Below are 63732 nucleotides of genomic sequence, written 5' to 3' on the forward strand. Positions count from 1 at the left end.
TTGAAGGGGACACTAAACCAAAAAGCGGATTTTCTCAGCAGGAGGCAAATAGACCCAGGAGAGTGGTCTCTCTCCCAGGAAGCATTCAGAATCCTGACCAATCTGTGGGGGACCCCACAATTAGACCTATTCGCAACCAGGGAAGAAGCCAAAGTAAGCAACTTCTTCTCCCTCTGGCCAGGAGATCGTCCTACAGCAATAGACGCCCTAGGCCAGGACTGGGAAGAGGGGCTGGCGTACGCCTTTCCTCCGATACCACTGATTCCCAGGGTCTTACAACATTTCAGAACCCAGGTATGCACACTAATCCTGGTGACCCCCTTCTGGCCCAAGAGAAGTTGGTTCGGTCTTCTGACAACATTGAGCGTCCAGGACCCAGTCATCTTTCCTACCTGGACAGATCTGCTATCACAGGGGCCACTGAACCATCCGGGCATAGACAGGCTCCGCTTAACAGCATGGCTCTTGAGGAATCCTCACTAGGAGGGAAGGGGTTCTCAGAGAGAGGAGTAGAAACGTTAATGTCCAGCAGAAAAAAGACGACCCACCTTATTTACCAGAAGGTTTGGAGAAGGTTTTCCTCATGGAGACAGGGAAGGGATTCCCGGGATTCCATCCCGGATATCCCTCTGGTCTTAGAGTTCTTGCAGGAGGGTCTAGAGATGGGCTTCTCTCCAAGTACCCTGAGAGTCCAGGTCGCAGCCCTTAGCGCTATATGCGACACAAGGTTCGCGGAGAACAGATGGGTCAGTAGGTTCCTGACAGCAGCAGCTAGACTGCGACCCAGGCCCATAAATGTTTGCCCAGACTGGAACCTTAATTGGGCCCTAAGGGCCATGACAACGGAACCATTCGAGCCGATCGAAGCATTACTGATAAAAATGCTTACGATCAAGACCATTTTCCTAGTAGCCATCACCTCCGCAAGGCAGGTTAGCGAGCTGCAGGCCTTGTCCATCCGCCACCCGTTCCTGAAAATCTCGGACACCAAATTAGTACTTAAAACGGACCCGGCGTTTCTGCCAAAAGTAGCATCACATTTTCATAGGTCCCAAGACATAATAATTCCCTCCTTCTTCAGTAAGCCTAAAAACGAAGAAGAAAAACCCTAAGCTGCCTGGACGTCAGGAGGGCAGTCCTAGGCTACATAGAGGCGACAAGCCACTGGAGACGGGACGACAACTTGTTCATCCAGTTCAGTGGCCCAAATAAAGGGAGCAAAGCAGCAAAAAACTCCATAGCCAGGTGGATCCGCCTGGCCATCATAGAGTCCTATAAGGCCCTCGGGAAGGAAATCCCCTTAGCTCTTAAAGCCCATTCTACAAGGGCAGTAACATCCTCATGGGCCGAACATAGCTCAGCCTCGGTCGAGCAGATATGCAAAGCCGCAGTCTGGAAGAAGCCCCACACGTTTGTTAAACACTATAGGGTAAAAGTGCAGCAGGACGAGGACAGGGCCTTCGGCCGCAAAGTCCTCTCGGCAGCAATCCCACCCTAATAAACTTTAGTTGGTACATCTCAATTGGTGCTGTCGTGGAGACGACTGGGGAAAAAATGGATTATACCTACCTGATAATCGGGTTTCCAGGAGTCTCCACGACAGCACCCGTACCTCCCCCCCCCCCCCCCCCCCAAGAACATAGTAAAGAAATTATAGAATACCCCAGTTAGGAAAAAAATTTAATTTAAAGGGGTTGTCACGCGAAACAAAGTTGGGGTATACACTTCTGTATGGCCATATTAATGCACTTTGTAATGTACATTGTGCATTAATTATGAGCCATACAGAAGTTTTTCACTTACCTGTTCCGTTGCTAGCGTCCCCGTCTCGATGGTGCTGTCTAATTTTCAGCGTCTAATCACCCGATTAGACGCGCTTGCGCAGTCCGGTCTTCTCCTTTCTGAATGGGGCCGCTTGTGCCGGAGAGCGGCTCCTCGTAGCTCCGCCCCGTCACGTGTGCCGATTCCAGCCAATCAGGAGGCTGGAATCGGCAATGGACCGCACGGTGCACCGCATGGTGCACCGTGGGTGAAGATCCCGGCGGCCATCTTACTTAGGTAAGTAAGAAGTCGCCGGAGCGCGGGGATTCGGGTAAGTACTGGCCGTTTTTTTTTTTTATTCCTGCATCGGGTTTGTCTCGCGCCGAACAGGGGGGCTATTGAATAAAAAAAAAAAACGTTTCGGCGCGGGACAACCCCTTTAAGCTCCTACCCCGGCAATTCGTTAGAATCCACTGAGGAAAGTGGGGAAGGGGGGGAGCTTTTAACCTCTCAGTATGTTCCTGTCCTATCAGGAGGAGGCAATCTCAATTGGTGCTGTTGTGGAGACTACTGGAAACCCAATTATCGGGTAGACGTTGCTGTTTGGGAAAGTGTTGGTGATAGCCGCTGTGGCGTACTGTAAGATAACTACCACTCTCATCATCCACGCCCCACCTAGCATACTGCACAGCCAGCCCCGCAATACACAGAGTGGAAGCAGTTGGCTCCGACCCCTGTGCGGTGGCGAGTGCTGGTAATTGCAGGCACAGCTCCCATTAAAATCAATAAGCACTGTGTCTGCAGAGTCGACTATATGGGGGTCAGAGCCATCAAATTCTGCTCCGTCCCCTATATACTGTGGTGCTAACAGCAAGTGCCTGATCATCTGATCGGCGGAGGTCCGAAGCAGTAGACCCCAGCCAATCAACTGTTGATAACCTATCCTGATGATAAGTCATGCATAGTATTTCCCTGAAAAGCCCTTTTAAAGCTATACAGGGTCATTGCACTATCACTGCCACCCAAGGGCCCACAAAGCCCTGGAGCCGGCTCTGTTGCCACCATCTTCCCATGTCGAACACATGAATGTTCAGCCAGCGCCAGTGTTCGTGTGTACGGAGGGGCTGTACCGGTGGGGTTTAAAGGATGCCCCAAGCCCCAAAGTGTGAAATACAGACTCAGCAGCCGTGGCGCCAGAGGGGAGCTGAAGGCAATTCTCTTTCTGGCCATTAATACTGGCTGGGTGGCAACTTGCTGCCCTTGTGAGGTCCTGCAGACTGCGGCCTGAGGTGGCAGGCTCAGGTCACCTCATGGTAGGGGCACCCCTGGGGGGCATGGGCACCTCTAGTATGCAGAATTACAAAGGCTCCAAAGACTGCGCCATGGGTGATTGCTGAATGTAGCGTCCTGTATGTCGGTCTACGGCCAAACCCTACGGGGAGCCGGCACAGGATGACTTCACTCCGATGGATCAACTGATCTTAAGAATCCTTGGAAGTAAAAGTGTCCCAGGATCCCTGGTCTATTCTACTGGCGCCAAACACAAAGGGCGCAGTGTCCAGACACGTCCGCCCCTCCCGCCTCGCTGACACACAAGCCATAGAATAAGTTCTAGCAGTTTGGGGAAAATCCGGTGATTTTAAGTGTCCAGATGTGGCTGCGCCTGGGCTCCGGCTCGGAGCTGAGGAGAAGGGGGAGGGAGAAAATATGGGCTTATTTGTGTGTTTTCTGCACCTCCGCCCACACAAGGAAGTGGCTGCATTACTCAGAGAGGAAAGAGAAGTTTGTGTGACAGTCGTAGCAGTCAGCGGACGGCACAAGAGTCCCAGGTGAGTGCCCGAGACCGAGGAGCTCTCCTCCATTGCTATATGCCTTACTGCGGGACGTTCTGCGGTGGTTACACAAAGTATCTCTGTAGGACAAACAGTCTCAGAGCGAACATCCGACGTCCGTGAGTGCGGTAGTAGGACTCTGTAGGGCCACGTTGTCCCCTACGGCGCAGGGTCTCCCCAGCAAGGACACAGGAAGTATGAAGCATCCACTACCGTCTGACACGTGACGGACAGCTACTTCACGCCTCGTGCAGAGTCCTCATTCCCGCCTCAAGCGTTTGTGTTCTTGCTTTCTTTCTTCATTTTTGATCGGCCCAATGGGCCAGAAACACACGATATTGGTTAAAAAGCACACAGGACCACGTATCATTCGGTGTTAATAACGGGGCGCAGAATACTTCAGACCAGCACATCACGGGGCCCGCTACTACTGTCTTGGGCTGTCAGTGTGCGACTGCTGAGCTGCTATATGGACAGAAGTATTGGACGCACTCAGAAAGGGATGCAATTGGGTACCAGGTGGTTTAATCTCAACCTGGGAAAGTTGGGTACCTACCTCACAGAATGCTCCTCTCTTGGGACTGAGCCTACAAATAACACCATAGAGGGTAGGATACCATTTATATGGTCCAGTAGGAGGGACAGAAGGTAAATGGGCGGGAAGGGCAGGTGTACCCAGCTTTCCCAAGTTGAGATTTACCACCTGGCATTAGCATTAGGACCCATCTGAGCGCGGTCACCGGGACGTTGGTAGACGGGCCAATGTAATTGGATGGAATTATATACCAAGAGCCCTGCATTGTTCATGTGGTTGGAGTACTGATTCTAGGCATGTATACCTCTGATAGTAGATGTATTAGGAGTGCTGTGGCCGGTTTTTGGTTCCGCTTCTACTGTATGTGGCAGCCGTGGTGTACAGTGCACCTCTATAGTTCTGTTGGGGGTGCTGACCTATTTCATCCAGGATTGCTGGGCGTCCCTGGGCGTCACGATACCTTTGTCAGCTTAGTGTGTACTGCAGCTGCTCAGTGGTTCCGGGCTGACGGCTTGGTCAGCATTGATCTATAGATCCTCTGTATGCCCAAGCTTCTGTAGCTGGGAGTGTAGTGGCAGGACAGGCGGCCAGGACGGGAGCCAGACATTAACGGCTGGCAGGGCCAGTCTACAGATCCCCTACTGACACTATGAGTGGAGGTTGGGGTCCGATCCCTGTGTACGTTGGTAAAGAGAGGGAGCAGGCCGGGATAAGGAGGTGGTCTCCATCCTAGCATTAAAGGGACAGTAACCTTTCAGACAACGTCTGCTCATCTACTGGCTTGTGTCACATCATTTCTGCAATATACTTGCATTAAAAATGTGTTGCTTCACCCCTGTAAGTCCTGTCTGAAGCGGCTGCCACTAGGAGGCTCCCTTCCAGCTTCTCTGCAACTACTCTCTGTCATCAGCTATGGAGCTTCTGCAGTAACAAGGAAACATGAATGTTTCCTTAGCAAATCTGGGAGGTTCTATGTTGAGAGGCGGCTCCCCTGCACTTGTGGCCGACAGGCCTGCAGATTGATAATAATCTCCACAGTCTCTGCCTCTTCTGCTGTTACTGTATGTGGTACCTGCGCACACATTACACATACTGGAGTGGGTTAACTAACTATTTGGCTACAATGTCTCTACATGCCTGCTTATCCTGGAGGGCAGAGGGGTGGGCATTCATATACTGCCTCCCTGCTGATTAGACCAGAGACAATGCAATGCAGCATGGGAAGTGAGGGAAAGTCAGGACAGTGAACTACTGGCAGAATGCTAGGCTTGCTACATGCCCACTCACAGCAACAGAATAATGGGGAAGACCACCTCACACCACAACCTACAGATATCAAATGGGGTACAAATAACAGCAAATGAGGGTAAGGAGAACCTGGGGGACTTTAGAAAACTTGTTGGAAACTCAGATTCACTTTTAGGCCAAAAGGAGGCAGGATCTGTCATCCCGAGTTACAGGGAGGAAAGCTGTGGAAGAGACGAGGCCAGCTACAGAGGAAAGGTCCTCCTCAGAAGATTCACACACAAACGGCCCCAACAGCGGCAGAAGTCATAGCCACGATAGTCATCCGAAATGCGTCATCGGTCACTGCGACTATTCTACGTTGTTCCACTTGTAATGCTGAAATCTAGCCGGTCCACCGGAGAAGCGCCAAACTTCTATCCCTCTCCTTCGTCCCGCGCAGTTGTCGATGTGCCGCTGTGTTTACAGTAACACAGCATACAGCTCCCAGCATGCATAGAGCTTGTTTACCGGCCAGCGTTGTAGCTCCGCCCATAGCTCGCAGCTCCTACAACTTACCGGCACCAACCTCCCTCTGGACTGCCGCTCCTGTCCTCCCATCATGCACTGCTCACAGGAAGTAGCAAATACGGACAAGATGTCAGAGGAAGTAGAGCTATTTGTCAGGCGGAGGGTCATGTGACCTAGAAAGTGAGGGAAGTAGCTGGAGCGGGTGCGGAGACCCTGAATGACTAATAGTGATGATTAGACTTCAGAATACTAGTCTGTGCCTGGCATATCCCTTTAACAGCCCTCACACGCGCCAGTTGGCAGCCGGCAGGCAGGCAGGCGCTGGAAGGTAATGGCGCACTCTTCCAGCAGTAACTAAATGTGCTTGTAAAGCCAAATCACTAAGTATTGTCTACAAAGCTGCGCCCGTCCTGCACCATGCCCGGGCAGCCAGACATCGCCAAGTACTGCAGCCCCCCGTACTCCCACCAACCGCTCCAGAAGGCCATTCTACATGAATGCCAAGATGGACGTTTAGCTGACTCAGTGGTGTGACTGCGGGCGCAGCGCCAGTCTTAGGGCTGATGGCAACCCCCATCATAAGAGAAATATATAGATATTGCACTGATAGGCAGTCAGCCTGTATACTGCTTGTACAGAAAGTATCAAGAGAGCTGCAGGCCCACAGCAGAACAGCTCAGTGAATAAATACGGCACCAGAACCAAGCTCATGGCATAAATGCAGTACAAACCAACCTGAGTACATAAATACGGCACCAGAACCAAGTTCAGTACATGAAACAGTAACAGTTGTATGTGTCTCTGTTGTGGGGCCACCGATGGCTGACAGTAGCACCTTGGAACTTTAGAGGGACAGAGAGAAAGAGCAGAATGATTCATGCAACTAAACAAGATGCTGCCACATGGAAGAACATCCTCCACCTAAGTGGGAGGATGGCCCCAGTTTATATCCACCCAGTGGCCCCCCTCCACCCTGGGGTCACTACTGGGGGCCACTATTACTACTGCGGCCACTTCTGGGGATCCCTATTATTACTGGGGCCACTAACAGGGTCACTATTACCATTGGGGCCACTATAGGGGTCCCTATCACTACTGGGGCCACTAACAGGGTCACTATTACTATTGGGGTCACTATGGGGGTCACTATCACTACTGGGGCCACTAACAGGGTCACTGTTACTATTGGAGCCTCTATTACTATTGGGGCCACTATGGGGGTCACTATCACTACTGGAGCCACTAACAGGGTCACTATTACTATTTGGGCCACTATAGGGGGTCACTATTACTATTGGGTCCACTATGGGGGTCACTATTGCTACTGGGGCCACTAACAGGGTCACTTTTATTATTGGAGCCTCTATTACTATTGGGGCCACTATGGGGGTCACTATCACTACTGGAGCCACTAACAGGGTCACTATTACTATTGGAGACACTATGGGGGGGGGGTCACTATTACTATTGGGGCCACTATGGGGGTCACTATCACTACTGGGGCCACTAACAGGGTCACTATTACTATTGGGTCCACTATGGGGGTCACTATTGCTACTGGGGCCACTAACAGGGTCACTGTTACTATTGGAGCCTCTATTACTATTGGGGCCACTATGGGGGTCACTATCACTACTGGAGCCACTAACAGGGTCACTATTACTATTGGAGACACTGTGGGGGGGGGGTCACTATTACTATTGGGGCCACTATGGGGGTCACTATCACTACTGGGGCCACTAACAGGGTCACTATTAGCATTGGGACCACTATGGAGATCACTATTACTATTGGGGCCACTATGGGGGTTCTATCACTACTGGGGCCACTAACAGGGTCACTGTTACTATTGGAGCCTCTATTACTATTGGGGCCACTATGGGGGTCACTATCACTACTGGGGCCACTAACAGGGTCACTATTACTATTGGGGCCACTAACAGGGTCACTATCACTGCTGGGGACACTAACAGGGTCACTATTACTATTGGGGCCACTATGGGGGTCACTATTACTAGTGGGGCCACTATGGAGGTCCTTATCACTACTGGGGCCATTAAGGGGGGGGGTGTCACTATTACTGTGAGGGGGTCACTATTATGGGATACAGAGGTTGGGGCTTTGCACTGTCCCATAGTTGGGAAGTATGGATTATGTACCGGACACGGAGCTCGGGCTCAAACTGATTATTGGAAACTCCAACTTAAGGCTGCCTGCAGGTGGATTTCCCGCGGAATTTCCGCCCCTGGAAGCTGCCATAGGATTGCATTAGCAAACGCAATCCTAGGCAGACGGCCGCGATTTGGCCGTGCGAAATCTCGTGCGGCAAACAAATTGCACCATGCTCTATTTCTGTGCTGGCCCCGTGCAGAAACGTCACTCCCCGGCCGCCGACTCCGGTCTGTGCATGCGCCGGCTGCCCGGCACATTAAAGAGCCGGAGCCGCGGAAGCAGGTGAGTTCGCGCTGCTCTCTGCAGGGCCTCGAGTCAGGTCCTGCTGTGAGAATTCTCGCAGCCGGATCCAACCCGGCCGTCTGCAGGCGGCCTATATCTCACATTTACTTGGAAATCTGCTAAATTGTTGCAAAAAAATGGCAATTTACAATTTTAGTCACAGGAAAACTATGGAGGTCGGACTTTAGCTCCAATATGTCCAGTTGATCCTGGAACGGGTTCACCCTCCTGTAAGGTCCCACTGTTTAGTCCTCACTGGGGTTGATGGCGTCACGCACCCGTCGTGTCAGGTGTGACCTGTGCTGATACTTGGCTGGCTGCCACCAAATAGGAGAGGGGCACAAGCTACATGGCGGTAGAATCAGGAGGTATTAGTGTACCTTGACGCCACCAGAAGCTAGGGGTTTGACAGGAGAAACGCCCCTGTCACACCCCCAGCTCCCGATTGGCGGAATACCAAAAGGTCCTAGAAGCTGCTGCAGTGGATGAGGGGAAGAAGCGGGCTGCCCATGTCAGTGAGCCGCGGACCCTGTGTGTTCTGCTCTGCTGCAGCCCTGTTATCTATAACCTTCTTCAGCCGTGATGGCCTGAAGCGGAGGGGAAGAAGCAAAGTGGCATGTGGGTGATGCGCGAGTGTTCCGCGCCGCACTGCCATCCCTCTTGTGCTCCTGCCGCCGCCTGTCAGTGTCGCTATGCCCCTCGTGGTGTTGCTTCCCTGCTAGCGCCCACTAGCTAACAGTTAAATCGGGATGGGGTTGGAGGGCTTGTGGTCTGCCGCTGGGGGGGGCTGCCCGCCGCTACTGCCTTGAGGAAGCGCAGCTCCCTGTGTGTTACCCAGCGCAGTGTCCCGGGCAGCAGTGGGATCCATCATGCCCTCCTGCTCTCTGCCGGGGGAGGCTCTCACTTTGTCTCTGGGCCCAGCGCTGTTGCCTCCCTGATGCCGGCTGGTAGCTTACACTCACACCGGAGCTGGGCGGCATGCTTGTGTTCTTCCGCCAGGAGGGGCTGTGTGCCAGCAGCCGGGCCGCAGTGTTCCTTTGTATTCCTTCATTAGTGGCCTGCCAGGACCTGGCTACTAACAAGCTGTTCAGCCAATCAGCTTCAGGGGGTGCTTGCTGGTGGCGTCATGATACACTAATACCGAATCAGGACCCGTCCAGGTGATGGCAGAACATAGAATATAGCCTTTACGGATTGGGGGGTCCTGTAGCACCAGGGGGCGCCGGTGTGATGCCAAGTAAGGAGATGTGCCCACATACATATAGTTTACTTCTGTTGTAGGTTTGGGGCTAGGGGTAAAAGAGAAACCCCAGAGCACATATCATTAACCCCTGCAAGCCCCAGCGTGTGCATTTACGTCCTGGGCGTGCGGGGTCTGTATGAAGCCGGAGTGGGAGTCCATTGCGCCCCATATAAAGTGGGGGGGCTATGATGAACTTCTGCACCCGGGCCCATGAGCCTTTAGCTACGCCCCTGTTGAGCAACACACGTTTCCCTGCAGCAGCAGCGAACGCTGATTGCTGGGGCGAGCGGCGGGGAATTTGCGCCTGACCGCTCAGCAGGTGAAGCGGCCTGGATGGCTAGTTGTCCAATACACCCTTCATTAACAACGAACATCGCATCTCAGCATTATGTGGATATAACAGTATAATATGCTTCAGCCTTCCGGCTGATGACTGAGAAGCAATAGCATATAGGTCCTCGTACCACAATGTCACACAGTAAATGCGGACTGCCGTTATATTAACTAACTTCACCCTCCCTGAAGCTGCTGTTACCCATAAGCCAAACGCTGCGGGTAAGTGGAAAGTAGTAAGTGGGGTAAGTGATAAGTGAGAAAAGTGGGGTAAGTGGGGTTAGAAATAAGTGAGGTAAGGGATAAGTGGGAAAAGTGGTAAATGGGGTAAGTGAGGTAAGTGGGGTAATTGGTAAGTAAGGTAAGTGAGGTAAGTGGTAAGTGGGGTAAGTGGTAAATGGGGTAAGTGGTAAGTGAGGTAAGTAGTAAATGGGGTAAGTAGTAAATGGGGTAAGTGAGGTAAGTGGTAAATGGGGTAATTGATAAGTGGGGTAAGTGAGGTAAGTGGTGAGTAAAGTGGTAAGTGGAGCAAGTGGTAAGTGGGGTAAATGATAAGTAATGTAAGTGAGGTAAGTGGTAAGTGGGGTAAGTGATGTAAGTGAGGTAAGTGATAAGTGGGGTAAGTAGTAAATGGGGTAAGTGGTAAATGGGGTAAGTGAGGTAAGTGGTAAGTGGGGTAAGTGGTAAATGGGGTAATTGATAAGTGGGGTAAGGTAAGTGGTAAGTGGGGTAAGTGAGGTAAGTGATAAGTGGGGTAAGTGATAAGTGATATAAGTGATAAGTGGGGTAAGTGGTAAATGATGTAAGTGGTGTAAGTGATAAGTGAGGAAAGTGGGGTAAGTGGGGTTAGGAATAAGTGAGGTAAGGGATAAGTGGGAAAAGTGATGTGTGAAAAGTGGTAAATGGGGTAAGTGAGGTAAGTGGTAAGTGGTGTAATTGGTAAGTGAGGTAAGTAGTAAGTAAGGTAAGTGGTAAGTGAGGTAAGTGGTAAGTGGGGTAAGTGGTAAATGGGGTAAGTGGTAAGTGGGTAAGTGGTAAATGGGGTAAGTGAGGTAAGTGGTAAGTGGGGTAAGTGGTAAATGGGGTAATTGATAAGTGGGGTAAGTGAGGTAAGTGGTGAGTAAAGTGGTAAGTAGAGCAAGTGGTAAGTGGGGTAAGTGATAAGTGATGTAAGTGAGGTAAGTGGTAAGTGGGGTAAGTGATGTAAGTGAGGTAAGTGATAAGTGGGGTAAGTGATATAAGTGATAAGTGGGGTAAGTGGTAAATGATGTAAGTGAGGTAAGGGATAAGTGGGGTAAGTGGTAAATGGGGTAATTGATAAGTGGCGTAAGTGAGGTAAGTGGAGTAAGTGGTAAGTGGGGTAAGTGATAAGTGATGTAAGTGAGATAATTGATAAGTGGGGTAAGTGGTAAGGGGGGTAAGTGGGGTAAGTGAGGTAAGTGGTGAGTAGGGTAAGTGGTAAATGGGGGTAAGTGTTAAGTGGAGTAAGTGGTAAGTGGGGTAAGTGGTAAATGGGGTAATTGATAAGTGGGGTAAGTGAGGTAAGTGGTGAGTAAAGTAAGTGGTCAGTGGAGCAAGTGGTAAGTGGGGTAAGTGATAAGTGATGTAAGTGAGGTAAGTGATAAGTGGGGTTAATGATAAGTGAGGTAAGTGGGGTAAGTGAGATAAATGATAAGTGAGGTAAGTGGGGTAAGTGATGTAAGTGAGATAAATGATAAGTGGGGTAAGTGATAAGTGATGTAAGTCAGGTAATTGATAAGTGCAGTATTTGATAAGTGAGGTAAGTTGTAAGTGGGGTAAGTGGTAAGTGGAGTAAGTGGTAAGTTTGGTAAGCGGGGTTGGCCACAGCTTTATTTATTCACTTTAATTAAAACAGAGGTTTTCACGAATCCGCGATCCATGCCTGCAACAGCTGCACTGTAACCATCTTTATTCACAAACCCCTCCCAAAGCTCCGCCTTTTACCGCGGGCTCGAGGACCTTCCGTTTTAAACCTCCCAGGCATGGGCCAAAGCTCCACCTTTTACCGCAGGCTCGAGGACCTTTCGTTGTAAACCTCCCAGGCATGGGCCAAAGCTCCGCCTTTTACCGCGGGCTCGAGTACCTTCCGTTTTAAACCTCCCAGGCATGGGCCAAAGCTCCGCCTTTTACCGCGGGCTTGAGGACCTTCCGTTTTAAACCTCCCAGGCATGGGCAAAGCTCCGCCTTTTACCGCGGGCTCAAGGACCTTCCGTTTTAAACCTCCCAGGCATGGGCCAAAGCTCCGCCTTTTACCGCGGGCTTGAGGACCTTCCGTTTTAAACCTCCCAGGCATGGGCAAAGCTCCGCCTTTTACCGCGGGCTCAAGGACCTTCCGTTTTAAACCTCCCAGGCATGGGCCAAAGCTCCGCCTGTCATGACAGAACGGCAGTAGCGACTTGACACACGAATCCGTACCGAAAAGTAACAACCAAACCAAAGAAAAGGGGCGGGGCGACATCGCAGAACAGCATTAGCAGACCACTCCCCTCTCCATCCCACTCTTATATACTCTGGTCACACCCCCTTTTCCTTAACCCTTTAGCTCCTTGCACACACTCAACCAGCAGCCCCAGCCTCCCCATGTAAAGGAGCAGCGCCTGCAGTCACTGGCTGCTTTAGTCATTATTTTACGGACTTTCAAAATCGCACAAGTATCCCAAAATGTCCCGGTACCCCCGGACACTGACTAGTCCCCATACAGCTGGATCAAACCTTGTGCCCCTAGACGTGATCCTATGTGCCTTGGCAGCAGCTGCCTGACATTGGTTGCTCCAAGTAAAGTTATAAACCCCCCAAGTCCTTCCCCATGTCAGGGTCCCCAGTGGTTCCCCATGTAGTGTGTAATAGGGAAGTATCTCCTGGCCGTGTGTAGAACCGCCCATGTATCAGTGTTACCCCTCAGCGGACACTTACCTGCCCCCAACCTATCCAGATCCTCTTGTAATCGTACCGATCTGTATGTAACCACATTCTGTCTTCTCTGATGGTACCCCACTGGTAACAGTGACCCCTCCAGTACTGCCCCCCTCTGGTACCCAACTAGTAACAGTGACCCCTCCAATACTGCCCCCTGTTGTACCCCACTAGTAACGGTGACCCCTCCGTTACTGCCCTCTGTGGTACCCCACTAGTAACAGTGACCCCTCCAATACTGCCCCCTGTGGTACCCAACTAGTAACAGTAACCTCTCCAATACTGCCCCCTGTTGTACCCCACTGGTAACAGTGACCCCTCCAATACTGCCCCCTGTGATACCCCACTAGTAACGGTGACCCCTCCTATACTGCCCCCTGTTGTACCCCACTGGTAACAGTGACCCCTCCAATACTGCCCCCTGTGGTAACCCACTAGTAACAGTGACCCCTCCTATACAGCCCCCTGTGGTACCTAACTAGTAACAGTGACGCCTCCAATACTGCCCCCTGTTGTACCACACTAGTAACAGTGACCCCTCAGATACTGCCCCCTTTAGTACCCCACTAGTAACAGTGATGCCTCCATTACTGCCCCCTATGGTACCCCACTAGTAACAGTAGACCCTCCGATACTGCCCCCTGTGGTACCCCACTAGTAACAGTGACCCATCCAATACTGCCCCCTGTGTTACCCCACTAGTAACAGTGACCCCTCCAATACTGCCCCCTGTGGTACCCCACTAGTAACGGTGACCCCTCCTATACGGCCCCCTTTTGTACCCCACTAGTAACGGTGACCCCTCCTATACAGTCCTCTGTGGTACCCCACTAGTAACGGTCACTCCAATAGTGCTCCCTGTGGTACCCCACTAGTAACGGTGACTCCAATAGTGCCCCCTGTGGCACCCCACTAGTAACAGTAACCCCTCCAATACTGCCCCCTGTGGTCCCCACTAGTAACGGTGACCCCTCCAATACTGCCCCCTGTGGTACCCCACTAGTAACGGTGACCTCTCCTACACAGCCCCCTTTGTTACCCAACTAGAAACAGCGACCCCTCCAATACTGCCCGCTGTGGTACTCAACTAGTAACGGTGACACCTCCAATACTGCCCCCTGTGGTTCGCCACTAGTAACGGTGACCCCTCCTATACTGCCCTTTGTGGTACCCCACTAGTAACAGTGACCCTTCCAATACTGCCCCCTGTGGTACCCAACTAGTAACGATGAGCCTTCCAATACTGCCCCCTGTGGTACCCAACTAGTAATAGTAACCTCTCCAATACTGCCCCCTGTGGTTCCTCACTAGTAACAGTGACCGCTCCAGTACTGCCCCCTGTGGTACCCCACTAGTAACAGTGACCCCTCTAATACTGCCCCCTGTAGTACACCACTAGTAACGGTAACCCCTCCTATACAGCCCCCTGTGTTACCCCACTAGTAACTGAGACCCCTCCAATACTGCACCCTGTGGTACCCAACTAGTAACAGTGATGCCTCCATTACTGCCCCCTGTGGTACCCCACTAGTAACAGTGACCCCTCCAATACTGCCCCCTGTGGTACCCCACTAGTAACAGTAACCCCTCCAATACTGCCCCCTGTGGTACCCCACTAGTAACAGTGACTCCTCCAGTACTGCCCCCTGTGGTACCCCACTAGTAACAGTGACTCCTCCAATACTGCCCCCTGTGGTACCCCACTAGTAATGGTGACTCCTCCAGTACTGCTCTCTGTGGAACCCCACTAGTAACAGTGACCCCTTCGATACTGCCCCCTGTGGTACCCCACTAGTAACAGTGACGTCTCCTATACTGCCCCCTGTGGTACCCCACTAGTAACAGTGACCTCTCCGATACTGCCTCCTGTGGTACCCCACTAGTAACAGTGACGCCTCCAATACTGCCCCCTGTGGTACCCCACTAGTAACAGTGACCCCTCTAATACTGCCCCCTGTGGTACCTCACTAGTAACAGTGACCCCTCCAATACTGCCCCCTGTGGTACCCCACTAGTAACAGTGACCCCTCCAATGCTGCCCCTTGTGGTACCCCTCTAGTAACGGTGACCCCTCCAGTACTGCCCCCTGTGTTACTCCACTAGTAACAGTGACCCCTCCAATACTGCCCCCTGTGGTACCCCACTAGTAACAGTGACCCCTCCAATACTGCCCCCTGTGGTAACCCACTAGTAACAGTGACCCCTCCAATACTGCCCCCTGTGGTACCCCACTAGTAACAGTGACCCCTCCAATACTGCCCCCTGTGGTACCCCACTAGTAACAGTGACTCCTCCAATACTGCCCCCTGTGGTACCCCACTAGTAACAGTGACGCCTCCAATACTGCCCCCTGTGGTACCCCACTAGTAACAGTGACGCCTCCATTACTGCCCCCTGTGGTACCCCACTAGTAACAGTGACCCCTCCAATACTGCCCCCTGTGGTACCCCACTAGTAACAGTGACCCCTCCAATACTGCCCCCTGTGGTACCCCACTAGTAACTGTGACTCCTCCTGTACTGCTCTCTGTGGTACCCCACTAGTAACAGTGACCCCTTCGATACTGCCCCCTGTGGTACCCCACTAGTAACTGTGATGCCTCCTATACTGCTCCCTGTGGTACCCCACTAGTAACAGTGACCCCTCCAATACTGCCCCCTGTGGTACCCCACTAGTAACAGTGACTCCTCCTGTACTGCTCTCTGTGGTACCCCACTAGTAATAGTGACACCTTCGATACTGCCCCCTGTGGCACCCCACTAGTAACAGTAACCCCTCCAATACTGCCCCCTGTGGTCCCCACTAGTAACGGTGACCCCTCCAATACTGCCCCCTGTGGTACCCCACTAGTAACGGTGACCTCTCCTACACAGCCCCCTTTGTTACCCAACTAGAAACAGCGACCCCTCCAATACTGCCCGCTGTGGTACTCAACTAGTAACGGTGACACCTCCAATACTGCCCCCTGTGGTACCCCACTAGTAACAGTGACCCCTCCAATACTGCCCCCTGTGGTATCCCACTAGTAACAGTGACCCCTCCAATACTGCCCCCTGTGGTACCCCACTAGTAACAGTGACCCCTCCAATACTGCCCCCTGTGGTACCCCACTAGTAACAGTGACCCCTCCAATACTGCCCCCTGTGGTACCCCACTAGTAACAGTGACGTCTCCTATACTGCCTCCTGTGGTACCCCACTAGTAACAGTGACCCCTCCAATACTGCCCCCTGTGGTACCCCACTAGTAACAGTGACCCCTCCAATACTGCCCCCTGTGGTACCCCACTAGTAACAGTGACGTCTCCTATACTGCCTCCTGTGTTACCCCACTAGTAACAGTGACCCCTCCAATACTGCCCCCTGTGGTACCCCACTAGTAACGGTGACCCCTCCAGTACTGCCCCCTGTGGTACCCCACTAGTAACGGTGACCCCTCCAGTACTGCCCCCTGTGGTACCCCACTAGTAACAGTGAACCCTCCAATACTGCCCCCTGTGGTAACCCACTAGTAACAGTGACCCCTCCTATACAGCCCCCTGTGGTACCCCACAGGTAACAGTGACTGTTCCAATATTACCCCCTGTGGTACCCCCCTAGTAATGGTGACCCCTCCAATACTGTCCCCTGTGGTACCTTACTAGTAACAGTGACCCCTCCAATACTGCCCCCTGTGGTACCTAACTAGTAACAGTGACGCCTCCAATACTGCCCCCTGTTGTACCCAACTAGTAACAGTGACGCCTCCATTACTGCCCCCTGTTGTACCACACTAGTAACAGTGACCCCTCAGATACTGCCCCCTTTAGTACCCCACTAGTAACAGTGATGCCTCCATTACTGCCCCCTATGGTACCCCACTAGTAACAGTAGACCCTCCGATACTGCCCCCTGTGGTACCCCACTAGTAACAGTGACCCATCCAATACTGCCCCCTGTGTTACCCCACTAGTAACAGTGACCCCTCCAATACTGCCCCCTGTGGTACCCCACTAGTAACGGTGACCCCTCCTATACGGCCCCCTTTTGTACCCCACTAGTAACGGTGACCCCTCCTATACAGTCCTCTGTGGTACCCCACTAGTAACGGTCACTCCAATAGTGCTCCCTGTGGTACCCCACTAGTAACGGTGACTCCAATAGTGCCCCCTGTGGCACCCCACTAGTAACAGTAACCCCTCCAATACTGCCCCCTGTGGTACCCCACTAGTAACGGTGACCCCTCCAATACTGCCCCCTGTGGTACCCCACTAGTAACGGTGACCCCTCCAATACTGCCCCCTGTGGTACCCCACTAGTAACAGTGACCCCTCCAATACTGCCCCCTGTGGTACCCCACTAGTAACAGTGACTCCTCCTGTACTGCTCTCTGTGGTACCCCACTAGTAATAGTGACACCTTCGATACTGCCCCCTGTGGTACCCCACTAGTAACAGTGACGCCTCCTATACTGTCCCTGTGGTACCCCACTAGTAACAGTGACCCCTCCGATACTGCCCCCTGTGGTATCCTACTAGTAACAGTGACCCTTCCAATACTGCCCCCTGTGGTACCCCACTAGTAACAGTGACCCCTCCAATACTGCCCCCTGTGGTATCCCACTAGTAACAGTGACCCCTCCAATACTGCCCCCTGTGGTACCCCACTAGTAACAGTGACCCCTCCAATACTGCCCCCTGTGGTACCCCACTAGTAACAGTGACCCCTCCAATACTGCCCCCTGTGGTACCCCACTAGTAACAGTGACGTCTCCTATACTGCCTCCTGTGGTACCCCACTAGTAACAGTGACCCCTCCAATACTGCCCCCTGTGGTACCCCACTAGTAACAGTGACCCCTCCAATACTGCCCCCTGTGGTACCCCACTAGTAACAGTGACGTCTCCTATACTGCCTCCTGTGGTACCCCACTAGTATCAGTGACCACTCCAATACTGCCCCCTGTGGTACCCCACTAGTAACAGTGACCCCTCCAATACTGCCCCCTGTGGTACCCCACTAGTAACAGTGACGTCTCCTATACTGCCTCCTGTGGTACCCCACTAGTAACAGTGACCACTCCAATACTGCCCCCTGTGGTACCCCACTAGTAACAGTGACCCCTCCAATACTGCCCCCTGTGGTACCCCACTAGTAACAGTGACGTCTCCTATACTGCCCCCTGTGGTACCCCACTAGTAACAGTGACGTCTCCTATACTGCCCCCTGTGGTACCCCACTAGTAACAGTGACCCCTCCAATACTGCCCCCTGTGGTACCCCACTAGTAACGGTGACCCCTCCAGTACTGCCCCCTGTGGTACCCCACTAGTAACGGTGACCCCTCCAGTACTGCCCCCTGTGGTACCCCACTAGTAACAGTGAACCCTCCAATACTGCCCCCTGTGGTAACCCACTAGTAACAGTGACCCCTCCTATACAGCCCCCTGTGGTACCCCACAGGTAACAGTGACTGTTCCAATATTACCCCCTGTGGTACCCCCCTAGTAATGGTGACCCCTCCAATACTGTCCCCTGTGGTACCTTACTAGTAACAGTGACCCCTCCAATACTGCCCCCTGTGGTACCTAACTAGTAACAGTGACGCCTCCAATACTGCCCCCTGTTGTACCCAACTAGTAACAGTGACGCCTCCATTACTGCCCCCTGTTGTACCACACTAGTAACAGTGACCCCTCAGATACTGCCCCCTTTAGTACCCCACTAGTAACAGTGATGCCTCCATTACTGCCCCCTATGGTACCCCACTAGTAACAGTAGACCCTCCGATACTGCCCCCTGTGGTACCCCACTAGTAACAGTGACCCATCCAATACTGCCCCCTGTGTTACCCCACTAGTAACAGTGACCCCTCCAATACTGCCCCCTGTGGTACCCCACTAGTAACGGTGACCCCTCCTATACGGCCCCCTTTTGTACCCCACTAGTAACGGTGACCCCTCCTATACAGTCCTCTGTGGTACCCCACTAGTAACGGTCACTCCAATAGTGCTCCCTGTGGTACCCCACTAGTAACGGTGACTCCAATAGTGCCCCCTGTGGCACCCCACTAGTAACAGTAACCCCTCCAATACTGCCCCCTGTGGTACCCCACTAGTAACGGTGACCCCTCCAATACTGCCCCCTGTGGTACCCCACTAGTAACGGTGACCTCTCCTACACAGCCCCCTTTGTTACCCAACTAGAAACAGCGACCCCTCCAATACTGCCCGCTGTGGTACTCAACTAGTAACGGTGACACCTCCAATACTGCCCCCTGTGGTTCGCCACTAGTAACGGTGACCCCTCCTATACTGCCCTTTGTGGTACCCCACTAGTAACAGTGACCCTTCCAATACTGCCCCCTGTGGTACCCAACTAGTAACGATGAGCCTTCCAATACTGCCCCCTGTGGTACCCAACTAGTAATAGTAACCTCTCCAATACTGCCCCCTGTGGTTCCTCACTAGTAACAGTGACCGCTCCAGTACTGCCCCCTGTGGTACCCCACTAGTAACAGTGACCCCTCTAATACTGCCCCCTGTAGTACACCACTAGTAACGGTAACCCCTCCTATACAGCCCCCTGTGTTACCCCACTAGTAACTGAGACCCCTCCAATACTGCCCCCTGTGGTACCCAACTAGTAACAGTGATGCCTCCATTACTGCCCCCTGTGGTACCCCACTAGTAACAGTGACCCCTCCAATACTGCCCCCTGTGGTACCCCACTAGTAACAGTAACCCCTCCAATACTGCCCCCTGTGGTACCCCACTAGTAACAGTGACTCCTCCAGTACTGCCCCCTGTGGTACCCCACTAGTAACAGTGACTCCTCCAATACTGCCCCCTGTGGTACCCCACTAGTAATGGTGACTCCTCCAGTACTGCTCTCTGTGGAACCCCACTAGTAACAGTGACCCCTTCGATACTGCCCCCTGTGGTACCCCACTAGTAACAGTGACGTCTCCTATACTGCCCCCTGTGGTACCCCACTAGTAACAGTGACCTCTCCGATACTGCCTCCTGTGGTACCCCACTAGTAACAGTGACGCCTCCAATACTGCCCCCTGTGGTACCCCACTAGTAACAGTGACCCCTCTAATACTGCCCCCTGTGGTACCTCACTAGTAACAGTGACCCCTCCAATACTGCCCCCTGTGGTACCCCACTAGTAACAGTGACCCCTCCAATGCTGCCCCTTGTGGTACCCCTCTAGTAACGGTGACCCCTCCAGTACTGCCCCCTGTGTTACTCCACTAGTAACAGTGACCCCTCCAATACTGCCCCCTGTGGTACCCCACTAGTAACAGTGACCCCTCCAATACTGCCCCCTGTGGTAACCCACTAGTAACAGTGACCCCTCCAATACTGCCCCCTGTGGTACCCCACTAGTAACAGTGACCCCTCCAATGCTGCCCCTTGTGGTACCCCTCTAGTAACGGTGACCCCTCCAGTACTGCCCCCTGTGTTACTCCACTAGTAACAGTGACCCCTCCAATACTGCCCCCTGTGGTACCCCACTAGTAACAGTGACCCCTCCAATACTGCCCCCTGTGGTACCCCACTAGTAACAGTGACTCCTCCAATACTGCCCCCTGTGGTACCCCACTAGTAACAGTGACGCCTCCAATACTGCCCCCTGTGGTACCCCACTAGTAACAGTGACGCCTCCATTACTGCCCCCTGTGGTACCCCACTAGTAACAGTGACCCCTCCAATACTGCCCCCTGTGGTACCCCACTAGTAACAGTGACCCCTCCAATACTGCCCCCTGTGGTACCCCACTAGTAACTGTGACTCCTCCTGTACTGCTCTCTGTGGTACCCCACTAGTAACAGTGACCCCTTCGATACTGCCCCCTGTGGTACCCCACTAGTAACTGTGATGCCTCCTATACTGCTCCCTGTGGTACCCCACTAGTAACAGTGACCCCTCCAATACTGCCCCCTGTGGTACCCCACTAGTAACAGTGACTCCTCCTGTACTGCTCTCTGTGGTACCCCACTAGTAATAGTGACACCTTCGATACTGCCCCCTGTGGTACCCCACTAGTAACAGTGACGCCTCCTATACTGCCCCTGTGGTACCCCACTAGTAACAGTGACCCCTCCGATACTGCCCCCTGTGGTATCCTACTAGTAACAGTGACCCTTCCAATACTGCCCCCTGTGGTACCCCACTAGTAACAGTGACCCCTCCAATACTGCCCCCTGTGGTATCCCACTAGTAACAGTGACCCCTCCAATACTGCCCCCTGTGGTACCCCACTAGTAACAGTGACCCCTCCAATACTGCCCCCTGTGGTACCCCACTAGTAACAGTGACTCCTCCAATACTGCCCCCTGTGGTACCCCACTAGTAACAGTGACGCCTCCAATACTGCCCCCTGTGGTACCCCACTAGTAACAGTGACGCCTCCATTACTGCCCCCTGTGGTACCCCACTAGTAACAGTGACCCCTCCAATACTGCCCCCTGTGGTACCCCACTAGTAACAGTGACCCCTCCAATACTGCCCCCTGTGGTACCCCACTAGTAACTGTGACTCCTCCTGTACTGCTCTCTGTGGTACCCCACTAGTAACAGTGACCCCTTCGATACTGCCCCCTGTGGTACCCCACTAGTAACTGTGATGCCTCCTATACTGCTCCCTGTGGTACCCCACTAGTAACAGTGACCCCTCCAATACTGCCCCCTGTGGTACCCCACTAGTAACAGTGACTCCTCCTGTACTGCTCTCTGTGGTACCCCACTAGTAATAGTGACACCTTCGATACTGCCCCCTGTGGTACCCCACTAGTAACAGTGACGCCTCCTATACTGCCCCTGTGGTACCCCACTAGTAACAGTGACCCCTCCGATACTGCCCCCTGTGGTATCCTACTAGTAACAGTGACCCTTCCAATACTGCCCCCTGTGGTACCCCACTAGTAACAGTGACCCCTCCAATACTGCCCCCTGTGGTATCCCACTAGTAACAGTGACCCCTCCAATACTGCCCCCTGTGGTACCCCACTAGTAACAGTGACCCCTCCAATACTGCCCCCTGTGGTACCCCACTAGTAACAGTGACCCCTCCAATACTGCCCCCTGTGGTACCCCACTAGTAACAGTGACGTCTCCTATACTGCCTCCTGTGGTACCCCACTAGTAACAGTGACCCCTCCAATACTGCCCCCTGTGGTACCCCACTAGTAACAGTGACCCCTCCAATACTGCCCCCTGTGGTACCCCACTAGTAACAGTGACGTCTCCTATACTGCCTCCTGTGGTACCCCACTAGTATCAGTGACCACTCCAATACTGCCCCCTGTGGTACCCCACTAGTAACAGTGACCCCTCCAATACTGCCCCCTGTGGTACCCCACTAGTAACAGTGACGTCTCCTATACTGCCTCCTGTGGTACCCCACTAGTAACAGTGACCACTCCAATACTGCCCCCTGTGGTACCCCACTAGTAACAGTGACCCCTCCAATACTGCCCCCTGTGGTACCCCACTAGTAACAGTGACGTCTCCTATACTGCCCCCTGTGGTACCCCACTAGTAACAGTGACGTCTCCTATACTGCCCCCTGTGGTACCCCACTAGTAACAGTGACCCCTCCAAAACTGCCCCCTGTGGTACCCCACTAGTAACGGTGACCCCTCCAGTACTGCCCCCTGTGGTACCCCACTAGTAACGGTGACCCCTCCAGTACTGCCCCCTGTGGTACCCCACTAGTAACAGTGAACCCTCCAATACTGCCAGGCGGCTTCTCGTTAGACGTAGCGATTATTGAGTTAAATGTAAATGGCCGTTGAAAAGAAAGTAATTTGTCAAACTTGTTATTAAAGGGGTTTCAGGGGATCCTACAGATGGGCTGCCGCCTCCTCCGGATTGGCCATTATTAGTTGATCAGCGGTATTGGCGGCGCTGACAGCGTGCGGCCGCTCAGCGGATCAGTCGGGGTCCTAAGGCACGGACCCCGGCCGCTCAAGTATTGATCACCACTCCTGAGCAGACTGCAGGCCATCGGTAGTATTACCTGCAGCATTAAATGCCGGCCAGCTCGCCGCTGCAGCGGTCAGGAGTGACGCAGCGCGGCGCCGCATCTTCGTGGTTTGGACGAAGACATTTTCCTGTATAAATAGTTTGTTTCCCGTCTTCGCTGCGGTTAACGTGTCCCAGTAGTAGCGCCGGTGCTGCGTACTGAAGCCGGGCGGACATCATACCGCCATACGTGTCTCTACAGACCTGGAAGTCTCCGGGACTCATACATGACAGGACTTCTAAAGCTTCTCTGCAGGGTCCTATATTGGGGTCTGCCGGCGAGGGGTCACACTGTCACCAGCTGCCTATTACTGGCATACCGTGGAGATCATATGGGAACGCCTCGCAGGGGTAGGAAGCCAGGATATCCACTTAAAGGGGTTGTGCCACGACTACACATCCTCCCCGTCCACGGGATATCCACAGCGTGGGGGATAACTAGCTGCCTCCCGCATCAGCGGGGCGCCGGCTGAGCATGTGCTGTCGGCACTTCACGCATTCGGATGGGATGATGGAAGTAGCTGACCCCCACTTGGGTAGCTCCGCAGTCCCACTGAAAGGGCTGATGACCGCGGACGGATTTCTTCTGCCGCGTTTCCCGCTTCGTTATTCTGCAGCTAATGATTCTATTAAGCCTAATAGCTTCCTTCCTTTCACTGCTCACGGAGCGGCATGTTCCACGGAAATACGTGCGGCCGGCTTCTATCGTAGTCGAAGGAAGCTATCTGTCCCGCGATACCTCCGCTCTGAGCACAGCGGGAATATGCATCACTGCCAGATAGGACTCTTGTGGCGGATCTGGAGAGGTGAGTATGGGGTCTTTGGGGGGCGCTGTGTCGGACTCCGCTGTGATATTCCGCTGCGGAGTCCAACACAGCCGTGGGCATGAGGCCAAAGTGTATGGGCGATCAGCAATCCATTCAGACTCCTCCTCGCTGCTGGGTGAGGAGCTCAGGGGACATGGGGCCCCTAATCTAGAGGTCAGCAGGGGCCCAGTGGTTACCCCCTATCTTGTGGACGGAGAAGAACCTGTAATTGTGGTCCACCTCTTCAGCCAATCCTAAGAGGTAGATGTTCAGTAACTATTCCATTCTAGAAAAGTTGCAGGAGGGCAACCCGGGAGAGAACCTCAGCCATGTTTGGTCCTATAGAATTGCTCCCTGCTGCCCGCCTGGAGAGGGCGCTGTGCTCGGCATGCAGCAATGAATTTCCTATAATTTGCTTATATTTACTCCCCCCCCCCCCCCCCCCCTCCCAGCGGCAGAAAACTTTGATGGTTTTGGCTTCTTCGATGTTGCATTTGACTTTCCATTGTTTTAGCCTACCAACTTCCGCTATAGACTTGCTCAGATGAGGAAGTAGATGTGGGAGGATCGGCTGCTTCTTCTCCTTGGGGAAGTAATACGTGAGGTTTGGCTGTGTTACTGTAAGTCTGGTGGGTATCGGAGTAACGGGAGACACGGTTGGTTTCCAGGAGAAGTGACTTCTGAAGGTGAAGTCTAGTTCTGCCGTCTTGTGGCAACCAGCGTCATTACATGATCACCGACCAGAAATAGCGGAAGCCACCAATCCTACGCTCGCAGCGCCTTCTGGTGACACCAGCACCTCTGGGTTTATTCTCCAGCCCCAAGAGCTGTGTCTAACCCAGCTTGACTGATGAAGGGCCAACCCCAAAACGCGTATCTGCTGGTTTTAATTGACACAATACAAAGAGAAGTTGGATAAATCTTATCCCACTGCCTGTTGGCATTCTCGGAGAGCAGCGCCGGGCTACCGCTATTGTCTCTCCATTCGCTCCATTGTGTCCACCAGTCGGTGGCTTTATCTGGTCGGCAGTGCCTCCTAGTGAAGTCAATTTTCACACAAATCTACTCTCTTTTTTTCTTCAGCTCCTTGAGGCATCTGGTTCCCGGACATCCTACCAGGCTCTGGACCCTCATACACACCGAGTTTGCTCCACCCCTTTGCCCTTGGTATTTGGGGCGCTGTTAGAGGGCGCTCGGTCAGCTGATCGCTTGGGGTCCCGAGCGGCAGACCCCAGCTAAACAACTATTAATGACCTGTCCTGGGGAAAGGGCATCAATAGTATTTTACCTGGAAAACCCCTTTAATTAGGCAGCACCGGAGGAGGTTAAGTAAAAGAGAGGTGATTCACTCAGCTCCTGGGTAAGCTAGGTGTGATCCCAGGCGGTCTGCGAGGAGAAGCTTTCTGGACTACAAGACTGCGTTTAACAGACTTCCTGTGATGTGAATGCTGAAGCGATGAGTTATGGCATTGGGCCAGATATAGAAGGCCAAAGCTGATGCATAGCGAGTGGCTAGATGGCCAGGGTTGATTTTGTGTACTAGTTTATGTACAGTGTAGAATATTGTGAACCATTGCTGAGGTGCCAGACCTAAAGAAGTTCCAGGTGTAAAAATGTGTTCCTGACAGTAGCGTCAACCATCTTGAGTGGAGACGATGGCGATTCCGAGGAGTAATTGGTCCTCTAATGCCACTCCATGATCAACACCTCTGCAGCGCCACCTATTGGACGGCAGCATTCCTTTAAATCAATCCTTGACCCTTTATACCGGTCTGTAAATCAATGATTGGGAAATGAAAACCAAGCCACAATCCATCCACAGACCGCTGTTTCGAGGTTTTTGCCCTTCTTGATTCCCAATCTTTGCTCTTCACACTTGTATAAAGGGTCAAGCATTGATTTGAAGGAATTCTGCCATCCAATAGGTGGCGCTGCAGAGGTGTTGTTCCACGAGTGAAACCGGATGCTACGGAGTGGAAGCGGGTTGTCTTAGTTTGGACAATGACGCTGGACGTGGTCGAGTCTGCAGACCCAGCAGGGGGCGCCTCTCACACAATTATATAAAAAATGTTATGTCAGAAGATGGCGGCTGAAAAATCGTTTTTCCTTTTTCCAAAATACTTTATAAACGATATAGATTTAGTATCGCAGTGATTGTACTAACCCATAAAATACAGGTGTGTCATTTGGGCTGCAGTGTGTACACCGTAACAACAAGACGCCCAAGATGGCGGGAATAGGGCCATTGGAACCTACAGCTCATCCTGTATCGATGGATACATTAGAGGGGTGCAATATTAAGGGGTGAAGACCAGATCCTGTGCTTCAGAGACCCACAGAGTGGGCCGCTCAGTCTTCATGCTGGGGATCATGCATTACAAACTGTGGGTGCTTTACCCCCCGCCGTAGGGGTCCCATATGATGACACCAATGCTGCCTTGTCTGCTGTCAGGAGGACAGGGTAAACATGCTCTGCAGAGTCTACGCGGTCAGCGACTGGGATGACTCTGCCCTCCTCTGTATCATTCGGGGCTCTCTGGTCAGGTTCATGAATCCTGAGAGGCATATCAGAGGGGAACGACAGAGAGGGAGGATACTCCATAGCATCCGCTTGACGTTCCCTGTCCTGGTGTCACTGAGGCACAATCGGGCGCCCAAAGCCTAGGTTTTGATTTATCCCAGAGGCTGAGTACTTACCCCATTCCTATGTTCTTTCAATGGCACTCCCATATTGGTAGGACCCCCAAAGTTCTGCACCCCTACCCCTAAGTTATCAGTGGGCGGTATCCACTGTGGGACCATCTCATTTCCAAGACCTTAAAGGACCATCAGACTAGGAAAAAGAAGATTCTCTGCTCTGAAGGAACTTTTTGACCTCAAAGCCTTCTGTCTGGAGGAAAGAGGGAATTGGGCACCGCTCATCACCTGCCCAATACCATCCCTACAGTCAAGCCTGGTGGTGGAGCATCATGCTGGGGAAGAGGAGACCGGTCAGGGTGGATGGAAAGTTGAATGAAGCAAGAGACCTCAGACTGGCCAAAATGGTCACCCTCCAACAAGACAATTGCCCTAAGACCTCAGCCAAGACAACCCAGGACAGAGGACTACTCTGTGAATGTCCTTGAGTGGCCCGGCCAGAGCCCTGAACCCAATGGGACATCTCTGGAGAGATCTGACGATGGCTGTCTACAGACGGCCCCCATCCAACCTGACAAACGACAGAAAACCCCAAATTCAGGGGTGCAAACCTTGTGGCTTCATCCCCAAGAAAACCGGAGGCTGGAATCGCAAAGTGCTGAGTAGAGGGGTGTGAATACTTATGTCAATGCTAAATGTTAGTTTGCTGTCACTTTGTCATTATGGGGTACTGAGTGCAAAATAATGGGAGCGTTTCAGATTTTTACGGCGAGGACTTATTTCTTGTCTCCTGCACAGAGCCGGGTGATGGAGCAATATTTCAAGGAGCGTCTGCAGAAGGAATCTTTTCATCTTCACAGGTCCCCAATGAGAGCTGGGTCTTTTTTGTGACCAAAAAGGTGACAATTTTAAGAATCCCCCAGCTGTGTGTCTGAATCCAACTATTTACATTGGAACAGGTGCATAAAGCAGACTCACCTGGAGTATCAGTGGTGTGGTCCCACCGCTCGAACACATATGGAATAAAGTCCTTCCCTCCATCCACCATGGACATTCACTGTGGAGGGCGCTGGTGAAATCCCAGTAGTGCCTCCTGTCCCTGGTATGCAATAACAGAAGATAAGACTGCAGTGCTGGAGGGTTGGATGTGAGATCCATGGATTGACGCACAGCTTCTGGTGGACGTACGTGGTAGAGGAGGCCGTGGACCTTCCAGATACAGGTGGACCAAAGAGATGTCCAGTGTCTGCTAACGAGCAGAGAAAACTGATGGCAGAAAAAGCCCAAATGGTCCATCCAGCCGGCCCGTCCATTACTTCACTGGTAGGACAGACGCTCCTCCCAGGCAGCTGGGCTTCCTTCATAGCTCATTTCCATCCACGTCCGCTGGAAGAAGGATGATCCAGGCATCTACTACTCATTCAGTAAATTAATGATTTCTGACTCTCCGCGTGGACCGAACATCTTGGATGGTGGGACCACAACCGGGTTCTGGGGTCACAGTGCTCCATTCGTCAGAAGGATTGTGCGTTCCCCTGGCTCACTAGTCGGGAGGACTCTTAAAGGGGCAGCACCTTTAAGACAACCTTTGCTCGTCTACTGTCTTGTCCCATCATTTCTGTAATATAATTGCCTTCAAAACCTTGTTGCTTTACTGTAAATCACGTTTGAAAATGGAACCCCCAACGCAGATGTGAAACCGGCCTAATCCAGTCTTCCTTATTCTAGTTTTAGTACCTTGTTGTAGTCCAGTTTGTTCTTGCCGTTGTGGTTATATCTCTTCAGTCTTGTGGCTGTAACTGATGATTCCCTTTTTGAATCTTTCCTGTTTATATAAGCTTGCTTAAGGGCTGCCAGTAGGGACAACTGAGGTCTATATGGGGACAGTGGTATCTGGTGTTAGGGTCAGAGTGAAGGAGAGATCAGAGGCTATAAAAAACCCTTGAGAGGATGATTGTTTCTACTGATGACTGGGCTGACAATCATTTTTGCAATAGCGACTAATTACAAAGGTTACAGTTTGCCTTCTGCGGCTTCTACATTTCACTGTATATAGACACTGCAGTCTAAGTCTCAGTAGGAGGTCGGTCAGTAAGGCCGGACCGCCAGCTGGGTTATCAGTTATTATAAGCTCATTTACGACTACAGTACAGATACATTTAGCTGTGGTCCTAAATCCGCTGTGAAGGAGCTGCAGGAGAGCAGAGTTCAGTCCTCGATAAGAGCAGCACTATGTATGCAGGGATATTTTGCTTCTGCAGATTTTCCTTTCCTTGCTTCTGGTATCGTATCTATGCAGTAATCTTGTAGTAAGCTCGGTTCTGTTACAACTTGCATGTACTAAGTGTCAGATCATTTAAATCTGCAGGCTCGTGGAGGGCCCTTCATTGAGTCCAGGGCTCATGGTAGCCTTAAAGGCCTATTGATGATGCGCCCCCAGGATAGGTCATCAATAGTCTTTTGGTGGGGATCCTGAGCACCTGGCCTGCTGTCAGTGCAGCCGGGCCGGACCTTGTAATTGGTGGCTTCCCTATTACCCACCTATTACATTTCCGTCCCTGACCCCAATGATGATGTCATTCCCTGCAATCACCTGATTCCTGGGGACCCCCAATACGGAGCAGGAGGTGTAATAGGTGGCTTCACTCCCAAAGCTGGTTATTAGACCCCGAAGACACCGACCAGCCCTGCTGCACTCACCGCGGGCCGGGCGATCAGCTGATTGTCGGGGATCCCCACTGATCGACTATTGAGGATGGGTCCTCAGTATTATTTGCCCTTTTATCCGCCTCTGAACATGAAGCATAAATGAATTGAGAGATTCTGGGTGTGACTTTTTATTGCACATTTTATATCCCTTTTCTTCTTTGTGCAGGAATGGCGTTTCACAGCTTCCTCTTGGAACCAATCAGCTGCCATGCTTGGAATAAAGACAGAACTCGTAAGTTCTCAGACTATACTATGCCATAAAGAGACTATGTTCAGATGGCGAATCCCCCTCGAAATCTGTAGCACGGATTGGCCAATCCACGTGTGGTTCTACTGATGCCAAATCCACGTAACAAAGGAACGTGTCACTCCATTTTTTTCCAATAAGGAAGCTGGAAGAATACCTGCAGCGCCACCTACTGGAAGGCAGCATTCCTGCAAATCAATGCCAGACCCTATATACAGGTCTGTAGAGCAGTGATTGGGAATTGAAGGCCAAGCCAGAGTCCATGCACAGACAGCTGTTTCGGGGTAGTTGTCCCTCATCAGTGTGCAGCAGGATCCTTGCTTGGCCAGTGAGCAGCCTGTGACGTGGGTCAGGAGGGGTAACATCTCTACTTAAGGAGAGCACCAAGAACACCTTATGGGGCCATCCATGCTCCTCTGGGTAATAGGCAAATAGGGAAGATAGTATTGTCCCATCTCCCTTATTTGCATATTACCCGAGGAGCATTGATGGCCCTATAAGTCTCCTCCTGCCTTCTTGGTGCTCTCCTTAAAGGACTAATGTTACCCAATCCGACCTTCATTTTTTTCTGCACACAGATTTCAAGATTTATGGAAAAAATAAACGCCTTCTAGATTGCGGCACGGATTATGCAAATGAGTGGAACATTTAGGTGAAGTGAATATGCAGGGATCCTATGAGCTCCCCATGTGGGTGCAGTATATTATGTGCGCATGAATAACTAGTGCATAATGACTATTAGTCAGACACAGAAGGGTTAACAGGTTATTATTGTCAATGAATAAAATGCAAAAGTGACTGAAAAAAAGAGAAATGTAACCCCTTCAGTACTGGGTGGGACGCCCTTCACCTTTAGGCTCTGTTCACATGGGGCGTCAGTAAAACCTTTGTGCGTTTTTTGCCACACTTTATTGGAACTCTGGCAAAAACACACAAGTTTTAAAAATGCACTTTTTGTTGCAGTTTTAATTTCAACCAAACTGCCCGATGTGAATAGAGCCTTACAACCGCACCAATTCCTCCAATTACACTATTGTAGGACTATAATCAGGTGTACCATTACCCAATCATACCAAAGAGGCGATCGTTGGATGTAACAGTCATTAACTGAAACAAAGCAGCTGTGTAGGAGGCTTAACACAGGACGAAGAACAGTCACAATCTGCTACAAAGTTGAGGTTACGGAAGACAGTTTCATGTCACAGGTCATACCCCATGGCAGGACTGAGCGCAGCCACAATGTAGTTATACTGCATCAGAGAAGTCTCTTCTAGGCAAAGATTTAATTGCATTTCTGAAACATTATGAAATGGGAAATGTGAGGACCGTAGACACAGCGGTCGGCCAAGGAAACAGTGCAGCAGATGAAAGACACATCATGCCTACTTCCCTCAAAATCAAAAAGGGCTGGAGTGCTGTACGATAATGAGTGTCTGCAGGCAACAGTGAAGCACAGTGAAGAACTGTACAATAATGAGTGTCTGCGGGCAGCAGTGAAGCACAGTGAAGAACTGTACAATAATGAGTGTCTGCAGGCAGCAGTAAAGCATGGTGGAGAGCAGTACAATAATGAGTGTCTGCAGCCAGCAGTGAAGAGCGGTACAATGAGTGTCTGCAGGCAGCAGTGAAGCATGGTGGAGAGCAGTACAATAATGAGTGTCTGCAGACAGCAGTGAAGCATGGTGGAGAGCGGTACAATAATGAGTGTCTGCAGACAGCAGTGAAGCATGGTGGAGAGCAGTACAATAATGGGTGTCTGCAGGCAGCAGTGAAGCATGGTGGAGAGTGGTACAATAATGAGTGTATGCAGACAGCAGTGAAGCATTGGGGGAGAGTGGTACAATAATGAGTGTCTGCAGGCAGCAGAGAAGCATGGGGGAGAGCGGTACAATAATGAGTGTCTGCAGGCAGCAGAGAAGCATGGGGGAGAGTGGTACAATAATGAGTGTCTGCAGGCAGCAGTGAAGCATGGTGGAGAGTGGTACAATAATGAGTGTCTGCAGGGACAGTGAAGCATGGTGGAGAGTGGTACAATAATGAGTGTCTGCAGGCAGCAGAGAAGCATGGGGGAGAGCGGTACAATAATGAGTGTCTGCAGGCAGCAGAGAAGCATGGGGGAGAGCGGTACAATAATGAGTGTCTGCAAATAGCAATGAAGCACAGTGAAGAACTGTACAATAATGAGTGTCTGCAGGCAGCAGTAAAGCACAGTGAAGAGAGGTACAATAATGAGTGTCTGCAGGCAGCAGTGAAGCATGGGGGAGAGCGGTACAATAATGAGTGTCTGCAGGCAGCAGTGAAGCATCGTGGAGAGCGGTACAATAATGAGTGTCTGCAGGCAGCAGTGAAGCATGGGGGAGAGCGGTACAATAATGAGTGTCTGCAGGCAGCAGTAAAGCACAGTGAAGAGAGGTACAATAATGAGTGTCTGCAGGCAGCAGTGAAGCATGCCAGAGAGCGGTACAATAATTAGTGTCTGCAGGCAGCAGTGAAGCATGTTAGAGGCTCCATGCAAGTTTGGGGCTGCAGTTCAACACATGAAGTTGGGAATTCGGTCAAGATTTATAGCGTCCCCAATGCTGGGAAAAACAGGTAGTCATATCCGTCAAGGAGATTTCATCATGGAGGTGTCTGATCTGCTGCAGAATAAATTTGGAGCAGAACATTAACCCCAAACATCCAGCCAATGTCATTAAGAACTATCTGCAGCGTTGGGAAGAACAAGGAGTCCTGGAAGTGCTGCTGTGGCCCCCACTGATCTCACATCATCCAGTCTGTCTGGGACTACATGAAGACACAGAATGGGGATGGGGAAGTGTATGAGGATGGGGATGAAGGTGAGGATGGGGATAGGGATGAGGATGGGGATAGGGATGAGAATGGGGATAAGGGATGAGGATGGGGATAGGGATGGGGATGAGGAAACAGATAGGGAGGGAAATCACAGGTGCAAAGCCATATTGAAGGACAGACACAACAAAGGGAGATGTCAAAAGAGAAAGGTATTAAAGGGGTTGTATGGGTGTGAGACAAAAGTGAGGCAAACATTTTTAAAAGTGAAATTTTTAAAAAATAGATCCAGGCAGGGACAGTGAAGCATGGTGGAGAGCGGTACAATAATGAGTGTCTGCAGATAGCAATGAAGCATGGTGGAGAGCGGTACAATAATGAGTGTCTGCAGATAGCAATAAAGCATGGTGGAGAGCGGTACAATAATGAGTGTCTGCAGACAGCAGTGAAGCATGGTGGAGAGCGGTACAATAATGAGTGTCTGCAGGGACAGTGAAGCATGGTGGAGAGCGGTACAATAATGAGTGTCTGCAGGCAGCAATGAAGCATGGTGGAGAGCGGTACAATAATGAGTGTCTGCAGCCAGCAATGAACCATGGTGGAGAGCAGTACAATAATGAGTGTCTGCAAATAGCAATGAAGCATGGTGGAGAGCGGTACAATAATGAGTGTCTGCAGATAGCAATGAAGCATGGTGGATAGCAGTACAATAATGAGTGTCTGCAGGCAGCAGTAAAGCACAGTAAAGAGCAGTACAATAATGAGTGTCTGCAGGCAGCAGTGAAGCATGGTGGAGAGAGGTACAATAGTGAGTGTCTGCAGGCAGCAGTGAAGCATGGTGGAGAGCAGTACAATAATGCGTGTCTGCAAATAGCAATGAAGCATGGTGGAGAGCGGTACAATAAGGAGTGTCTGTAGGTAGCAGTAAAGCACAGTGAAAAGAGGTACAATAATGAGTGTCTGCAGGCAGCAGTGAAGCATCGTGGAGAGCGGTACAATAATGAGTGTCTGCAGGCAGCAGTGAAGCATGGGGGAGAGCGGTACAATAATGAGTGTCTGCAGGCAGCAGTGAAGCATCGTGGAGAGCGGTACAATAATGAGTGTCTGCAGGCAGCAGTGAAGCATGGGGGAGAGCGGTACAATAATGAGTGTCTGCAGGCAGCAGTGAAGCATGGTGGAGAGCGGTACAATAATGAGTGTCTGTAGTCTGGGTGTAAGACAAAAGTGAGGCAAACATTTTTAAAAGTGAAATTTTTAAAAAATAGATCCAGGCATGTTAAAACAATAAAAACAGCTGTACTTACTTGTCCTCTGCCCCACCGATCCAGCACTGTAGTCCCGCCTTTGTGCTGGCCTTTATTGTGGAATGTAAATCATCTGATCTTTGCAGCCAATCAGAGGCCTCAGCAGCCAGTTGCTGTTCCCCTGGTATCACCACTGAGATGCTGCAAGTCATGATGCCGGGAGAACGCCACCCTCTGATTGGCTGCAGCGATCAGATAGTGTTTTTTCTGTAACAAAGATCGGTTGGACGGCGGGTCTGCAGCGCCGGATCGCTGGGGCAGCGGGCAAGTAAATTGGCTTTTATTGTTTTAACAGGCCTGAATTATATTTTAGAAAGTTGCCGCAGACCCACACAACTCCTTTAAGCCTCATCCTCACCGACGTCGGGATTGTCCATGATGGCATCGTCTCTGGCAGCCTCGGTAGTCCTGGATAATGGTCTGGTGCTTCCTGGCAAGCCACCAATCAGGTTAGAAGGTGCGAGGCTGAACTCTGTGACTGCCAATGCAGTGTCCTGCTCTAAGTCCTCCACAGCCTTTAGGTGTTATATCTGATGGACACCGTCATATTGCTGCTTGCATCTGGCATTATCACATGCGGCGACCTAAGCCACTCCCACTTCAGGCACAGTCTACAGGACATCAGAGGGGTGGCAGGTTGCCACCGGACTGGCAATTATTTATTACCGGCCATGTTACAGGAGTTAGCCAAATAGCAAGCCAACAAGCATTTAACTCAGCCGCCGCTGCTGTAATTAATCCGTGACCGCTGACCCCCCTCCCCGACAGAAGCCGGCTGGTATGCAGTGCAGAGTGAGTTAAATGCTTATCAGGTTGCTGCCCAGCTGGAGGTCCACTATGGGGGTCACTATTACTACTTGGGTCACTATGGAGGTCACTATTACTACTTGGGTCACTATTACTATTGGGGCCACTATGGGCATCACTATTACTACTGGGGCCACTATGGGCATCACTATTACTACTGGGGCCACTATGGGCATCACTATTACTACTGGGGCCACTATGGGCATCACTATTACTACTGGGGCCACTATGGGCATCACTATTACTACTGGGGCCACTATGGGCATCACTATTACTACTGGGGCCACTATGGGCATCACTATTACTACTTGGGTCACTATGGGGGTCACTATTACTACTTAGGTCACTATTACTATTGGGGCCACTATGGGCATCACTATTACTACTGGGGCCACTATGGGGGTCATTATTACTACTGGGGCCACTATTACTACTTGGGTAACTATGGGGGTCACTATTACTACTTGGGTCACTATTACTACTGTGGCCACTATGGGGGCGTCATTATTACTACTGGGGCCACTATTACTACTTGGGTCACTATGAGGGTCACTATTACTACTTGGGTCACTATTACTACTGTGGCCACTATGGGCATCACTATTACTACTGGGGCCACTATGGGGGACACTATTACTACTTGGATCACTATGGGGGTCACTATTACTATTTGGGACACTATCACTACTGGGGCCACTATGTGCATCACTATTACTACTGGGGCCACTATGGGGGACACTATTACTACTTGGGTCACTATTATTACTGGGGCCACTATGGGCATCACTATTACTACTGGGGCCACTATGGGTGTCACTTTTACTATTTGGGACACTAAGGGGGTCACTATTACTACTGGGGTCACTATGGAAGTCACTATTACTACTTAATAGGGTCACTTTTAATGCTGCAACCACTATGAGGGTCACTATTAACTTGAGTCCCTCATAGGGTCACTATTACTACTGGTGCCACTAATGGGGTCACTATTACTATTGGGGCTACTAGTGGTGCCACTAACAATGTCACTATTAGGGCTACTACTGGGGTCAATATTACTACTGGGACTACTACTGGGGTCACTATTACTATTAAGGCCACTACTAGGGTCAATATTACTACTGGGACCACTAATGGGGTCACTATTACTATTAGGGCCACTACTGGGGTCAGTATTACTACTGGGACCACTAATGGGGTCACTGTTATTATTAGGGCCACTACTGGGGGCTCTATAACTCTGACACTTCAGGCAATAGTTCTAATACATGTTGGCTCTCCTGTGTATTGGTGCTTCTGCTGCCAGCACAATGAGGGTGGGCTTTTTGCGGGGTCCAAGGACGCCATTTCACACGTTGCCTCAGGTAGCATGAAGATTGGGGCTCCCCGACCAGTTTACACAACCAAAAGGCAACTAACATAGCTGAGTTGGAACATAAGAGATCCCCGTGCCCGATGTCCCTACGTGGTCCTCGGGGGCTTGGTCATCTATCATTGCACCTTCTGCTCACGGCGCCTTTGTTTTCCAGAAATTGCCTTTTGTCCGAACAGCCATGATGTTCACATTTACAAAAAGGATGGAGATAAATGGACCAAAGTGCAAGAGCTGAAAGAACACAACGGACAAGTCACAGGTAAGAGAGGCGCCCTTCATGCAGCGGCTGTTCTGAGGTACGAGGGACAGGAAGAGGAAACACTTAAAGGAGGTCCGGCCCGGGACTTTGCCCTATTAATGCCATACATCTAGGCATGTGTGCCTAAAGGCTGAAGCCCCATCTTCAGATTTTGTCAGTTCTTCCCGCGCTGCTGAAGACATCATGCGTTCCACCAAATGTGGCGCACTGAGATCGAAAGCATGTGCTGTGACTCCCGAATGACATTACGCGCATGCGCTCCATGCCTCAGTGTGACCCCATCCCTCAGTGTGACCCCATCTCTCTGTGTGACCCCATACCTCAGTGTGACCCTATCCTTCAGTGTGACCCCCAACCCTCACTGTAATCCCATGCCTTAGTGTGACCCCATCCCTCAGTGTGACCCCATCTCTCAGTGTGACTCCATAGCTCAGTGTGACCCCATCCTTCAGTGTGACCCCAACCCTCACTGTAACCCCATGCCTCAGAGTAACCCCATGCCTCAGTGTGGCCCCATACCTCAGTGTGGCCCCATACCTCAGTGTAACCCCATACCTCAGTGTGACCCCCAACCCTTACTGTAACCCCATGCCTCAGTGTGGCCCTATCCCTCAGTGTGGCCCCATCCCTCAGTGTGACCCAGTCCCTTAGTATGACACCATCTCTCAGTGTGACCCCATACCTCAGTGTAAACCCATACCTCAGTGTGACCCCATCCTTCAGTGTGACCCCATACCTCAGTGTAACCCCATACCTCAGTGTGACCCCATCCTTCAGTGTGACCCCAACCCTCACTATAACCCCATGCCTCAGTGTGGCCCCAGACCTCAGTGTGACCCCATCCCTCAGTGTGACCCAATCTCTCAGTGTGGCCCCATCCCTCAGTGTGACCCCGTCCCTTAGTGTGACCCCATCTCTCAGTGTGACCCCATACCTCAGTGTGGCCCCAACCTTCAGTGTGACCCCAACCCTCACTGTAACCCCATGCCTCAGTGTGGCCCCATACCTCAGTGTGGCCCCATACCTCAGTGTGGCCCCATACCTCAGTGTAACCCCATACCTCAGTGTGACCCCCAACCCTTACTGTAACCCCATGCCTCAGTGTGACCCCATCCCTCAGTGTGACCCCATCTCTCAGTGTGACCCCCACCCTCAGTGTGACCCCATCCCTCAATGTGACCCTATCCCACAGTGTGGCCCCATCCCTCAGTGTGACCCCATCCCTCAGTGTGACCCTATCCCTCAGTGTGGCCCCATCCCTGTGTGGCCCCATCCCTCAGTGTAACCCTATCCCTCAGTGTGGCCCCATCCCTCAGTGTGGCCCTGTGCCTCAGTGTAACCCTATCCCTCAGTGTGGCCCCATCCCTCAGTGTGGCCCTGTACCTCAGTGTAACCCTATCCCTCAGTGTGGCCCCATCCCTCAGTGTGGCCCTATGCCTCAGTGTGGCCCCATCCCTCAGTATTTAGCAGGCACATTTGGTGGAATGCATGATGTCTCCGGACAGCTGCAGGTGTCATTCAGCAAAGAGCGGGCGCTTCAGATGAAGATGTAGGGAGAGCTTAGACCGCTTGAGGCAGACCGACAGTCGATGGTCCACGGCTAAGCGTGCGGCGGTGATGATATCTGTAACGTGGAGCCTCAGCTGCATTCCTCCTGCAGGCGCATGCTTACATATATGGCGTTAGTAGGGCAAGAAAGATGAATATTAAAAAAATCGACACTGCGCTCGTCCGCCGCGCCGCACGGGCCATCCGCAATACAGATGAGAAGAGAGAATGTCAGGTCCGCGCGGATGCCGGCTGGGCACAGGGTCAGATCCCGCGGCGGGCTCCGGCATGCAGAATCCGGGCCGTTCGTGTGCCGCCGGCCGTACTCGGTCGTCTTACTGCTGTAGACATACAAATAGTGACAGGTTCCCTTTAAGCCCTGAAGTCTATGACAGCTCTGAGAGCCTTCACAACCAGACTGCGCCCCCCGATCTCGTTCGGGGCAGACTAAGCCCCTCGCTCCATCAAGCCATCTGAATGCCGCGGTCAGCGTTGTCCACATAAACAGCTAATGGCTGGAGATGGAGCTGCACCTGCCGTGTATGGGGGCGCCATGCTAACCCTGCGCACGCCTGACCTTCATTAATGTTGGATTGCCTGAAGGGGTTAAGGTAGTACAAGTTGTGTTCCTCAATTAAAGGGGTTTTCCAGGCAGCACCGGCTGTCGGTCCCAGGATACACCGGGGTCGGGGTTGAAGCCGCTGCTCCCACCTGTGTAGTGGCCGGCGCTCGTAATTGTAGGCGCAGCTCTTATTGAAACCAATGGACCCCAGCCTGCAGTTACAAGCACCGGCCACTACACAGGTCGGAGCAGCGGCTTCCACTCCGACCCCGCTGTATCCCAGCACTGACAGCCGGTGCTGCCTGGAAGACCCCTCTAAGAGCGCTGAGGCGGCCCAGTGATTGGCTGCCAGCTTACATAGTGCTGGTCACGGTCACAGTCAGCGGTCCGGACGTCTAACGGGACGCTCTTCCCTTACTGCAGGTATTGATTGGGCTCCTGAGAGTAACCGTATTGTGACCTGCGGCACGGACAGGAACGCCTATGTGTGGACTCTGCGAAACAACGCATGGAAGCCAACGCTGGTCATACTGCGGATAAACCGCGCTGCGCGATGTGTGAAGTGGTCCCCAAAAGAAAACAAGTTTGCGGTGGGCAGCGGCTCTCGGCTCATCTCCATCTGTTACTTCGAGCAAGAGAATGACTGGTGATTCTATTTGAGCTCTATAGTCACTATATGTGTATTGTCGTATCATGGGGGCGGGGCATATATTACTGAGCCTCCCCCGTCAGTGGGGGTCCGCCGCCCCGCCCCTGCTTAAGCTCTGAGCTGGTTTCTGCAGAATGTGGGGAAACCCATGCGGGGCCGTAGCGGCTGCCGCACCTCCCATGTGCTGTAGGTTCTAAGGGAGCCCCACGCTTATACGGTACGCAGGGCTTCCTGCAGAGGGATGCCGCACATGAAGGTAACACTAAATGCTGTGTGATATTCAAGGCATTCTGCCCCCACATATATGGGTTCTGAGCGCTGGGGGCCACGGGGGCCACGAACTGAGAATGTCTGTGAGATCAGTCGTTGCAGCAAGAACGTTTACAGTTTGGCGCTGTTTATGTATATTGCCCCCTGGAGGTGGGCTGTCTCTGCTTTGGCACCTCCCCTCTTGTGCTGTGTGGCTCTCTGATTTGCGCACAGAAGTACTGCAGTTTAGTACTGCACATGTCAGCTTCCGAGACTCGGGGGGTCGATTTACATAACCGGCGCCAGATTGTAAAAGTAAGTGTTTGCTGTAATGATTTAATGACGTGTCCGTTCGTGGACCTGGTGGCACCCAGTGCTATGATGACTGCTCACAATCCAGTTGCTATGACAACAAGGTTAAACGTTGGTTAGTCGATAGACCTCAGAATTAGGGTGGACACCCACTGGCGTTTTTTTTCTCCACTGCGCTGCGAGAGTAAGTGAAAAATCTCGCAGCGCAGTGCGAGAAAAACGCTGGTAAATCACTGGAACATCGCCAGTCGTTTCAATGGGGCCAGCGGCAGCAGCGCTAGTCCCATTGAAAAGATATGGAGAATGCCGCGGACTTCTGCCACGGCTGTGACAGCTGTGGCAGAAGTGCAGAATGATATCCCATTGCTTTCAAGCCCCGCAGTATGATGATCAGGGAAGGACTTGAAATATAAGCCCTTCCCTGAAAATCATCAATAAGTGGTAAAAAGTTTTTCAAAAAAATTACTCAACCTCTCCGCCACTCAGACGCGTCCTCCGGCTGGCTCATGAATGAATAGCTAAACACTATCTGTCATTGGCTGAGCACTCAGCTAATAGCTAAGCACTAGCTGCTATTGGCTGAGCCCTCAGCCAATCAGCACAGCCCTTTCTGGAGGAGGGGATTATCCCCGCCTGCTGAAAGTGCTGGACAGCAGTGTCGGGGAGCCAGCCGGAGGACGCGTCTGAGCGATGGAGAGGTGAGTAATTTAAAAAAAACTTTTTTACCACTTATTGATGATTTTTAGGGAAGGGCTTATATTTAAAGCCCTTCCCCGATAACCATACTGCAGGGCTTGCCAGAAAGCAGTGCTTTCAATGGGATCGGCAGCAGCGCTGATTCCATTGAAAGCAATGGGATATCATTCTGCACTTCTGCCACAGCTGTGGCAGAAGTCCGCGGCATTCTCCATATCTTTTCGATGGGACTAGCGCTGCTGCCGCTGGCCCCATTGAAAAGACTGGCGATGTTTCAGCGATTTACCAGCGTTTTTCTCGCACTGCGCTGCAAGATTTTTCACTTACTCTCGCAGCGCAGTGGAGAAAAAAACGCCAGTGGGTGTCCGCCCTCAGGCAGACTTCCCTCAGACGTTCTGTATGTAAGTGACGCTGAGGTAACGTTATTTGTGGAGGAATGGGGGCATGTAAGCCGGCACTCCTGTGGCCCCTACCCTGCTGCTCCTCAGCGGGAGCTCTACTCACTGTTGACACTGGCCACTTGACCACTACTCCCGAGACTCGTGAGGACTTACCTGCAGCGGGCATGCTCCTTCCAGAGGGACAGAAACAGACTCTCCGGTTAGCGGGCTTTCCTTCCTGTCCACCATTCTGGCTTAGACCCGGCTCCACACTTGGTTACAGCTCTGCCTTTCTTTCTCCTCCTCATCCTGACTTCTTGACCACTTCTCCTCCTCTCCATCCCCGCGCTGGTATATATAACCTCCCCTCCTCTGGCATCCATGACACATCAGGATAGGGAGTCTCACATACAAGTTAGATGGACACAGCACCAGACATGTGACCCCACAATGACTCTACACAAACCACCTCCTGGCTCCTCCGTGACACAAGGCCATCACCACGGGAGGTGATTCAAGTGCCGAGTGGCCCTACAGTCTGGGCCCCCACAGATGCTGATGCCAGAAGTCACCCTCAGTACTAATGATCATGTAACGCTCTGGGTTTTATCCAAGGTGGGTCTGCAAACACATCAAGAAGCCCATCCGCTCCACCGTCCTGAGCTTGGACTGGCATCCCAACAACGTCCTTCTGGCGGCAGGCTCCAGCGACTTCAAGAGCAGGTAACAGTCATTAGCCAATACTCAGGCTTGTGCGCCAATGTCTGTACTCCGTAAACGGGCAGGAAGGAGTTATATCACAGGACGTGCAAAAGTGTTAGGCAGGGGTGGAAAAATGCTGCAGAGTGCGAATGCTTCCAGAGATAGAAGGGTTAATAGTTTATTTTTGTCAATTAACAAAATGCAGAGTGACTAAAGAAAAGAGAAATGTGACCCATCAGTATCCGGTGTGACGCCCGTCACCTTCATCAGGGTGTGACGCCCGTCACCTTCATCAGTTCTCAGTACACTTGCACACAGTTTTCAGCAGGGAGGTTCCAGACATGTTGGAGGACTAAGCTCAGATCTGTGGATGTCGGCTCGCTCCAATCCTTCTGTCTGTTCATGTGATCCCAGAGAGACTGGATGATGTGAGATCAGTAGGGGCCACAGCAGCACTTCCAGGACCGCTTGTTCTTCCCAACGCTGATAATAGTTCTTAAATAGATTGTCTGAGTTGTAAGAACTCTAGACAACCCCTTCCTACTCCCACTCTGTCCCATGACGGTTCTCGGCCCCCCACTCGAGTCTCTGTTGACAGTTGAAGTCCCACCTGACTTATGGGACATCACAGGGGCGGCAGCTAATAACAGAGCTCAATGTGTCTCATTCAGGTGAATAGGACTGAGCTGCAATACCAGGAACAGCCACTATACAATGTACAGCACTGTGCCTGGTATGGACTGAAGTGGTGCTCACCCAAATGCCACTGTCAATTTAAACCCTTCCCAACTCAAAGCATATATTTACACCCCGGGTGAGAAAGGATTCCCAAGAATGGGCATACATGCAGGTCCTACTGGCCTCCCGCTGCAACAGTGGGAATCAATGAGAACACAGATCCCTGCTGTTAACCCCTTACATTCTGTGATCAATGTTGATTAGAACATGTAAAAGGTTACCAGAGGGGGGGGGGGGGGGGGGGGACTTGTATTGTGATGTCATCAGTAGTCTACAGTTTAATTGTGGAGAACCAATGGCTTGGCATGACAACCGGACGCCAGTTAATAGCGTCTGGGTCTGTGATGGCCTGTGATTGCTATGATAAGAAATAATGCAGTGTGTTATCACAGCAGATTGGTTCAAGTCCCCTAGAGGGACCAAAAAAAGAAATAGAAATAGTAAAAAAATAATAAACAAAAAAACCCGTTCTTTGTGAAATTTCCTTCCCTTGTTTAAAAAATGTCATAAAATAAAAAAAACACATTTTGAATTGTCGCATCCATAACGACTTAACAATAAACTGAACACACATTTTAGCCCACGTGGCAAATGCTATAAAAAAGTGAAAAACGACCCAATACTTCTTTGTGCTAATTTTCTTCCCCTAAAAAGTGCAATAAAAGTCATCAAAAAAGCTGTATCTACCCCAAATCAATAAAGGCTGCAGCTCCTCATACAGAAAACAAGCTCCGCCCACGGGGAACACAAGGGCAGTGCAGAAAAATCCCCAAAACATATTTAGATATAGAATTGTTATTTTTAAGGGGTTTTATTATGTAAAAGCGGACAAATCTGAGAGAATCATCGTTTTGGTGAAATATGGTGTCATTTATGCTGCGTGACCGACGCCGTGAAAAAGGCAGAATTATGGAATTCATTTTTTTCTCCCGGCCCTAAAAAGTTACTAATAGTTCTACATTAAATGGACCCGAAGTGACCGAATCCAATAGAGACTAGAGCCCTCATACGGTCAGTGGAAGAATAACAGAGGGGTGGCTGCTGAAAAGTGGAGGTGAAAATCCCCCAAACGTGGTCAGGGCCGTGGACTAATAGAGGCCGCCCACTAAGCCAGGCAGACACAGCCATTGGCGCTCAAAAAATCATTTGAGCGATAATCGTTGTGTGCTTTTTTACAGCGCAAGGTAATCGCTCAAACGTACAGCGATCACCGTGCGCTCTGAGCGGAGGATGCAGAAAACAAGCGGGGCCGCTTATCTTCTGCGTCCAGCTGTCCCCCGCTCGGAGCGCCCGGCTGTTATACAGCTGAGCACTCCAAGCGGAGGATGCATAAAACAAGCGGGGCCGTTTGTCTTCTGCGTCCAGCTGTCCCCCGCTCGGAGCGCCCGGCTGTTATACAGCTGAGCACTCCAAGCGGAGGATGCATAAAACAAGCGGGGCCGTTTGTCTTCTGCGTCCAGCTGTCCCCCGCTCGGAGCGCCCGGCTGTTATACAGCTGAGCACTCCAAGCGGAGGATGCATAAAACAAGCGGGGCCGTTTGTCTTCTGCGTCCAGCTGTCCCCCGCTCGGAGCGCCCGGCTGTTATACAGCTGAGCACTCCAAGTGGAGGATGCATAAAACAAGCGGGGCCGTTTGTCTTCTGCGTCCAGCTGTCCTCCGCTCGGAGCGCCTGGCTGTTATTAAAAGGCCTTAAGAGGTTAATCAGCTGATTGGCGAGGATAAAGTTTAGTCCTGGAAAACTCCTCTAATATTGCAGTTAAATAGCCTGGCTCTTGGCTTAGAGTGTTCGGAGGTAACAACCTTCATGAGATGCCTGCAAACATTCATGTTAATTGGAGAGAAGCATCTGAGTTTCTGTTCGGATGTCTGACACTTCTGAGTCTCCTTGGCAGGATCTTCTCATCATACATTAAGGAGGTAGAGGAGCGTCCAGCGCCGACCCCGTGGGGCTCCAAGATGCCTTTTGGAGAACTGATGTTTGAGTCCAGCAGCAACTGCGGTTGGGTCCACAGTGTGAGCTTCTCCCACAGCGGGGACCGTATGGCCTGGGTGAGCCATGACAGCACCATTTGTGTTGTCGATGCCGCAAAGAAGATGAGGTAAGAATACCACGTTCTCACAAACAGACGTCACACCGGACTGTCCGGAAGCAGAATGCAGATTATACTGAGTGTTAAGCAGACCTGACCTAAATAACCTAAAGGACCTAACTGACCTAAATGACCTAACTGACCCATATAACCTAAATGACCTAACTGACCTAAATAACCTAAAGGACCTAACTGACCTAAATAACCTAAAGGACCTAACTGACCTAAATAACCTAAAGGACCTAACTGACCTAAATAACCTAAAGGACCTAACTGACCCATGGGTCATTCCGTGTCAGTTCAACCAACGCTCCCGGTCGGCCATCTCAGATTTCAATGAAACTTTGCACAAAGATAGACCCTGACCCTAAACTAAGATAGCCAGAATATTAGGCTTCAAAGTGCTTTGGTTCACGAGCTACAGGTCTTAATCTAGGGGGTTGTCATGTGATTACAGCCTACAGGTCTTAATCTAGGGGGTTGTCATGTGATTACAGCCTACAGATCTTAATCTAGGGGGTTGTCATGGGATTACAGCCTACAGGTCTTAATCTAGGGGGTTGTCATGGGATTACAGCCTACAGGTCTTAATCTAGGGGGTTGTCATGGGATTACAGCCTACAGGTCTTAATCTAGGGGGTTGTCATGGGATTACAGCCTACAGGTCTTAATCTAGGGGGTTGTCATGTGATTACAGCCTACAGGTCTTAATCTAGGGGGTTGTCATGTGATTACAGCCTACAGGTCTTAATCTAGGGGGTTGTCATGCGATTACAGCCTACAGGTCTTAATCTAGGGGGTTGTCATGTGATTACAGCCTACAGGTCTTAATCTAGGGGGTTGTCATGTGATTACAGCCTACAGGTCTTAATCTAGGGGGTTGTCATGTGATTACAGCCTACAGGTCTTAATCTAGGGGGTTGTCATGTGATTACAGCCTACAGGTCTTAATCTAGGGGGTTGTCATGTGATTACAGCCTACAGGTCTTAATCTAGGGGGTTGTCATGTGATTACAGCCTACAGGTCTTAATCTAGGGGGTTGTCATGTGATTACAGCGCGCAACCTGAAAAAAGGGGCGATTTCAATCCATTGGAGTACATTCCGATTTTCGCCTTTGAAAAAGGTAAAACTTTGCCTAAAAGTGTTTTTTGCCATTTTTGACTCCTTGTATCTTAAGAGCTCTGCATCCTTTTGGGTCCATAATGGGAATAATGAGAAGCATTTCTATGGAGTACACATTGATACATTCAGAGCCGAGTCGGATCGCATTGATTAGGACTTATTACTGCTTAAAATAGGAGTTATTTTGCGTGATGGAATTTTTCAGCTCCTTTGACATGCAGTGGTGGCAGAATGATGATAAGAGGGGCAGAATGATGATAAGAGGGGCAGAATGATGATAAGAGGGGCAGAATGATGATAAGAGGGGCAGAATGATGATAAGAGGGGCAGAATGATGATAAGAGGGGCAGAATGATGATAAGAGGGGCAGAATGATGATACGAGGGGCAGAATGATGATAAGAGGGGCAGAATGATGATACGAGGGGCAGAATGATGATACGAGGGGCAGAATGATGATACGAGGGGCAGAATGATGATAAGAGGGGCAGAATGATGATAAGAGGGGCAGAATGATGATAAGAGGGGCAGAATGATGATACGAGGGGCAGAATGATGATACGAGGGGCAGAATGATGATACGAGGGGCAGAATGATGATACGAGGGGCAGAATGATGATAGGAGGGGCAGAATGATGATAGGAGGGGCAGAATGATGATAAGAGGGGCAGAATGATGATAAGAGGGGCAGTCTGAGTAGCTTAGCTGGATTCAGCACCAAACGTTCTCCTAGTGTGTGAAGTTTCATTGCTCTAGAGTCATTGGAACTGGCTTGGCAATGGATTGAAATCGCCACTTTTTTCAGGTTGCGCGCTGTAGTCACATGACAACCCCCTAGATTAAGACCTGTAGGCTGTAATCACATGACAACCCCCTAGATTAAGACCTGTAGGCTGTAATCACATGACAACCCCCTAGATTAAGACCTGTAGGCTGTAATCACATGACAACCCCCTAGATTAAGACCTGTAGGCTGTAATCACATGACAACCCCCTAGATTAAGACCTGTAGCTCGTGAACCAAAGCACTTTGAAGCCTAATATTCTGGCTATCTTAGTTTAGCGTCAGGGTCTATCTTTGTGCAAAGTTTCATTGAAATCTGAGATGGTCGACCGGGAGCGTTGGTTGAACTGACACGGAATGACCCCCATACAACCCAAATGACCTAACTGACCCATACAACCCAAATGAACTATATAACCTAACTGACCTATAAAACCTAACTGACCCATACAACCTAAATGACCTAACTGACCCATACAACCTAAATGACCTAACTGACCCATACAACCTAAATGACCTAACTGACCCATACAACCTAAATGACCTAACTGACCCATACAACCTAACTGACCTAACTGACCCATACAACCCAAATGACCTATATAACCTAACTGACCTATAAAACCTAACTGACCCATACAACCTATAAAACCTAACTGACCCATACAACCTAAATGACCTAACTGACCCATACAACCTAACTGACCCATACAACCTAAATGACCTAACTGACCCATACAACCCAAATGACCTATATAACCTAACTGACCTATAAAACCTAACTGACCCATACAACCTATAAAACCTAACTGACCCATACAACCTATAAAACCTAACTGACCCATACAACCTATATGACCTAACTGACCCATACAACCTAACTGACCTAACTGACCCATACAACCCAAATGACCTAACTGACCCATACAACCCAAATGACCTATATAACCACTGACCCATACAACCTAAATGACCTAACTGACCCATACAACCTAAATGACCTAACTGACCCATACAACCTAAATGACCTAACTGACCCATACAACCTAAATGACCTAACTGACCCATACAACCTAAATGACCTAACTGACCCATACAACCTAACTGACCCATATAACCTAACTGACCTATAAAACCTAACTGACCCATACAACCAAAATGACCTAACTGACCCATACAACCCAAATGACCTATATAACCTAACTGACCTATATAACCTAAATGACCTAACTGACCCATACAACCTAACTGACCCATACAACCTAAAGGATCTAACTGACCTAAATAACCTAACTGACCCATATAACCTAAATAACCTATATAACCTAAATGACCTAACTGACCCATACAACCCAAATGACCCATACAACCTAACTGACCCATACAACCTAACTGACCCATACAACCTAACTGACCCATACAACCTAACTGACCTATAGGACCTAAAGGATCTAACTGACCTATATAACCTAACTGACCTATATAACCTAACTGACCTATATAACCTAAATGACCTAACTGACCCATACAACCTAAATGACCTAACTGACCCATACAACCTAAATGACCTAACTGACCCATACAACCTAACTGACCTATAAAACCTAACTGACCCATACAACCCAAATGACCTATATAACCTAACTGACCTATATAACCTAAATGATCTAACTGACCCATACAACCTAACTGACCCATACAACCTAAATGACCTAACTGACCCATACAACCTATAAAACCTAACTGACCCATACAACCTAAATGACCTAACTGACCCATACAACCCAAATGACCTAACTGACCCATACAACCCAAATGACCTATATAACCACTGACCCATACAACCTAAATGACCTAACTGACCCATACAACCTAAATGACCTAACTGACCCATACAACCTAAATGACCTAACTGACCCATACAACCTAAATGACCTAACTGACCCATACAACCTAAATGACCTAACTGACCCATACAACCTAACTGACCCATACAACCTAACTGACCTATAAAACCTAACTGACCCATACAACCAAAATGACCTAACTGACCCATACAACCCAAATGACCTATATAACCTAACTGACCTATATAACCTAAATGACCTAACTGACCCATACAACCTAAAGGATCTAACTGACCTAAATAACCTAACTGACCCATATAACCTAAATAACCTATATAACCTAAATGACCTAACTGACCCATACAACCCAAATGACCCATACAACCTAACTGACCCATACAACCTAACTGACCCATACAACCTAACTGACCTATAGGACCTAAAGGATCTAACTGACCTATATAACCTAACTGACCTATATAACCTAACTGACCTATATAACCTAAATGACCTAACTGACCTATATAACCTAAATGACCTAACTGACCCATACAACCTAAATGACCTAACTGACCCATACAACCTAAATGACCTAACTGACCCATACAACCTAAATGACCTAACTGACCCATACAACCTAACTGACCTATAAAACCTAACTGACCCATACAACCCAAATGACCTATATAACCTAACTGACCTATATAACCTAAATGATCTAACTGACCCATACAACCTAACTGACCCATACAACCTAAAGGATCTAACTGACCTAAATAACCTAACTGACCCATATAACCTAAATAACCTAACTGACCCATACAACCTAAATGACCTAACTGACCCATACAACCTAACTGACCCATACAACCAACCCAAATGACCTATATAACCTAAATGATCTAACTGACCCATACAACCTAACTGACCCATACAACCTAAAGGATCTAACTGACCTAAATAACCTAACTGACCCATATAACCTAAATAACCTAACTGACCCATACAACCTAAATGACCTATATAACCTAAATGACCTAACTGACTCATACAACCTAAATGACCTAACTAACCCATACAACCTAAATGACCTAACTGACCCATACAACCTAACTGACCCATATAACCTAACTGACCTATAAAACCTAACTGACCCATACAACCTAAATGACCTAACTGACCCATACAACCCAAATGACCTATATAACCTAACTGACCTATATAACCTAAATGACCTAACTGACCCATACAACCTAACTGACCCATACAACCTAAAGGATCTAACTGACCTAAATAACCTAACTGACCCATATAACCTAAATAACCTATATAACCTAAATGACCTAACTGACCCATACAACCCAAATGACCCATATAACCTAACTGACCCATACAACCTAACTGACCCATACAACCTAAAGGATCTAACTGACCTAAATAACCTAACTGACCCATATAACCTAAATAACCTATATAACCTAAATGACCTAACTGACCCATACAACCCAAATGACCCATACAACCTAACTGACCCATACAACCTAACTGACCTATAGGACCTAAAGGATCTAACTGACCTATATAACCTAACTGACCTATATAACCTAAATGACCTAACTGACCCATACAACCTAAATGACCTAACTGACCCATACAACCTAACTGACCTATAAAACCTAACTGACCCATACAACCCAAATGACCTATATAACCTAACTGACCTATATAACCTAAATGACCTAACTGACCCATACAACCTAACTGACCCATACAACCTAAAGGATCTAACTGACCTAAATAACCTAACTGACCCATATAACCTAACTGACCCATACAACCTAACTGACCCATACAACCTAACTGACCCATACAACCTAAATGACCTAACTGACCCATACAACCCAAATGACCTATATAACCTAACTGACCTATATAACCTAAATGACCTAACTGACCCATACAACCTAACTGACCCATACAACCTAAAGGATCTAACTGACCTACATAACCTAACTAACCCATATAACCTAAATAACCTAACTGACCCATACAACCTAAATGACCTATATAACCTAAATGACCTAACTGACCCATACAACCCAAATGACCCATACAACCTAACTGACCCATACAACCTAACTGACCCATACAACCTAAATGACCTATAGGACCTAAAGGATCTAACTGACCTATATAACCTAACTGACCTATATAACCTAAATGACCTAACTGACCCATACAACCTAACTGACCCATACAACCTAACTGACCCATATAACCTAACTGACCTATAAAACCTAACTGACCCATACAACCTAAATGACCTATATAACCTAACTGACCTATATAACCTAACTGACCTATATAACCTAACTGACCCATACAACCTAAATGACCTAACTGACCCATACAACCCAAATGACCTATATAACCTAACTGACCCATACAACCTAAATGACCTAACTGACCCATACAACCCAAATGACCTATATAACCTAACTGACCTATATAACCTAAATGACCTAACTGACCCATACAACCTAACTGACCCATACAACCTAAAGGATCTAACTGACCTAAATAACCTAACTGACCCATATAACCTAAATAACCTATATAACCTAACTGACCCATACAACCTAAAGGATCTAACTGACCTAAATAACCCAACTGACCCATATAACCTAAATAACCTAACTGACCCATATAACCAAAATGACCTAACTGACCCATACAACCCAAATGACCCATATAACCTAACTGACCTATATAACCTAACTGACCCATACGACCTAACTGACCTATAGGACCTAAAGGATCTAACTGACCTAAATAACCTAACTGGCCCATACAACCTAACTGGCCCATACAACCTAACTGGCCCATACAACCTAAATGACCTATATAACCTAAATGACCTAACTGACCCATACAACCTAACTGACCCATATAACCTAAATGACCTATATAACCTAAATGACCTAACTGACCCATACAACCCAAATGACCCATATAACCTAACTGACCTATATAACCTAACTGACCCATACAAGCTAACTGACCCATACAACCTAACTGACCCATACAACCTAACTGACCTAACTGGCCCATACAACCCAAATGACCCATATAACCTAACTGACCTATAAAACCTAACTGACCCATACAACCCAAATGACCCATATAACCTAACTGACCTATAGGACCTAACTGACCTAGATGCTGGCTAATTTTTGAATCATTTCCGCAGTTCTTCATCTGCTTTGCCGTTTTTGCTTGTCTTTCAGGGTCTCGGCTCTGATGACTGATACTCTACCTCTGCTGTGTGTGACATTTATCACTGAGAGCAGTCTCGTAGCTGCAGTAAGTACATTTATCTATTCAGTCTCGCCAACAATAACAAGCTTGTGTTAGCCCTGCAACACGCAGCGGAGCACCCAGGATATTTCAGGGAGTCATACTCCATTGGTTTGAACACCATCAGTCGACTGTTGTAACATGGAGCAGCCGATCACTAGATTCTGTGGACCATAAGACACACTTATTAACTAGCAAAAAAGTTCCTGCATCTTCTACTCCAGAGTCAGGGGGAGGCGGCAGTACCAGACCCCTCCAACCACTTCCCTAGTGGTTGGGCAGAGCATTCATAACTGCCGAAAATGGCTTAAAATCTCCCGTGGGTGGGCCCAGACCATCTCTTTGGTTGGAGTCGTTAGCATAAATCCCACCTACCTGGTCTGCAGGGTTTCCATCCTCCACTGGAGTGAGTTGATCTCTCAAGTATGTGCCATAACTTTGTAGACCAGCTCATATGCAGAGGGGACCTACAAATCTGCACACAGCAAGTTGTCAAACCTCCGGCAAATGCACGAGAGATCAAAGCACTCGGTATATATGTGAATAGCGCAGCCATGGTGGGCGGGGTTTATGCTAACAACTCCAGCCAGAAGAGACTGCCAGACCGCCATGATTCGCACGCAGTGCGGGAGATGTTAAATGGCTGGGCATGAGTTAAAATAAATAGAAAGCGTACTCGCCTGTCATTGGCCCTCAGGAGCCGGTCAACTGTGCTCCAACTGCCCCGCCTCCTGCTTGGCTGGCCGCAGTGTCAGTAATATCCTGAGATCAGGCCTCACACCCTGAATGCCACGATGCACGCTGTCCAAACTGCAGGAGGAGCTGCACAGTCAAGTGGGCGGAGCTATCAGTGGTTGTCAGCCTTTCCTGTATGTACTGTCATATACAGATAGCTGTCAATCACTGATGGCTCCGCCCACTGGACCATATATAGATAAAGTACCAGTTGTTTCCGCTCGGCTCCTCTGGGTCTGACCTCCGACCTGCAGCGTAGACGGCCGACTGGAGATGAACGACTCCCTTTGAAGTTGCATATTTGCTGAATTAAATCAATAGGGTTAACCCTTGCTAAAGCGCCAGAGACAGGGCCTGCACAGCCGCTGTGTGTAAAGGCCATATATACAGGAAATGCTCTTGTTTAACCCCTTAGTGACCAGCCCATAGTGTTATTACGTCCTGCCTAAGTGGGCTTTAATCCCTGAGGATGTGAAAACATGCTTCCTGTGGGGATTAAAGCCACGTGGGCTGTGGATGTGACAGCTCCATGCTGGCGGTAGCTAACAACATGAAGCTGTCATGGGGCGCCCTCCTCCCTCCGGCAATGTGATCGGCACGATCCATTGGATAACGCCCATCGCATTAAAGTGCAAAAAAGTCTAAAACAAAGTTAAAGATTCAGCTGCCCTCATGGATCGGATCCATGGGGCAGCTAAGATTACTCACCCCGGGCCTCCAGAACCTGATGCTGGCCTTCTGCCCATGCACGCCAGGCGGAATTAGGTCAGCCACCTGGAGGCAGGAGATGTCCTCAGGCCTGTGATCACAGAAAAGTGAAAAAAAAGTTAGTTTCACCTTCCCTCATGAATCGGATCCCCGAGGGGAGGTGAAAATACTCACCCTGCTCCTCCGTGATGTGCCCTGCTAATCGGGACCTGCCACGGGCGCATGCACAGAAGCCCACCCAGCTGTCAAAGATAGCTGAGTGCAGGGAGATGTCACCGGGGACCGCTGTATGCGGTTCCTAGTCACATGATCGCTGTTATCCATCGCAGTATCCATCAGATAACTGTGATCATGTCAAGTTAAAAAGTGTAAAAAGTTACAGTTTCATCTCCCCTTATGGATCGTATCCATGGGGGAGATGAAATGACATGCCCAAGGTGCCCGGATGGGGTCTTTATCTGTGGACCTTACCCCAGCTTCGATGCATGCGCTCATCAGCATAATGGTGGACGCATGCGTAAAAGTCAAGGATCGCCTGGCAAATTTAAAATCTCCCTGTTTCTGGCTACTGAAGGTAGCCGAGAGCCTGGAGATCTCACGGGGGCGCGGTATGTGGTTCCTGGTCACGTGATCACCGTTATCCAATGGATAATGGCGATCACGCGAAAGTAAAAAAAAAAGTGGAAGCTTTATCTCCCCTCACTGATGGGATGAGAAGAGATGAAACTTCTTACCAGAGGCCTCCGTATTTGAACCCTGATGCGATCCTCCTCCATGGACCTTCCGGCTTCTGTGCATGCGCGCGCTGGCACAATGCCAGAATGTGCACAGGAGTCGGGGAGCCCAGGAAATTTAAAATTAGTTTTAGGAAGTCCATTTTTTTTCCACCCAAGTGGGCACTGGGGCCGGGAATGTATCCAGCTGTGCCCCGAGGTCCAACGGGTGCCTCCTCCATTATAGGCCGAGCCGTGGTCCTGTGAGTAGATTGGTGCCACAATGCGTAGGTTTCTGAATACAGGACAAACAGGGGGATCCATTTTGGGGTGTGAATCCTCATTTTCATGTGCACTATAGAAAAAAATTCTGTCTTTAAAATTTAATATTTTTGCAAATATGAAATTTTTTTTTTTTCTCCTCTAAATTGCATAAACTCCTAAAAATAAACTGTGGGGTCCAAATCCCCCGGCCCCCTCAGTGAGTACATTCAGGGGTGTAGTTTATAGAGTGGGGTCATTGGTGGGGTCTCTATCACTCGGACACCTATGAGGCTTTACAATCTTGGCCCGATGCAGGAAAACAAATGGTTCATCAAAATGTTGACAAGTAATGTTAGATTGGTGCGCCTCCTAAATGGTTAAAAAAAAACAACAAAGTTTCTACAATGTGCTTCCAGAATAAAGGAAGCAGATGGAAATTAAAGCTTGTGTTCTTTACTGTAAATCCCTTCCAGCTTCTCTGCACTCCACTCTGTCATTTGGGTTTACTAACATGTCTTTAAATGCCTGCCTGTCCTGGGACAGCAGAGGGGCGGGCTCTCAGATACTTCCCTACATGGGAAGGGAGGGCAAGGAAGTCAAGACAGTGAACTACTGGCAGAATGCTCGTCCTGCTACATGCCCCCTGCCTGAAAGTAGACTGCAAACAGCAGAAAATCAGAACTTACAGCTATGAAGTGGTGCAGGCAGCAGCAAATGAGGGTGAGGAGAACCTGGGGGATGGCAGAACACTCAGGTGCTCTAAATGTCTGTTCTGCAAATCCAGAATATGACCCAATATTTGTCCTGCTGTTAGGAAGCATCTTAACTCTCTCACTTGCCATTCCAGGGTCATGACTGCTATCCTATCTTGTATACATATAATGAAGCCCAGGGAACCCTGAGCTTTGGGGGGAAACTGGATGTCCCTAAGCAAAGTTCCCAAAGAGGGATGACTGCAAGAGAGAGATTTCAGAATCTGGACAAGAAGGCCAGCTCTGATACGAACAGCAGCGCCCTGGAGTCGTTGCACAAGAACAGCATCAGGTACGCGATTCTCCGTGTGTCAGGCCTCATTCAGTTAGTATCTGTGGGCCAAAACCCAAAACGGAACCTACAGAAAGCCGGAGGTCCCTGATGAACGGGATGACAATTGGTTAAATGACCGCAGAGCACTGACGTCACGACTGAGGTCATCAGCGCTTGTGCGGAGCGTTTACACTGACAGACTGGATGGCGGGCTCCTCGCTCCTCTTCTATGTATAACACAGCGGGGAGCGTTTACACGGAACGATAATCGCTCTAATTCGTTCGAACTAATCATTACGTGTAAATGGGCCATAAGGTCACCCCCTAACATGGCAGAATCTCTGGATTGGAATACCCGCAGCAAGTCCATAGGAAATCCAAGATGGCCGCATCCGCAACTAAATAGTGCGGTTTAGCCGTGCTTTGGCTTGTAGAACGGCTGCAGAATGTAACCCTTGTAGATCAGTGCAGCACAAATGGACCAGCTGGGGGTTCCATGTAAAAGTAACCCGCCGTTTTGGCCTGACGCATGCTCGTGACCCGGGCAGGGATGCGTTGCTGAGCGCTCGCACGGCTTTCTATCTGCTGGACACTCTTCGGCCTAGATGGCGGTTACAATCCGCAGCACTCTCTAAAAAGGTCGATACGTCACGGAAAATTTCTGCACCGCATGGAGATTTCAGAAACCTCGCCGTGGCTTGCAATGTAAGCAGGACTCGGGCTCTCTTCACACGCCAGGTCTGAGCTGCGCCAAATCTGTTGCGTTTCTGCAGATGGCCGGAGCTACCAATATGTATGTAGATGCGCTTGCGCTTTTAATTGCAGATTTTCTGCACAGAATGTGTTGCGACTTTGTGGCGGCTCTGGCGCTGCGGTCGCACCAGCAAACCTCAACAAAGGCAGATTGTGTATTTCCGCAGCACAAGTCCACTTGCAGATTGCAGACTTTGTTTCTCATTAAACTCGGCCCGCACCGCCGCGCAGTTCCTGCAACGTAAATAGCCCCGCTGCAGATTTCAAAGCCGCAGCATTTCGCAACTTTCATGCTTTTCCGCAGCTGAAAAATATCTGCGATGTGTGAAGATTTGTCAAATCCCATTTACTGTACATGCAGAGGAGGTTCTGCAGCGACTCCGCAGCGTTCGGTGCCTTGTGGGGAGGTTGCATCTCTTCTGCATCTTATATCCAGTCCTGGTTTGGGCTTACTGAGACAACGTAGCGCCCGCACGGGCCTGGAGACGGGACAGGGCAGAGGAGGAGCTCTGGCGCCAGCAGTATCTTCTGATTATGGCACCGTGACCGCGCTGCAGAGCTGTGGCGTCACGAACAAGCTGCACACTTACTAAAGGTTTTATATTCCCTACAGCCAAATCTCAGTGCTGACCGGAGGAAAGGCGAAATGTGCCAAGTTCTGCACCACGGGGATGGATGGCGGCATGTGTATCTGGGACATAAAGGTGAGCAACACCCTCCCACGCCTGACGCCTAGTGCATGCAGCATACTGTGCCTAATGTGACCGAGCGGTCATCTACTTACATAACATTAACCCCTTCACGCCCCAGAGCATACAGCTACGTCCTGGGCGCACACGGCTTGTATGCAGCAGGATCAGCAGCCTGCTAGCAGCATTCACACTGTTAACCCCTTCATTTCTGCTGCCAATTCTGACAGCGGCATTTAAATGTGTCCCCTGAGGGTCCCTTAAAGCTTTGGACCGCACGCTGGGTGAAGATGGGCACCAGCGCTCTGCGGCGCTCTTGTGCTCTGTTGCGTAGGGTGCAACGCTCATAGAGAAAGATGGGGACCGTTCCTCACCTGTGGACTCTATATTAGTATACAGTGGATGTCGGCATTTACATCCCATGACGAGAGCGCTGCAGCTGCTGGTGGTAACCACTGATTTATGACCGGCGGACTGAAGGCCAGGGAGAACACAAACCCGCAGCCAAGAATATGAGGACTTATTGAAATGGATGTGAAGATCATCCAGAAACGGGACACACTGGCGCAGGATGCGCACCATTACCTTCCGGCCTCCATTCTAGCCAATGGGATCTGTTTGGCACTGTCCAGCACCTGAAAGCAATGTGAGCGCCACCCAAGAGCCGTGCAGCGATCCCATCGATCCAACCTCCTCCTCTGACCAGTGATGATGACGTCCGCCGCACTGCGGTCAGACCACCAGGAGCTCATCGGTTGACCTGCTGAATATCCCTCAGCAGCACCGATACATGTGCACAGTATGTAGATGGGGCCGATCTGCCGCTGTCCAACATGTATCACGGCGGCCCCAGTGGGCACTGCCATCTCTGGGGGTCGTTCATCTCACCTCTTAGCTTAGTTCACAGTAAAAACTGCACAAAACTTTAGGTGTGAATTTGGTGCATGATGTTGCATTTAGACCACACCCACTTCCCCACAAAGCCACTCCCCTTTGTCTGACATATCTAAATGCAGCAGTGCAGGCCTCTCTGTAGTACACGCACCCGCTGCCCTTAGTAGCCTATTTAGTTGTGGCTGAGCCGGCGGCTTCGTACAATCATACTCTCTGCTTTCCTTTTTAGAGCCTGGAGTCGGCCATGAAGGACCTGAAGATCGTGTAGCTCAGCGCGGGCCGCAGCTTCCATGTCATCTCATTTCTATCCGCATCGCTTCACTTTTACCTAATTTGATATTTTACAGGCTGAACCTTTTTTGCATTTTTCTCATTGGTTGTGTGCCGACCGCTGGAAACTCAGCGCCAACCCTGCCGCCCGCGCCGCAGAGGAGCCGCTGGATGAAAGAGACCAACGGACTAAATCAACAGAGCTTCTAAATAGACAACTGGAAACGGGTCCTCTAAACCTGCTGGCCATCCGATAAGGGGACCTTGCACTCATCCGGCCCCGGCCGCAGCAAACAGGGGGCCGCTGGAGCCGCGGCCCCGGCCCCTCCGCGGCCCCTCCACAGCCCCGACCCCGGCCAGTCACCAGTCCCTTATCACTGCTCTGGACGGCCAGAAGCTTTACCAAACATCTCAGAAAACCCTTTTTAAAGAGGTTCTCCAACTTCTCTTTATGTTTGGACAGCAATGAGCATCAGCCGGCTACTTGCCGTTCTCCAGCAGCGATGCCTTTGTCTCCGGGGTAAGGACACTTACCATGACCGGGCCCCCAATGAACGCGGGCACTGCCCCTCTGGTAAGCAGCTGCTCCATTCCCGAGTCATCTCATGACATCCAAAAAGTGGCCAAACATCACAGGGAAGGTGGAAGATCACCCGGTGACATCCATCTATAGAGGACTTGTGTAGCGCCCACCGGGAATGATGCAGCACTGCTGCCTATGGTCGCCATGATGCCATTCTTCAGTAAGTACGTCTCCCACTTCTAGCTACTGATGACATATCCTCAGGATAGCTCATCAATAATAGATCGGGGGCGTCCACCCACGGGGACACCCAGCAATCAGTCATTCCTTTGGGCCGATGTCTTTGCTTCCTGCAGCAAAACAGCTGTGTACACAGACAGCTCCATACACTGTGCAGTGGCCCAGGGTGGTACTGCAGGCTGAAAGTGAATGGGACTTATCCTGCCACACCAATCCGAGCCAGTGTGCAATCTATGGAGCGGTTTACACAGCTCTGTATACAAAGGCATGGGCCCGAGAGAACAGCTGATTCTGGCGAACCCCCACCCATCATCAATAGCCAGAAATAGGGGACCCCCTTTAAATAGTCCTTTTTATCATACTACCTTGATTGCTACATGTTCATTTCATTTTTGCTAAACGGCAGCTGACAGATGTTTGCAAGCATTGCCACAAAGTATAAGTGTGCCAGAAATAAAAGGCCGATGAAAAGAAACAAACAGCGCTTCGCTTTTGTCAACGCAGAAACGGTTCTTTTATCTGCTGTAAAGCTGCCTCTACAGATCAGGAAGCAGCGGGCTAGTATTGGGCTCTGTGGTCAGTGTGCAGGGAGGGGGAGGAGGTGAGCTGTGACTATTGTGAATGGTGGGTCCTGTGATATCTACATATAGGAGTCATCTCTGTAGTATTGGGCTCTGTGGTCAGTGTGCAGGGAGGAGGAGGTGAGCTGTGCCTATTTGTGAATGGTGGGTCCTGTGTTATCTACATATAGGTGTCCCCTCTCAGTGTAATCCTGCCTGTAATGTCAGTGTGCAGGGAGGAGGAGGTGAGCTGTGACTACTGTGAATGGTGGGTCCTGTGTTATCTACATATAGGTGTCCCCTCTCAGTGTAATCCTGCCTGTAATGTCAGTGAGATGTCTGCTGTAAAGCTGCCTCTACAGATCAGGAAGCATCATCAGACTAGTATTAGGCTCTGTGGTCAGTGTGCAGGGAGAGGGAGGAGGTGAGCTGTGGCTATTGTGAATGATGGGTCCTGTGTTATCTACATATAGGTGTCCCCTCTCAGTGTAATCCTGCCTGTGATGTCAGTGTGCAGGGAGGGGGAGGAGGTGAGCTGTGACTATTGTGAATGGTGGGTCCTGTGTTATCTACATATAGGAGTCACCTCTGTAGTTTTGGGCTCTGTGGTCAGTGTGCAGGGAGGGGGAGGAGGTGAGCTGTGACTTGTGAATGGTGGGTCCTGTGATATCTACATATAGGAGTCACCTCTGTAGTATTGGGCTCTGTGGTCAGTTTGCAGGGAGGAGGAGGTGAGCTGTGCCTATTTGTGAATGGTGGGTCCTGTGTTATCTACATATAGGTGTCCCCTCTCAGTGTAATCCTGCCTGTGATGTCAGAGTGCAGGGAGGGGGAGGAGGTGAGCTGTGACTATTGTGAATGGTGGGTCCTGTGTTATCTACATATAGGTGTCTCCTCTCAATGTAATCCTGCCTGTGAGGTCAGTGAGATGTCTGCTGTAAAGCTTCCTCTACACACCAGAAAGCATCAGACTAGTGGTCAGTGTGCAGGGAAGGGGAGGAGGAGAGCTGTGACTATGGTGAATGATGGATCCTGTGTTATCTATATATAGGGGTCACCTCTCAGTGTATTCCTGTCTGCACAGGGAGGAGAGGAGGTGAGCTGTGACTATTGTGAATGGTGGGCCCTGTGTTATCTATATATAGGTGTCCCCTCTCAGTGCATTCCTGTCTGTACAGGGAGGGGAGGAGTAGAGCTGTGACTATGGTGAATGATGGACCCTGTGTTATCTATATATAGGTGTCACCTCTCAGTGTAATCCTGACTGTACAGGGAGGGTAGGAGGTGAGCTGTGACTATTGTGAATGGTGGATACTGTGTTATCTACATATAGGAGTCCCCTCTCAGTGTAATCCTGCCTGTGATGTCAGTGAGATGACTGCTGTAAAGCTTCCTCTACAGATCAGGAAGCATCAGACTAGTATTAGGCTCTGTGGTCAGCGTGCAGGGAGGAGGAGGTGAGCTGTGCCTATTTGTGAATGGTGGGTCCTGTGATATCTACATATAGGAGTCACCTCTGTAGTATTGGGCTCTGTGGTCAGTGTGCAGGGAGGAGGAGGTAAGCTGTGCCTATTTGTGAATGGTTAGTCCTGTGATATCTACATATACGAGTCACCTCTGTAGTTTTGGGCTCTGTGGTCAGTGTGCAGGGAGGAGGAGGTGAGCTGTGCCTATTTGTGAATGGTGAGTCCTGTGATATCTACATATATGAGTCACCTCTGTAGTTTTGGGCTCTGTGGTCAGTGTGCAGGGAGGAGGAGGTGAGCTGTGCCTATTTGTGAATGGTGGGTCCTGTGATATCTACATATAGGAGTCACCTCTGTAGTATTGGGCTCTGTGGTCAGTGTGCAGGGAGGAGGAGGTAAGCTGTGACTATTGTGAATGGTGGGTCCTGTGTTATCTACATAAAAGGAGTCACATCTGTAGTTTTGGGCTCTGTGGTCAGTGTGCAGGGAGGAGGAGGTGGTGAGCTGTGCCTATTTGTGAATGGTGGGTCCTGTGATATCTACATATAGGAGTCACCTCTGTAGTATTGGGCTCTGTGGTCAGTGTGCAGGGAGGAGGAGGTGAGCTGTGACTATTGTGAATGGTGGGTCCTGTGATATCTACATAAAGGAGTCACCTCTGTAGTTTTGGGCTCTGTGGTCAGTGTGCAGGGAGGAGGAGGAGGTGAGCTGTGACTATTGTGAATGGTGGGTCCTGTGATATCTACATATAGGAGTCACCTCTGTAGTATTGGGCTCTGTGGTCAGTGTGCAGGGAGGGGGAGGAGGTGAGCTGTGACTATTGTGAATGGTGGGTCCTGTGATATCTACATATAGGAGTCACCTCTGTAGTTTTGGGCTCTGTGGTCAGTGTGCAGGGAGGAGGAGGTGAGCTGTGACTATTGTGAATGGTGGGTCCTGTGATATCTACATATAGGAGTCACCTCTGTAGTTTTGGGCTCTGTGGTCAGTGTGCAGGGAGGAGGAGGTGAGCTGTGAGTATTGTGAATGGTGGGTCCTGTGATATCTACATATAGGAGTCACCTCCGTAGTTTTGGGCTCTGTGGTCAGTGTGCAGGGAGGAGGAGGTGAGCTGTGCCTATTGTGAATGGTGGGTCCTGTGATATCTACATAAAGGAGTCACCTCCGTAGTTTTGGGCTCTGTGGTCAGTGTGCAGGGAGGGGGAGGAGGTGAGCTGTGACTATTGTGAATGGTGGGTCCTGTGATATCTACATATAGGAGTCACCTCTGTAGTATTGGGCTCTGTGGTCAGTGTGCAGGGAGGAGGAGGTAAGCTGTGACTATTGTGAATGGTGGGTCCTGTGTTATCTACATAAAAGGAGTCACATCTGTAGTTTTGGGCTCTGTGGTCAGTGTGCAGGGAGGAGGAGGTGGTGAGCTGTGCCTATTTGTGAATGGTGGGTCCTGTGATATCTACATATAGGAGTCACCTCTGTAGTATTGGGCTCTGTGGTCAGTGTGCAGGGAGGAGGAGGTGAGCTGTGCCTATTTGTGAATGGTGAGTCCTGTGATATCTACATATATGAGTCACCTCTGTAGTTTTGGGCTCTGTGGTCAGTGTGCAGGGAGGAGGAGGAGGTGAGCTGTGACTATTGTGAATGGTGGGTCCTGTGTTATCTACATATAGGAGTCACCTCTGTAGTTTTGGGCTCTGTGGTCAGTGTGCAGGGAGGGGGAGGAGGTGAGCTGTGACTTGTGAATGGTGGGTCCTGTGATATCTACATATAGGAGTCACCTCTGTAGTATTGGGCTCTGTGGTCAGTTTGCAGGGAGGAGGAGGTGAGCTGTGCCTATTTGTGAATGGTGGGTCCTGTGTTATCTACATATAGGTGTCCCCTCTCAGTGTAATCCTGCCTGTGATGTCAGAGTGCAGGGAGGGGGAGGAGGTGAGCTGTGACTATTGTGAATGGTGGGTCCTGTGTTATCTACATATAGGTGTCTCCTCTCAATGTAATCCTGCCTGTGAGGTCAGTGAGATGTCTGCTGTAAAGCTTCCTCTACACACCAGAAAGCATCAGACTAGTGGTCAGTGTGCAGGGAAGGGGAGGAGGAGAGCTGTGACTATGGTGAATGATGGATCCTGTGTTATCTATATATAGGGGTCACCTCTCAGTGTATTCCTGTCTGCACAGGGAGGAGAGGAGGTGAGCTGTGACTATTGTGAATGGTGGGCCCTGTGTTATCTATATATAGGTGTCCCCTCTCAGTGCATTCCTGTCTGTACAGGGAGGGGAGGAGTAGAGCTGTGACTATGGTGAATGATGGACCCTGTGTTATCTATATATAGGTGTCACCTCTCAGTGTAATCCTGACTGTACAGGGAGGGTAGGAGGTGAGCTGTGACTATTGTGAATGGTGGATACTGTGTTATCTACATATAGGAGTCCCCTCTCAGTGTAATCCTGCCTGTGATGTCAGTGAGATGACTGCTGTAAAGCTTCCTCTACAGATCAGGAAGCATCAGACTAGTATTAGGCTCTGTGGTCAGCGTGCAGGGAGGAGGAGGTGAGCTGTGCCTATTTGTGAATGGTGGGTCCTGTGATATCTACATATAGGAGTCACCTCTGTAGTATTGGGCTCTGTGGTCAGTGTGCAGGGAGGAGGAGGTAAGCTGTGCCTATTTGTGAATGGTTAGTCCTGTGATATCTACATATATGAGTCACCTCTGTAGTTTTGGGCTCTGTGGTCAGTGTGCAGGGAGGAGGAGGTGAGCTGTGCCTATTTGTGAATGGTGAGTCCTGTGATATCTACATATATGAGTCACCTCTGTAGTTTTGGGCTCTGTGGTCAGTGTGCAGGGAGGAGGAGGTGAGCTGTGCCTATTTGTGAATGGTGGGTCCTGTGATATCTACATATAGGAGTCACCTCTGTAGTATTGGGCTCTGTGGTCAGTGTGCAGGGAGGAGGAGGTAAGCTGTGACTATTGTGAATGGTGGGTCCTGTGTTATCTACATAAAAGGAGTCACATCTGTAGTTTTGGGCTCTGTGGTCAGTGTGCAGGGAGGAGGAGGTGGTGAGCTGTGCCTATTTGTGAATGGTGGGTCCTGTGATATCTACATATAGGAGTCACCTCTGTAGTATTGGGCTCTGTGGTCAGTGTGCAGGGAGGAGGAGGTGAGCTGTGACTATTGTGAATGGTGGGTCCTGTGATATCTACATAAAGGAGTCACCTCTGTAGTTTTGGGCTCTGTGGTCAGTGTGCAGGGAGGAGGAGGAGGTGAGCTGTGACTATTGTGAATGGTGGGTCCTGTGATATCTACATATAGGAGTCACCTCTGTAGTATTGGGCTCTGTGGTCAGTGTGCAGGGAGGAGGAGGTGAGCTGTGACTATTGTGAATGGTGGGTCCTGTGATATCTACATAAAGGAGTCACCTCTGTAGTTTTGGGCTCTGTGGTCAGTGTGCAGGGAGGAGGAGGAGGTGAGCTGTGACTATTGTGAATGGTGGGTCCTGTGATATCTACATATAGGAGTCACCTCTGTAGTATTGGGCTCTGTGGTCAGTGTGCAGGGAGGGGGAGGAGGTGAGCTGTGACTATTGTGAATGGTGGGTCCTGTGATATCTACATATAGGAGTCACCTCTGTAGTTTTGGGCTCTGTGGTCAGTGTGCAGGGAGGAGGAGGTGAGCTGTGACTATTGTGAATGGTGGGTCCTGTGATATCTACATATAGGAGTCACCTCTGTAGTTTTGGGCTCTGTGGTCAGTGTGCAGGGAGGAGGAGGTGAGCTGTGAGTATTGTGAATGGTGGGTCCTGTGATATCTACATATAGGAGTCACCTCCGTAGTTTTGGGCTCTGTGGTCAGTGTGCAGGGAGGAGGAGGTGAGCTGTGCCTATTGTGAATGGTGGGTCCTGTGATATCTACATAAAGGAGTCACCTCCGTAGTTTTGGGCTCTGTGGTCAGTGTGCAGGGAGGGGGAGGAGGTGAGCTGTGACTATTGTGAATGGTGGGTCCTGTGTCATCTACATATATGTGTCACCTCTGTAGTTTTGGGCTCTGCGGTCAGTGTGCAGGGAGGGGG

The 63732-nt window shown here is 50.2% G+C and overlaps 1 protein-coding gene across 1 annotated transcript; it reads left to right on the forward strand.

Moving 5' to 3' along the window:
- Nucleotides 1–3439: 3439 nt before the first annotated feature.
- On the forward strand, nt 3440–58121 carry LOC136577361 (actin-related protein 2/3 complex subunit 1B-B). The gene is made up of 10 exons (XM_066577255.1): nt 3440–3590; nt 29174–29239; nt 35685–35789; nt 38323–38545; nt 40801–40908; nt 43519–43725; nt 50758–50833; nt 54095–54291; nt 55640–55730; nt 56839–58121. Exons 2-10 carry the CDS (start codon nt 29176–29178, stop codon nt 56875–56877), a joined length of 1110 nt encoding a protein of 369 aa, XP_066433352.1. The 5' UTR covers nt 3440–3590; nt 29174–29175; the 3' UTR covers nt 56878–58121.
- The last annotated feature ends 5611 nt before the right edge of the window (nt 58122–63732 follow it).

Source organism: Eleutherodactylus coqui, chromosome 8, assembly GCF_035609145.1.
Source record: "Eleutherodactylus coqui strain aEleCoq1 chromosome 8, aEleCoq1.hap1, whole genome shotgun sequence".
Taxonomy (NCBI): Eukaryota; Metazoa; Chordata; class Amphibia; order Anura; family Eleutherodactylidae; genus Eleutherodactylus; species Eleutherodactylus coqui.

Bases quoted from the DNA above. Each gene is read 5' to 3' on its own strand.
- LOC136577361 (XM_066577255.1), top strand. From the start codon at position 29,176: ATGGCGTTTCACAGCTTCCTCTTGGAACCAATCAGCTGCCATGCTTGG. The intron at 50,834-54,094 runs GTAAGTACATTT...TTGCCATTCCAG, and splicing joins AGAGCAGTCTCGTAGCTGCA to GGTCATGACTGCTATCCTAT. The intron at 55,731-56,838 runs GTGAGCAACACC...TTTCCTTTTTAG, and splicing joins TGTGTATCTGGGACATAAAG to AGCCTGGAGTCGGCCATGAA.